The 53617-nt window shown below is 63.4% G+C and overlaps 5 protein-coding genes across 6 annotated transcripts; 1 reads left to right on the top strand and 4 right to left on the bottom strand.

The window, feature by feature from the left end:
* Window positions 1-1297: 1297 nt before the first annotated feature.
* TRAF2 (TNF receptor associated factor 2) lies at window positions 1298-14071 on the bottom strand (the record flags this gene model as incomplete). Of its 2 annotated transcripts, none has more annotated exons than XM_079706518.1 (10): window positions 1298-2633; window positions 3286-3434; window positions 3981-4158; window positions 4589-4915; window positions 6370-6444; window positions 7993-8067; window positions 8786-8947; window positions 13047-13145; window positions 13310-13388; window positions 13884-14071. In XM_079706518.1, the coding sequence occupies 10 exons, from the start codon at window positions 14069-14071 to the stop codon at window positions 2415-2417; spliced, it is 1551 nt and encodes a 516-aa protein (XP_079562644.1). In that variant the 3' UTR covers window positions 1298-2414. The 2 variants fall into 2 exon arrangements, with proteins under 2 accessions (XP_079562644.1, XP_079562643.1); XM_079706517.1 differs by having other exon boundaries at window positions 13851-14071.
* A 16489-nt stretch (window positions 14072-30560) lies between these two features.
* On the top strand, window positions 30561-34242 carry EDF1 (endothelial differentiation related factor 1; the record flags this gene model as incomplete). The annotated part of the gene is given in 7 exon segments (XM_079705849.1): window positions 30561-30611; window positions 30613-30660; window positions 30662-30766; window positions 32285-32336; window positions 32690-32850; window positions 33138-33231; window positions 33791-34242. Coding segments are annotated over 7 exon segments (573 nt in total). The 3' UTR covers window positions 33853-34242.
* Window positions 34243-35358: 1116 nt separating this feature from the next.
* MAMDC4 (MAM domain containing 4) lies at window positions 35359-43383 on the bottom strand (the record flags this gene model as incomplete). The annotated part of the gene is made up of 27 exons (XM_079705866.1): window positions 35359-35400; window positions 35529-35707; window positions 36234-36342; window positions 36448-36575; window positions 36677-36811; window positions 36990-37136; window positions 37290-37380; window positions 37466-37584; window positions 37693-37830; window positions 37933-38152; window positions 38223-38359; window positions 38497-38631; window positions 38798-38914; window positions 39475-39606; window positions 39766-39891; window positions 39994-40173; window positions 40251-40335; window positions 40595-40768; window positions 40854-40942; window positions 41033-41170; window positions 41343-41468; window positions 41619-41703; window positions 41788-41918; window positions 42110-42235; window positions 42315-42488; window positions 42562-42669; window positions 43338-43383. The coding sequence occupies 27 exons, from the start codon at window positions 43381-43383 to the stop codon at window positions 35359-35361; spliced, it is 3417 nt and encodes a 1138-aa protein (XP_079561992.1).
* Window positions 43384-44981: 1598 nt separating this feature from the next.
* Window positions 44982-46489, bottom strand: PHPT1 (phosphohistidine phosphatase 1). The gene is made up of 3 exons (XM_079706250.1): window positions 46280-46489; window positions 45784-45908; window positions 44982-45243 (listed from the first exon to the last, which is right to left on the bottom strand). The coding sequence occupies exons 1-3, from the start codon at window positions 46437-46439 to the stop codon at window positions 45151-45153; spliced, it is 378 nt and encodes a 125-aa protein (XP_079562376.1). The 5' UTR covers window positions 46440-46489; the 3' UTR covers window positions 44982-45150.
* A 2282-nt stretch (window positions 46490-48771) lies between these two features.
* On the bottom strand, window positions 48772-51699 carry AJM1 (apical junction component 1 homolog; the record flags this gene model as incomplete). The annotated part of the gene is made up of 1 exon (XM_079705852.1): window positions 48772-51699. One exon carries the CDS (start codon window positions 51697-51699, stop codon window positions 48772-48774), a length of 2928 nt encoding a protein of 975 aa, XP_079561978.1.
* Between the last annotated feature and the right edge of the window lie 1918 nt (window positions 51700-53617).

A 53617-nucleotide genomic window follows, 5' to 3' on the forward strand; every position in this document is an offset into this window, starting at 1 on the left:
GCGCTGCCTTCTCCGGACCCTGGGCACCTTGGGGCAGCCACTCCCGTGCCCACGTCCCACCTCCCAACGAACGGGCTCAAGTCTTCCTTCTGCTGTCACCTTCTTCCCGCTCTTTGTCCTTGTGGGTGGAGAGTACCTTTCTATGCCTCTCATTTTACTGTTCTGTTTCATTTTAAGGGTAAGGAAACAAACTCACTAATCTACTTGGCTTAACCTGAACTGACCTGATGGAAACACATACACAAACACCATATATAAACAAACTTCAAATGTAAAAACCCAGTATGTTGTTAAAAACAAAACTTTAAAACTATCAGAAGAGGACTTCCCTGTTGGCGCAGTGGTTAAGAACCCGCCTGCCAATGCAGGGGACACGGGTTCAAGCCCTGGTCCGGGAAGATCCCATGTGCCGCTGAGCAACTAAGCCTGTGCACCGTAACTACTGAGCCTGCGCTCTAGAGCCTGCAAGCCACAACTACTGAGCCCGTGTGCCACAGCTACTAAAGCCCAGGCGCCTAGAGCCCGTGCTCTGCAACAAGAGAAGCCACCACAATGAGAAACCCACGCACTGCAACGAAGAGTAGCCCCCGCTCGCCACAACTAGGGAAAGCTGGCGTGCAGCAATGAAGACCCAACACAGCCATAAATAAATAAATAAATAAATAAATAAATTTTATTTGTTAAAAAAAAAAACCATCAGAAGAAAACAGTATTTGTCAGGCCGGTGGGGGCGGGGGGCTGGGACTTCTTGACTAAGTGGCCAGCGGCACTGTCCATGACCCGCGTGTGTCCAAGCGCTCCATTTCTGTACACACTTGCACACACAGCCCGCACGTGCTCCAGGGCCAGTTCCCGGGAATATTGGGAGCTCCCTCCGACCAGGAGGAAAACAGGACCAACACCCCAGTAGGCAGGCGGGCGGCAGGCAGGGACCCTGGAGGAGCAACAAGCCTGCGCGCACAAGCAGCAAGGGCTGGGCGGGATGGGACGGGCAGCAGCGGGGATGCTCTGTCCAGGTTAGAAGGGCAGAGCGGGGAGGCACGTGCCCGTGGGAATGTGGAGGAGGGATACCGTCTGCGTCTGGCCCACCGTGCGGTGCTCAGCACGCCAGGCGTTCCCCTGGGGGAGGGGAAGAGGGGTCTGCAGAGGACTCGGTACATGAGGCGTACTTGTGGGTGACCACACACAGAGACAAGAATGAAAACAGAAAAGGATCCAAATCCACGAGGGCGGTGCCTTGGCCAGTGACGGAGGTGGTGAGAGGGAAAGGAAGCAGGACTTCAACTTTTCTGCAATGTTTCTTTTTAATTAAAATACATAATTCAAAACGTGTACATCTGTTAATTTTGGACACACGGAGCTTATTATTCTCTGTGCCTTTCAATTCTTTAACTTCTCAAAATAGAGAAGTGACAATGTTGTCACAGGTCCTCTGTAAGGACTCCAGCTCTTGAGCACCCAGTCCTGGTCACTAGTGCACCTGGGTGTGGCCAGCTCCCGGCCAGGACGCCGTGCCCATCCTGCAGCCCCGGGCTGAGGCCCTGACCAGGTCCAGCCGAGGTGCAAGCCTGTGCTCAGGCTGCCCGGGCTCTGCCGCTGTCGAAGGAACACCTGGAGGCCGGGCAAGTCCTGGTCCTGGGGAGACGCCACCTGTCAGGTCCCAAACGCAGACGAAGCCGTCGGCCACTCTTCCAGGCCCGGGGGCCCTGCACGGAGGGGCGGGGCAGGCCCAGAATCGGGGGCACGCACGTGGCCCTGCTCTCCAGGGCGGCCCCTGGGGAGGCCTGAGGGACGAGGAGCTGCCCAGCTAGTAACATCCCAGAAGAGAGAACGGCTGGCTTCACTGAGGCCCGCACGAGCCAGCCTGCAGTGTCAGGGAGCCCACGGAACCGCTCAAGGAGCTGGCGACACACAGGGCATGGAGGCCAGCAGGCCAGGAGGCCCCGGCCAGAGTCACTGATGGCCAGGACGAGAGCCAGATGGACACCACTCACCTAAGGGATTTAGAGGTTTAACAGCAACTCCTCCACACCCAACAGGGAAGCCAACGTGTCTTGCGGGGCCTGGGCAGGGGGGCGCTGGACGTGCGCCCTGCACGCGCCACGGGGCAGGGGACACGGGATGCCCTCCCCGCCTGCCGGCCTGGTCAGAATGGCCCAGCAGGGCTCTCCCTGGAGCAGCAGCCGGGCCCGAGACCGTCCCTCCTCTCCAGCAGCTCCTCACTGTGGCCCCGGCCGCCCCGCTGCAGGCTGAGGGCTCCACACCTGCACGGCCCACCCGCTGGGGACACGCGGGCCTACAGCCCACCCCGATGGCCTTGGGCTGAACCCCTTCCCGGGAGGCAGCCCCTGCCTGTGGGACGTGAGCTCGCAGGTGCCCGCCCAGCGCGGTGGCCCCGCTCCCGTGGGCAGCAGCTAGAGCCCTGTCAGGTCCACTATGGCCTTGATGAAGATGGCGTCGTCACGCACGTAGGAATTCTTGGCCTCCATCTTGGAGACGGGGCAGAAAAGCGGGCAGCCGCTCGCGACGTTCATGTCGCTGACCGGCCTCTGGAAAGAGGACGAGGTCACGTCGGGCCTGAAGGCGTCAATCACGTGCTCCCGGTTGTTCTGGTCCAGCAACATCAGGGTCACCTGGGAGGAGAGCGCCCAGGGGACAGCACGTGAGTCACAGCCTGCCCAGCCGCCAGGAGCCCGGTCTGCAGTCGAGTGCCGGGAGCACGGCCGCCACGGGTTGGCCCGGTCTGTCCATCTGTGCCCATCCTGGCGTTTTCTGTCCACTGACACGAGGATCCGAGGCTGAAGCCCAGCACCCCACGCCACGTCCATTTGTGCTTTTTTCTGACAACACTTGTCTAAGGGACGTTTTCTCACCAAAGAGCTCACGCGGCTGTCCCCACCCCCAGGAACAGCACCCCTCAGGGAGAAGCACGAGTTGGCCCCGCGCTCAAGTGACGCCACCTCCTCCACGAGGGCCACAGGGCTGCCCAGCGTCGTCATGGCGTCTGTCCTGACTAGCGCCCGGGTCTCCAATTCCTCCCCCGCGTGGGCTCTGGCTTCCCAAGGGTTGGGCCATGCCCTCAGATCAAGGCCCCCTGGCGGCCCCCCTTCCTTGGGACAAACTCTCTGAGGCAGCACCACCACTAAGTGCTGGTCCCGAGTGGCTGACCGGCGGCATGGCCCAGGAGACAACGGACACTGCCCGAGCACTGAGGTGTGGTGACGCCGACACCTGTCACCCAGGGGCTCCCGCGTGCCCGCACAGCCGGGGCAGGGCCTCGCGCACCTTCTGGTTGAAGGGCCAGCGCAGGAGGGCGTCGTGGGGGCCCTTCATCAGAACGAAGAAGAGGGACAGGTGCGTCCCGCGCCCGGTGCCATCTCCGTTCAGGTAGGCGCGCAGACACATCTTGTAGCCGTACCTGCTGGTGTAGAAGGCTGTGGGGAGGTGCTGGTGAGCACCCAGGGCTCAGCCCATGCGGCCACCTCCCCAGGAAACACACACACGCCACTCAGGGTGGAGGGCACAAGGAGCGAACGTTCTCCTCCAGGCACGCAGTCAGCTGCTCGTGCAGACAGACTTCTCTTAAAAGTGGAAGTAGTAATCAGACACGGCACTTTTAGGAAACCCTAAATGCGACCCCGCACTGGCCCTGCTACCAACCGGGAAGGAACCTCAGGGGCTGGACTGAGACTCGAGCACCAGGCAGGGGCTCTGGGCAGAGCGGCTGCGGTTGGACTGAGCCCGACCTGGACGAGCCTCATGTCCAACGGGGAGCAGCGGGGTGACCACGGACGTGGTGGGCCTGCCGTTTAAGGAACGAGACGTGACCCTGACGTGAGGCTGGTGACTGTGGGCTGAGGAGCTGGCTCTGCCGGGGCACCCTGCTGCTCCCGGCCGCAGCAGGGGGCAGACCCCAGCCCGGGCATGCGGGGGCCCAGGGTGGCAGCAGCTCAGGGGGAGGGCAAGTTCCGGAAGAACACCTGGGGAGAAGATGGCGGGCGTGCGGCCAGCCACGGCTTCCTGGCGCTTCCTGGCGAAGTCCGGGATCTTCCAGATGAACACCCCGTCGAAGGTGGACGCCTCCATCTCGTGGACCTTCTGCTCCAGGTCGGCCATGGCAAGGTCCTTCAGGCCGATGCTCCTCTCCAGCTGCTGCACCTGGGGGCACGGGGCCTGTCAGGATGCGCCCCTGGGGCGCCGGGCCAGAGGGGCCTGGGGCTCACCCGCCTCCACAGAGACCAGCTGCCCTCTGGCAGGAACGCGCTATGAAGCGAACCCCGTGCCCAGCGCCTCAGCCTTTTGCTGGGTCAGCTGCTCTCGGATGGGCTCCAAGCCCACGAGACCCCCGACCCCAGGAGGAAACGCGCTCGTGGGACCCGCATGAAGCGCCAGGCACGGTCCCCACGGCCACCTCTGCCCCCCAGTCGGAGAAGAGGCTCCACCCTCGGCCTCCGTTCAGGCCCAGCACGGAGAGCCGAGTGCCCGCTGGAAATGCAGGCGCTGCCCTCAAACTCCTGGCTCTGCAGCCCCCTGAGCCCCTGGCACCCGCCCAACGAGGCCTGGGCACTGCGGGCGAGCGAGCACAAACCTTATTACTCAGGGCTTCGATCCTGTCTTGGTCCAGCCGGTGCTGCCGGCCGCAGGCCTCGGCAGTCACAGCCACCCGCTCCACCTCCCGGTTCAGCACGCAGACGATGTTCTCGAAGGTGGCTGTCTTCCGCTCCAGGGCCTCGCACCTCTGCAGCAGCTCCACCGCCTGGGAGGGCGCTGCCCCCGGGCCCGGCGTGCTGGCCCCCCAGCCCTGCTCGCCCTGGCCGAGGAGCGGGGGCCCAGCCTGCAGCAGGGCGCCCAGAAGCAGGGCCAGGTGCTCCCGGAGCCGCTGTGCCTCGTGCTCCTGCTGCCTCTCGCCCTCCACCTGCCGAGGCATGACACCCGCACTCAGCCCTGGGGGCCTGCGGCCTTACACCTCGACAGAGCACCGGTGCCCGGCGCGCGGCGGCGACACGAGGGTGACCTGCCCTCTCGCTCACCTGCCAGCGCCGCGTCTGTCACTGTCTGAACTCAACCACATCTGCGAAACACAGACCTCCCTACGTGACTCACTCGTGTTTCAGGTGATGGGAGAGACACCGCGAAAGAAGTGGCCGCGGCCGGGCGGCGGGGAGGGGAATAGAACTCATCTTAAATAGTCCCTACAGATCTGGCTTTGCAGCCACATCCCGTCCAAAGCTCCACGAGTTTGGAGGGTCAGACAGCCTCAAAAAGCCGAAAGTGGATAGAAAGGGACGAACCTCCACGTGAGGCCCAGCGCCCGGGAGCGCCCTGGGATGGCCGGGGACCTGAGGCTTCCGGAAGCTGGGCCAAGGCCGGCTGGATCCACAGGGTCAATAGGACACTCGTCCTCAGTGGGACGTGAAGAGGCCGTGGCAGCGTGTGCCCTAGGCCCCTCCTCTGGCCTCTAACGGCCCCCACGCCAGGGATCCCCAGGCCTGAGCGGGAAACGACCAGCACCGCGTTGCCCAGAAGCAGGACGTCAGACACAAACCAAGGGGACGGAAGGGGCGTTGCCCTTGTTCGCTCTCGTTAGAAAAAACAAAGCCGGACACCGGGACCAAGTGTCGTGAAGTCACCAAGTGACAACACCGCCAGGACTGCTGCCACCGGAAATGCTGCTGGGGTGTCGCTGAGAGCAGAGGGCTGGTGTGCCCCTATCTGAGGAGGCAGCCTCCGCTCGCGGGGCCTGCGCACGCCCAGCCCTCGGGGGCACAGAACAGGTAGGAAAGGAGGGCGGGGGCCACGTGAGCAGGGAGCTGCCCGGGCCCGAGGGAGCCGCACGGAAGCTGGCAGGTGGGGCGGGCAGAGAGGAGGTGGGTCAGGACCCGGGGAACGTCAGCGTGCTGGGGGAAAGCCAAGCCAGTGACCGGGGTGCGATCAAGCAGGAGGGCCACACAGGCCACAGAGGGGAGGCGGGGAGGCAGAGAGGCTCCAGGACCCGTCTGCAGGCAGAATGGAGGCTTTCTGGGAGACTGGATGTGATGGGAGAGACAGGAGGCGGGTCCAGAACGACCACTGGGCTTTTGGCCAGAAGAGCCGGGTGGAGCAAGGTGTGCTTTCTGGGGGAGGTGAGAGGACGGGCAGAGGGGGCATCGCTAGACCTCAGGGGGCTGCGACACGCTGGGGGTTCCCAGCAGCTGGGCGGTCAAGGCTGGGCACCAGGGATCACCTGGAGGACGAGCGGACAGAGCCGGGACACCTGAGGGCCGGATTGGAGGTGGAGTGGAGGCCGTGTCCGCAGGGCGCGGTCACGTCCGCCGGCCTCTGCTTGGGAACCAGGAGCTCCCGGCGGTCCCGCCGCAGACCTGGACTCACCATCTCGGGGCAGCCGACAGCGTGGAACCTGCAGGGGACTCGGCATCTGCCACATGTCCTGACGTGGTCCTGAAACTGACGGGCCTGACATCAGACCCCGGTCCTCCTCCGCTCCAGCCGCTCCTGTACCAACTGGGTCAGCGTCCCGTCAAAGGACCCTTGCACCCGCCCCAATGGCCTCTGCACGCTCGGGCCGGACGAAACCCGACAACCTGCTCCCAAAGCTGCAGTGTACACTCGAGCACACACGCAAACGCGTGCACGTGTGTGTTTGAGGCGCGTGGGCCGTCTGGGATCACCCGCAGAGCCCGTCCCGTGCGTGGGCCGCTGCGTCCCAGAGAGCAGCCCTGCCCACCTCCTCCCTCACAGGCCGGTCTGAGGCCCTGGGGCCTGGGGGCCGACAGCCTGGCTTCCAAACGGAGCCAGGAGTGAGGAGAAGCAGCCTGACCGGGGATCAGACCCCCACGCTGACCCGGCGGGGCGCTGGCCCATGGCCACACTCAGAGCAGAGCAGAACCCAAGACCCAGAGGGTGGCCAGCTGACCCGGGCAGTGCCTGGGCCGAGGGAGACACAGCCAGACCGACATTGCCCGAAGTGGGGGGAGGGGAAGGGGCAGCCACTGGCCTCCACCTGCCAGGGACCCAAAATGTGAGGAATCAGACTTACACCTGCAGGAGACAGAGAATTTCCTCTGTACCTGGGAGCGGAAAACAATCCCAACTCTGGATCAAAATCCAGAAACAATGAGAAAAACTTTGAAAAGTGCCCCCCAAAACAAAAACAAACCAAAAATACCATTAACTAAAAGGACAAATAACTGCAACTTACAGCCCTGATTTACAAAGAGCTCCAAAAACAGAAAAAAGAGGACAAATGCCCGTCAAGAAATGCGCAGGAGTCACAAATGCTCCCCAGGAAGAGAAACGCAGGTGAAATTCAGGCAGAAAGCTCTGGGTCACGCTCACAACTTGAGAAATGCCACCTAAGCTAGCCTGGATGCTGTCTTCACCCATCATGTGGGAGAGGCGTGCACGACTGAGGACAGCTTGGGAGGGATCCGAGCCCCACCAGCTTCCGGAATCACCCTCTTCCCAGCTCTTGCCCTGGAGCACTATAACCACTGGACAAATACACGAGAGAGCAACCTCAGAAGTTCAGAAGAAAGGAGACGAAGGGCCCTCATCGAACAAACTGCAGCTGCCTCCCCGGGGTCAGGCGTGGGCTTCCCACAGGCATGTGAGCATACGCCCTCCCTCCCAGAGCATGGAGGCCGCCTGGCCGCCACCGACTCAGCTCCCAGCACAGCCAGGGTGGGCCTGAGGGCCTGCCTGTGGAACCATCGCCACAGCAGGAGCACAGACAAGCCACCGCCCCGTCCTCAGGGACAGAGACCTCCCGCAGCAAGAAGAGCCAGGTAAACAGTCCACCTGCCCAGATCCCCGCTCCCTGGGGCCAAGTGGCTCAGATGCAAGGCTGCGCAGCGGGAGGGGGGTGGGAGGGGGTGGCGGGAAGAGGAGGAGCCTGCGACACCCCACCCCCCCGGAAGCCCGCCCCCAGAGTCGAGGCGTGGCCTGTCCTCTGAACACCCAGTGGGTCGGCGCGGGGCCCCAGGGGAGCTTTACCTTCTCGCGTGCGATCTTCTTCTTGCCGCAGCCCTCGCAGGTCAAGGGGAACTTGGGGCAGACCTGGTGGTGCGCCTGGAAGAGACGTGGCAGCCGTCAGGGCTGGGGCCGGGCCAGCAACGCTCCTGAGCCCCGAGGCTGAGACGGCGGGCGACACGGGGGTCTGCAGATTCAGGACCTGCCCTCGACCGGCAGCCGCTGGGGCAACACCAGGAGGAGGAGCGCCCCAGCGCCCCGAGAGTACTGCCACCGGGTGCCAGGCTGGCGGACTTCCTGCTGGCGGGGGACTCCAGCGGCCAGAGCACCTCCGAGACCCCTGACCCCTGGGCTGCCTCTAGAGCTGAGCTTGCCGGGCGTGAAAAAACACCTCAGGGACCCGACCAGCCAAATGCAGACTAACAGCGGCTTCTTCAACAAACGGCAGAGAGAAAAAGACGCCCACAGGGAAAGGCTGCAGGTGAAGAGACCTGCAGACCCAGCAGGGGGGCGTCTGGGTCCTGACCCAGCAGATCCACGTGACCCACGCGGACAGACCCCGGACACGTGGGCACCGAGCTCGCTCGTGACCTCAGGAACCCCGTGAAGCTCCAGACGTGATGTAACCCACGGGAAGGTGGCCCGCCCTTCACAAACAGGCGACAACTTTCAGATAAAGCCACACGGCATTCGGGGCGAACCCAGGGAGGCTGCTGGCCGAGCGAGGGTGGCGTGGCCGCACGCTGCCGTCCCCCCGTGTGAGCTCACCCCCGACCCGGGGCTGCCAGGAGTCTTCGACCCGCCGGCATGCGCTCACCTTCATGTCGGCCGGGCAGCAGGGTGCCCTGCAGTGCCGGCAGCTGAGGCTTCGCTCCGGGCACTCGTGTTCCAGGTGGTGCTCCTTCTCGCCCAGGCGCACCAGGCCTTTACATGCCGGGCACTCGGTCAGCACGAACGGGCAGCGTCCTTCGTGGCAGCTCTGGCAATGAAGGGAGCGAGGCATCGGCGGAGCGCCCGTGGGGTTCTGGGCTACTGCCCCGCCGGCCGCGGCCCGGTCCGGGTCCGTTCTCGGCGCTGGGCCACGGGGGCCGCTGCATTCACTCCTCTAACCCTGCTCCAGCGCAGAGATCAGGACCCAGATCCAGCCGGCGGCGCCCCACCCTCGGGACACAGAGGGGACAGTGAGAGGGGCTGCGGGAACAGGTTCTAAGTGGACGGAGGGCAGAGAAGTGACGCCGTGGGGACCAGAGCAAGAAGCGGGCGGAAACGCAGGTGCCCACTCGTCCCGACGCCCAGGCTGAGAGCCCCCGTCCCCGCCCTCCTGGAGCTGAGGACGTGCAGGGTGACGTGGCCAGGGAGGCGCAGGGGCCCAGCCTGGGCTTCCGAAGGGTCAGGTGGGGCCCAGGTGGGGCCCAGCAAAGCCAGCAGCGCGGGAAGGGCCCGACCCGGACAGGTGTGGCCCTGAGCAGCGCAGCACTGGGGGGGGCTGCGGCAGCGGCTGAAGAGGTGAGAAAGGGTGGGACCTGGAAACGGGGCGGCGAGCCTAGGGGACAGACAGAAGCTGTGCGCAGCTCTCAGGAAACGCCGGCCGGGAAGGGGCACAGAGGGCGGGCCAGTAAGCAGAGAACGGGAGATGACGGTTTGTTTGCTGCTGTTTTTTAAAAACTGTGGTCAAATACGCATCACACAAAATCGACCCCTGGTAAGTACGCAGCCTGGGCACCGAGCACATCCACGCCGTGGGGTCAGCACCTCCACCAAGATTCAGGCTGGGCGCCTGACAAGCTGGGGTAGCTCAGGGCCCCCGCAGAGCTCGCAGAGCTCCGCCGCAGTGACCCTGAGGAAGGAGCCTCACGCAGGCTCTGTCTCCACGTGGCCCACAGTCCGAGGCTGAGCGAACAGGCCAGCCAAGTCTCCACCCCATGCAGCAGGCTCGGCTGCCAGGGCCAAAGCTCACCATTCGGGGAGTGAGAAGTGGTGCCAGGTGTACCCCAGAGATACGGCACGTGTGGCGCTCTCCCAGCAGCCGGGGTGCGGAGACTTCAGATGTGGTGCCCGTGGCACTCCCGCCTCCTCACAGGACCCCGGGCTCCACGTCTCCCGCAGGGACACACGTCAGATGGAACTTGGCCTTCTCAGCAAGCCTCCCCGGTAACCCCACTCAACCCGACAGGGCTCCGTGGACGCTGCGGCAGAGGCCCGGCCCCAGGACACAGACCGGCCGTGCGGGTGGGCAGGACGCCACGCGGTACCGGGGGCAGAGCAGAGGCGACACCTTCCCTGAGGGCTCCTGCTCCGGCGACAGCTCCTCAAAGGCTCCACGGCGGCCAGGCCCGGGAGGAGCTTCCCTCGACCGCCAGGGCACCCCCAGCTTCCCCAGGCAGGGCCCTGGTCTGGCCACACTGAGCACAGCCCAAACCAGCACACCGAGCCACAGGGGAGCCTCGGAAACAACCACGCTCGTGAAACAAAAATGACAGCACCCAGAGGGCACTTGGATCTGATCAAAGCAAAAGAAAATGCTCAAGGGTGAGCCCTGGGGCCACTGGACAACTGGAGAGGGACGCCCGTGGCCAGCGCTGACCACCCGGCCCCACACAGCTCGCCACTCAGCAGGTGCCCCTGGGATTCAGCGCCCCCGAAGCCCGTTCCTGGTGCAGGAACACCAGCACCCTCACAGGCTGGCACGGGCTCCGTGGGCTCCCACTCCCACCAGGTCGCTCAGGGAAATCAATATGCATTCAACCAGAACTCAAGCTAAATGTTTAGGCATTTCAACTTTGGATTCCCTGACACGTGAGCACATCCAACTCTGCTCACCTTTCAGCTGCAAAATGTCCCCATAACGTGGTCCTCCCGCAGGTCCGCCCGGACCCCTCCTCTGAAGCCCGAGGCCCCTTCTCCCTGCTGTTCCTTCCACGCAGCACCTGCTTCTCGCTTCCAGAAGAGCAGTCCCCAGGGCTGCTCTGTGTACTTGGCAGCCACTCCTGACACCTTCTAACTGAATTGGAGTCTTAATTCACTGAGTTTTTAGAAAATACTAGACATCGTTGCAAAGGAAAAACTCATTCAAAGGCTGACCAGGATTTGCCCCATCTCTCCACACTCTCAGGAGCTCAGCCGCAGCCTCAGCATTTCCCAGCACCACCCCAATTTTGAGCAACCCAAAGGGCAAACATGTTGGCTCCAGGCTGGAAGCGGGGCCACCGCTGCAGCAAGGTGGCTGCCCCGCGCCCTGAGGTGGGGTCTCACCCCAGCTAAAGATAGGTTTACCCTACGTCAAAGGCTGCGCTGAGAGACCCAGAGCAGTGCCCGTCTCCCACGTGACCAACCCCCAGGGACTTTCCTGAGTTCCCCGGGTGCAGCCAGGGACTTTCCAGCCCGCATGCCTGCAGGGCCGGCGCAGGGCCCACGGGCTGGCTGCGGTCCCAGGCCCTTGGCCAGGGGCCTGCAAAGCCGCCACCCGTACCAGTGGCCTGGAGGCGGCAGAAACCCCAGGGGACTCGGGAGCTGGGGTTATTCCGCCTGTCCCCAGGGGTCTTTGGTCCCCTCAAAAGGCGACACGGAGTACCCACTGCACTCCCTGATGGGGCTCCCCACCCCCCCAGGAGAGACCCTGCCCCGAGGCCAGCTCTCTGGACAGTGCTGGGCAACAACAGCTCAGGCCCGTCTGCTGAGCAGGGCCTCGGTGGCAGCACCCCCTGCCTGCACCCCTGCCCCACAGTGGCCCCTGGGCGTCGGAGGCCTCTGTCCACAGACTGCAGTCCTGCTCCCCGGAAGGGCACAGAGAGGCCTCCGCTTCCAGGCCCAGGCGCCCGTCAGAGGATAGCCCAGCTTCTGTCCATCCGACCACCGGCTCCAGCCCCAGACACGGCCAAGCTGTTCCTCTGGCAAAATGCAACCGAGAGCCTGAAGCCCACGAAGTCGAGTTGGTCAAGAGGACCAGAGGATGTCGCTGCGCAGCGCTCGGGACGGGAGCAGGAGGGAGGAGCCCCAGGAACTCAGGACCCCAGTTTCAGAGCCGACGGGCTCTCCCCTGTGTCGTGACTCAGTCGCAGCCCGGCGCCCACCCCATGGAAGGGAGGCTGCTCTGTGGCCTGGGCAGCCATGCGTGTAGGCAAGCCGGGTCCCCTGCAAACAGCCCCTCCAGCCTCGTCAGCCTCGGCCGCATTGGACAGCACCAAGGCCTCCCCACCTTGAGGACCCAGCCCATTACTCTGCACCACTGCACACGACCTCCCGGCCCGGGCAGCCTCCACTCCACCTCCTGTCTCACAGGGCTGGTTCCCGCAGGTTCTGTCCTTCTCTGCTGGGCTCATCTCACTGAGACCCCAAAGCTGATTGAGAGTGGCCTCAGCGTGATGTCCCCAAGGTCCGTCCCCACTGTAGCCTGGGGTGGGGTTCCCTTCCTCTCATGACTGGACACTATTCCACGGCACGACCAGCCCACATCTCGTGTGTCCCGCCCTCTGCCAGGGACACTTGGCTGCCGGGAACACTCGTGCGCAGGTACCTTGGAGACGTAAGTTTTTAAGAGCGTTTGATCACCAGGAAGAGCGTCCAGCTGGGCTCACAGCCACAGGTTCAGCTGCCGGAGGCCCAGCACACAGGGACCCCGACATGCCAGCCTCGCACGGCAGAGACAGGCCTGCAAGATATACACCCGGCCACTGCCCTTGTCACTGGCCAGATGCCTTCCTGTGACCCCAGAATGGACGTGCAGGCTACTCCTGCATCTTCCAGTGTCAGCACTATCCAAGTGAGGAAAGACAACAAAGTCCCGTCGGCGAGAAAGCTAATTTCCTGCCTGCGCGGCACTCTCAGGGCCGGACCAGGGTCCCCGCACACACCACTGCTCCCCGCCACCGCACTGCGGCCGGAGGATTGCGTCCACGGACACACCAGCAAACAGCCCACACAGGGTGAGCACCCCACCCCCGGCCACACGCCCGGCTCCCCCGGCTCGAGAGTCTAGGTGGGCACGTCCGGAGCAGCAGCTGCAACCCCTTCCGCGGGAGTCAGGCGGGCTTGAAGCTGCTCTGCGGGAGGGGCTTCAGCCAGCGCAGGGCAGCCCCTACCTCGTACTCCTTCAGGGTCCCCTTCCAGGTGCAGCCCTCACTGGGACAGACGGCCGGCAGGCTCTCTACCTCCCTGCGGGCAGCATTGTCCGGGAAAGCCTGGGGAGAGAGCGCCCCTCGGGTAAGCCCCCTCCCAGCCGCCCACCCGCCTGGCGCCCCACACCACGAGCCTTCGGGGGAGGCTCGGGACCGGGGCGCCTCTCCCGCGGCCGTTCCCAGGCTCCCTCTCCCCTCGACACCGTCAGCGTGGACGGCTCACTCACCGAGCTGCTCTCCAGGATGGAGACGCCTTCCTCGTAAATGCCCTCGTTCACGCAGGCGGCACAGTTCTGGGGCCCGGAGCTGGTGGGGAGAGGGGGAGCCCGCGCTGTGAAACCCGCCGTGGAGGGTGGGAGGCCCGCAGCCTCGCCAACACAGGCCCACGCCACGGCTCGGGCTCTGGAGCTTCTGTCGGCCGCCGGGGCGCCCGGCGGACACGACGCACCGTGCGAGACACTCGGGGCCCAGCCCCAAACCCCGGCGGCTCGTCTGAACGCGACCCGCGCAGACGGATGCCAGGACCAGGGGCTGCTGTCCTCCTGCTGACGGGCCGGAGGCCCCACCTCCCGACCCCGCAGGGACTCGGGCGCCCAGTGCGTAGGGAGCGGGAGCCTCCAGGCAATTTTAAACTGTCCGGTTCCCACCAGAGACAAGGAGAAGCAGGAAAACAGACCCTATGGAGATGCTTGACTTCACCCCACACCAAAGCAGCCCTGGGCCACGCGGGTATCAGCATCCGCTCCTGGCTGCTCCCAGCGCCCCTACCTCAGGATGCTGCTCAGGCAGAAGGAACAGTACCTCAGGATGCTGCTCAGGCAGAAGGAACAGTAGCGGTGGCCACACTGAGCCTGGAAGGGCCTGCGCAGGACGTTCCTGCAGGCCGAGCACAGGTACTTGTCCTCTAGCTTGGTCCCCAGGAGGGTCTTGGAGAAGCCAGGCTGCAGCAGGTCCAGGGAGCCGGGAGGGGTCGCGCTGGCCGCAGCCATGAGCACCGCAGCCCCACCAAGGCCAAGCCCTAAGGGAGAGCACAGCGTGTCACGGCGGGTCCGGGGACGTGCAAGGCCTGGGCCATTGGGCCTCTGAGAGGCAGGACGTCGGCGCTCCGGGGAGCGCCGCGCAGGCCAGGCTAAGGCTGAGACGGCGGGCACCCGCATGCCCGCTGCAGCCCTGGGCCCAGCGGGCTTGTCCTTGTGGCCACCCGGCCCGGGCCTCGGCTCCCGGGCCAGCTGGCCGGGCTCGCGTGTGACCGTGATCGCGGACCCCAAGCCTTGCTCCTTGCCGTCTCCCCAAGGCTCCAGGTGTGAATGTGTCCTTAGAACATTGGACAGCTTGGCAGGCGACGTCCCCGGGCAGGCCCAGGAGACGGCCACACCAACCCTCAGCCCCAAGACAGGGGTGTGGCCTGCGTGCAGCTGCTGCTCTGCTTCCGCCCCCACGGCCAGGGTCCCTCTCACTTCAGAGCTGCTCAGCGTCCACCACCCGGGCAGGCCACCCCAGCCCTCTGTGCAAATCCCCGAAGAGCCCTCCCTGCCCCCGCACGCCCCCAGCACGCACACCCACGTCTGCCCTGGGGCCTGGGCACGGTCAAGTCAGGATGCTGTGAAACTCTGCCCCTTTCCGGGGCGGCGGGGGGGGTCTGCTTGGGCAGCGACTGTGCACAGGAGGCCACGTGCACTGTCCTAAGCTGGCCTGACACCGAGGGTACAGCACAGACGGCGTCGTCCCCTAGCTGCTGGGCAAAGCCACTCTCGACCAGCCATGGGGTCTGTAACGCAGGCGGCCTTACTCGGGGGCCCCCGCAGCCCCCAGGACGTTTCCCAACCCACATTCTTGCCTCCAGCCACCGACAGAAGGGACGCTGTGCCCGGGCACCTCGGGAGGGCACCTCTGCCTCTCTCGTGCTCTCCTCACACTGGCAGGCCTGGCCCCTGGAGGGTCCATCTGTCCGTTTGACAGCTGGGGGATCTCATTCCTTCAAGCCCTCACAACACAGATGTGCAAGCATGAGAGGTGCCTTTATTAGTAAAACCTTTTGGTGGACGATGTGAACAAAAAGTCCCAAGAGCTCAAGGACGCGCCCCCAGTGTGGTCCAGGGCAGCTCAAGGTCAGGCTGTGGTGGCCACACGCGTGTGTGCGTCTGGAACACAGGCCCGTGAAGGTGCACTCCCTCCCGCGTGAGAAGCATCACGTTCCTAGCTTCCCTCTTTTTCTGGTCATGCTACTAAACTGATTTCGTAACCTTGATGGTTTAAAACATCACGGCTCCAGACTACATGAGAAAGAGGAGTTTTTATTTTTGAATATAACTAGAAAAAAAAAAGCCACCTTCTTTAGGTCGAAACTCTGTATTCGTTATAAGGTGTTAAATCAACGAAATGTGGGAATTCCCTGGCGGTCCAGTCGTTAGGGCGCCACACCTTCACTGCCGAGGGCGCGGGTTCAATCCCTGGTTGGGAAAACTAAGATCCCACGAGCCGCGGCGCGGCCATAAATAAATAAATAGACAAACAAAATAAACAAGATGAAACGCAAAGGCCTCTGTGACTGCAGCCATGTTTTACACAGGCAGGGCCAGAAAGCAAAATAAAAAATGAAGCTCGTGCAAGGCGCGAGGATGAGGGTGACGCTTTTTTCGTTGCCCACCTCAAACACAGTCTCCAGGGGACCTGTCAGGAGAGACCTTCTTCTTTTGCGATGACTTTCCGCCCGAATGTGGCCGGCCTGGGGGAAACACTTTTTGGCCGACTGACCACACCTTCTGTGGCAGATCGAGCCCATTTTACTAATCCATGGACCTTTACTCCTGTTGGACATAAAAGAACCACAAACGGTCTCTTTTTTGAGCAATAAAGAAGGAAAAGGCCCCAACACACAGTGGGCCTCGCCTTCCCCACTCGGTGGTCACGGCTACTTGGCGCGGCAGGAGGGTGGGCGGCCACGTGGTCAGAGGGCACCCCCGCCACGCCCTAGGAGGTCTCAGTGCTTAAGGCCTTAAATGTCTTATTCAAGTCACAGTTATACACTTGAACCCTCAAGAACTGTAATGGAAAACATCACACAGACTCTAAAGCGCCGTGCCCAAACTCAGCGCTGAAAGCCACCCGCTGCTGCTGTGCCACCCGCCCAAGCATGAGAAGAAAACCCCGAGTTTCGGGCCCTTTCGGACCCTCCTGGCGCGCACACGCCACCCACCTGCAGTCACACAGGGCTGGGGGCTGGGCGACTGGCAGCCTTTGTACTCAGGGGTCAGATGTTACAAGCCTCCACTATGGAACCAAAACCCCCTACTGGTCCTTCCAAGCTTCCAGTTTATTTTCCAAATCCTGACTCTCAGGCAAGGTGGTAAAAAACAAGAACTACGTCCATTCACACGACTCGCCTGGGACTGTGAACGAGTATTCCCACACGGCCCGGCCCTGGTCTCACACTTAATTCACTCCCAAAATATGCTCCAGACGTGAATGCACTAACTTTATACGACAAACTTGCATTTTGTTGAAACGGCATTTCTACTACATACACAACGTCATTTACAGGATAATTCCAGTTACATGAAGCTCGAGGATAGGCGAAACTAACCTATGACGATAGAAGTTAGAGCAGCAGTTACCCTTGGGGTTGGGAACTGCGATACAACAGACGTTGGGTCTTCGTCCCGGTTCTTGGCACAAAGCACCCAGAACCCCTGGGGCTTCCTGAGCCATGGGGACAGAGGGGCACCTCTGTTTATTCAGAAGCCCCTTCACCACCACTCCCACCTCCACGGCGGCGGTGACACTGGCCATTGACTGAATCACCAGTGATTCAATCAATCCTGCCTTCAGAAGGGAGCCCCGGTGAAAACCCTAAACGACCGGGTTTGGAGAGCTTCTGGGTTGAACATGTGGAGGTGCTGGGAAGGGGGGGCTGGAGAGGGCGTGGAGGCTCCGCGTCCCTCCCTGTTCCTGGCCCTGTGTGTCTCTCCCAGCGGGCTGTTACGCACGTTTCTCTGAGCCCTTCTAGCAAATTACTGACCCCAAGGAGGGGGTCATGGGGACCCTCAATTTACAGCCGGTCAGTCAGAAGTATGGGAGGCCCTGCCTCCCCACTGGCATCTGAAGTGGGGTGGGGGCAGCCTTGTGTGACCAAACTCTTAACACAAGGGGTCTGTGCTAACTCCAGGCGGCCAGTGTCAGAACTGAATTAAACTGCAGGATGCCCGGTCGGCATCTATCAAGGAAGGCAGAACTGCTTGGTGTGGGGAAACCCACGCATTTGGAGTCAGAAATCCTGTGAGAAGCGAAACAGAGAAGCTTTCCATGCAGGAGGGTCAGTGTTGCCTGAGGGACGCGAGGGCTTCTGGAAGGCGAGGAGTGACTGTATATGTGGACACAGGTCCATCTGGCTGTACATTTAGGATTTGTGCTTTTTGCTGTATGTATACCTCATTTTAAAAAGAAAGAGATGGAGTTTCTATTCCCGGAGAGTCGAAAAAAAGATGGTGAGATCCCTAGTCACGGTACACCACGCACATTTATCCAGAGTAACCCTGCTTCATACTATTAACAATGGCAGAATAACCTCAAAAACCGGTTTTAACACAAAAGAAGCCCCCCCAGGTGGGGCTGCATCTCCCTCCTGCCTCCCCACCCCCAGGAGAGTGGGGGGCATCTGGCACCCCACCGCTGTTCTGCCATTTCCTGTGATGCAGGCCCCCTTCCCAGGCCCAGGTCCCACCTGGGTACACAGCAGGAGGACCCAGGGAAAGAGCCGTCCCTGTGAGAAATCACCGAGACCCCGACTGAGCCGGAGGCAGCTGGGCTCCACCGTCCTCAGCCCGGTGTGTGGGGGTCAGGGACTAATTCTAAGAAGGGTACGTTGCTGCCCAAACCAACATCACATCAGGTGTCGGAGCACTTGGCTGCCGGGAGCCACCTGTTGCCAGCTGACACACGGGTTCAACCCAGGAGCTTCCCTCTGGGATGCCCCAACGCAAGGACCAAACTCCCCCAAATCCACGCTCCACTGACAGCTGCCCCTGCTGCGTGCCACGCTGGGCCCCCAGGTGCAAGACTCCTGAAGCAACTCTCAGGGACCTGTGACCGCACACAGCGTGCGAGCGCGGAGGGCCCCCAGGGCCTCAGATCCACGCGAACGTCATCGCTGGCACTACTTTCATCTTCGTTCAAGCTCAACGTGATGCCAAGTGGTCTGGTACCAACTTAACGCCCAGCAACCGTTTACACTAAAGCACACAGCAAACGCCGCGCCGTCCCTTCCCGCCCGCGCCCACTCGCAGCTACTCGTGCCATCAACACACCCAGATTCTTATGAAAAACTGGGGCCATCAACAGGGAGACGCTGATCAATGACGACGCAGCGATTCTGCCCCGTTGAGGCCCCAGCCCCGCCTCACGCCCACCTCAAACGGGCCAGGAAATCCACTGGCTCTACCCGCTACAAACATCCAGGACCTGACCACACTGCTACCACTGGGCCCGGCCACCATCTACTGTGACCTGACTCACTGCAGGAGCCTCCCGAGGCCCTTAAATACGAGCTGGGGATTTGGGCTCCTCCCTCAGACCCCCAGGCTTCCAGGGCCTCTGCTGCTCGGCTTCCTGAACAACCATCGCCTCCCCGCACTGTTCCTAGGCCCGGGCAGCATCGCGGGCCTGGACGCAGGGAGGAGGGACCCGGGCCCATGGGAGGTGCGGGGGTGCCCTCCGTGCTCCCAAGGCTCCCGCCGGTCACTGGCTCCTATACCCGTGTCTGACCCTTCCTCCGTGCTGCACCACTGGCCCAGCCGGGCGCCACCCCGCCACAGAGCAGGGCACCCCAATCCTGGAGCCCGCACTGTAGTCACCTCCACTACTCACCTCCTACCCCCACCGCTGCTGTGTACTCGCCTCCCTAAATCACAGCCAGTCCCCAAGAACACCTGCCCCAAACGCCATCCCCACCGCCTGCTGGCCCTGCAGGGAACACGGTGGCCACTCTGTTCCTGCTCAGAGCCGGGGACAGCTTCCGTGGAGCCTGCCTCCCTCACCCACCGAGGGTCAGCCGCACTGTGGAACAAGGACATGGCCTCCCTCTGATCACACAGCCCAGGCCTTTGGGGGGCGGTCCTCACCCATCTCCGTGGAGGAGCAGGCCCAGGACACAGGGGGGACAGGGCAACAGGCCCAGGCGTGGACTCGGGAACAGACGGAAGGGGTGCACCCCATTCTTGGCATCATCTGTGGAACCTGTGGGTCATTTTTTCTGGGTTTTCTTCTCTGGACTTTCCTCCCCTGACCCATGTGTGCGCTGCCCTGCGGTGGAAACCCGCCTGCTGGACCGTGCCCAGTCCGCACTGGTGTGCTGACCGGGCGGGCGGGCAGGCAGGCTGGCATCTCTCACTGCCAGAGGGGGGCCCACACCTGGCTCAGAACTAAGTCAGAAGGCCTTTTCTTCCCGGAGAAAACATTTTCTCCAGCACCAAGTGATGGCTGTAAATTCTGTGCTCTAGTCCGCAGTTTATGACCACTGCTGAAACAACCCATTTCTTCAGGTCCCCAGAGGAAGGACATGCGTGTTTGTCTCCCCATGAGCGAGCCAGTGATGTAATACGTGACCATCACTCTGTCTGTCGCTCCGCATGGATGTTTCCAGGCTCCCGCTGTGCATCACGCGTGGAGCTGGGGAGACTGGGCAGCACCACTACCGATGCAGTCAACAGGCGAGGGCCACAGGGCACAATGCAACCTCAGGTGGCAGAGGTCTGGGACGCAGGGGGGACCCCGGAAGGGCCCATGGCACGGCCTGGGTGTGTCCGGAGGCGCGCTCAGGGCTGTCCCAGGCCAAAGGACCAGAGAGCACAGAGGCCCAAATCACAGCTCCGGCCTTTGGGAGCTGCAGCCTCAGGGGGGCTGGGCTGTGTCCCCAGGCGTGGGGCTGAGGTGGGGGACCGGCCAGGCTGGGGCCTGGAATCAGAGAGAGCGGCTGCTCGAATGTGTGAAGATGCTACTGCTGAAAGCACTAAAAGAAAAGGCTTTCAGAAAAGCACTGCTTAGGATTTTGTTTGAAATTCAAGCAACGGTGAGTTTTGCGGTATGTAAATTACACTGCAATAAAGCTGTTAAAAAAAACTCAAACAACAATTCTGGGCTGCTTGGGACCTCCACCTAAAGCCAGTAACTGAGTTGCTAAACGCTGCCGGGGACATGTGGTCCCTGAGTCACGCAGGGCCCGGCGTCAGGCCTGGCACGCCCCCTGCTCTGCTAGATTCAAGGCCAGGCGGAGCGGCTGCTGTCACAGGCGCAGCTGTCCCCAGCTCTCCCCCGTCCCCACCGTCCGGTCCACGAGGAGCCCGCTCTGCCTCCAGGGAGCGTCTGGCCCCGCACACACAGCAGTTTTCTGAGTCCCCACGCCAGGCTCCGTCCGCCCCGGCAGCTCCCTAGACCCCTGCATCCTCCCCATCCACCTCGGGGCTCGGTGTCACCGTCGGATAAGGCCCAAGCTCAGGGGGGTCGGAGGCACGGGGAGAGGGCCCAGGGCAGCAAGCGACAAGCGGCGACCCCCGAGGTCCAGGCCGCCCGCGGAGCCCGTCCGGACCCCGAGCGGGGCAGGAAGCCCCTCGGGGGCAAGAAGGGGTGGGGCGCCGCGGGCCGCAGCCGAGGCTCGGGGGCGGCCCGGGGGGCGTGGACCCCGCGCGGACCCGGGCCGGCCGCCGTGGACGCCCCGCCGTTCGCGAACTTTCCTGTGAGGGGCCCGCTCCGACTTTCAGTTTCCGGCTCCGAGAAATCCCCTCAGGCCCGCGCGCGGCGGCGGCCGTGCCTCCCGCCGGGCCTCCGGGCACCGCGTGCCCCCCCGCCCCCGCCCCTCGACCTCGACCCCGACCCCCGACCCCCGACCCCAACCCCCGCAGCGCGACTCACCAACCGCCGCCGCGCGCCCGGAATTGCCTGCCCGCCTGCCCCTGCCGCCGCCGCCGCCGCCGCCGCCGCCGCCGCCGCCGCCGCCGCCCCGCCCACGAGCCCGCCTGATGGATTGATGTGGGGACCTACCAGGAGCGCGCAGGAAGCCACACAGGGCACCGATTGACCAGCTTTCTCCCCCGCCCCCTGCTTCGGGCCCTCCCTCCTGACGGACTGACACAAAAGCCTACCAAGCTCCCGCAGAGAGCCACAGCGGGTGCCGATTGGCCAGCTTTCTCCCCCGCCCCTCCCGCCTCGGGCCCTCACTACTAACTGACTGACACAACAGCCTACCAGAAGCGCGCAGGGAGCCGCAGCGGGCGCCGATTGGGCGGAGCTGACGCGGCTAGGGTACTTAAGTCGCCCGCGGACTCTTTCTAGGCAGAGTCCGCCTGCGCGGGCTCGGCTCTCTGTCCGGAGGGCGTGGTCCGCGCTTCCCGCAGAGGGTTAGCTCCAGGCGCAGGGCTGGGCCCCAGTGTGGGTTACATTTAGACGCCGCTCACCTAAAGGGTAGGAAGGCTTGCGAAGTCTCCTTTCGGAGTAGTGAAATGTTCTAGATCTAGGTAGTGGCGACGGTTGCCCGACATTACAAAGTACAATTACACTGAATTGTAAGGTTTAAACGGTGAATTTTATCTTATGTGAATTTCACCACCAAACAAAACAATATGCACAGCCTATGGCACATGGACACACACGAGTGGAAATATTTAGAAAGGAAGCGGTGGTCTTCACCAGAAAAAAGGGGCAGCACACTGCCGCTAAGTGTGTGACCTGAGGACAAGCCGTTTCTCATCTGCTAAAGGAGAGTGGGGACAATTTGGATTCTCTCCTGTGGAATACAGCTTTCTAAATACCTGAGAACAGCGTCTCATCTGATACCAGCACCCGGAAATGGGGACGGCTCTCCCCATTTTGCAGAAAAGGAAAGATTACGAGAGGCAAGATTCCTTACCCAGGTCACACAGCACACTGGGCACCCCAGCTCCAGGGGGAGCATCTGAAGCCACGCAGACTGTTCAAGGACAGAGTAAACGACACAGGCAGGCTGTGAAGCCACATGATGTAAACGGTCCACTTCTGTGTCCAGAAGTACTCGCATCACACTGCATATTCATTACTTGGTTTGGAGTCGGAATTCCCGGATCCCAAACGCCACATCCCCGGGATACAGCAGCAAGGCCACTACGCCTCCATTACAAGTTCCGTGAACTTCAAGGCTGAGTTTGCCACCAGCAGCCGTGGAAACCTCCTCAGTCCCCACCTACGCGTTCCATGAGGTTTCCCTCAAGGCCCATAACTAAGCAAGCTCTCAGATGTAAGGAGGTTTCTCCTCCCAGGGTCTGGGGGGCCGAGGCCGTCCTGTGAACCCACTGGCAGCACAGAGGAAATGGCTCTTGCTGCAGAGAGGAGGTCCCCCCTCAGCAACACCCCTCTTTCTTCAGGGTAAAATGGAAGTTGTTCGCCTGCCTTCTGCAGTGACTCCCTGGGGAGGGTCAGACCTCACTCACCCTTCCAGCATCGGGGACAGCACAGAAGCGCTGGGCTCAGGGCCCCCTCAGCCCACCCTGCATCCCGAAGAGATTTCCTGGACGAAGGTCTTGTTTCCCGGGAAGGAGGCTGCCTGCAGCCCTCGGCACTGACAGGGCTGAGCCCGTCTCGAAGGACCTGGCGATGCTTCCAGCATGAAAATGATTTCATATCTCTCAGACTGCCAGTTTCAGAGATTTTCCTGAATACATTGTGTGTGTGTGTGTGTGTGTGTGTGTGTGTGTGTGTGAGAGAGAGAGAGAGAGAGAGAGAGAGAGGGAGGGAAGGAGAGGGATTCTGACAACAGGCCCCTGAGTTCAGATTGGGTAGAGGGAACCTCGGCAGGGAGGGGCTGCTGACTGAGAAGCGGCCAGCCCACCCCCGCCTGCCAGCTCAGAAGGGTGACACCTCGATCCAGGCGGGCTGGAAAAGGGATGACTCACTCTGGTCGTCTGGCAACTCAGGGGATTCCCACGCGGGTTCCTTCCTGCCAAAAAGAAAGCAAAACTCAGCCTCTGAGGCAGCCATGCGGGGAGGTGGCTGGGACAGCCCCCAGCAGACCCTAGAGGGGGCCTGTGTCGTCCACCTGCTCCCTGAGGGCTGGGGTCTAGGGCCTCTGTCCTGTGCCTCAGTGCCCCCCAGAGAGGGGCGTGGGCCTGGCTAAAGATCCGGGTCGATGCTGCGGTGGACGCTGGCTCTTCACAGCTCGCCGGCCAGGCAGGAGAGGGCCCATCAGCTGCCCACTGGGCCTGCAGACCCCGGGGGAGGGTGCTGCCGCAGCCACCCACTCTGCCCCAAGGCCCCCTCTCTCAAGCCCCTGGCGCCTGCCCCGCCCCCTTGGCTTTCCTCCCTCGGGTCCTGGTTTGCGCCTAGGACATTTCTGAATGCTGGTGGCACCTCCGCTCCCCACTGGCGTGGCCAGTCCCCTTGAACATCTCACCTCCTATCCTTTACTCACCCAGGTCTCGGGGAGACAGCACTCAGGGCCAGGAGGCAGGAAGGCCGACGTGGGCCCCCATTTAGGGCCCTGGACATGGGCTGCCCCTCCTGTGCCCGGTGCTGTCCCCAGAGCAGAGGCCGGCACTGAGCGGAGCCAGCCTCCCAGTACAGCCCACTTCCCGTCCTGAGAGCTCGGCCCCGCTTCTTTTCTCGTTTTTCAGACATTTGAAGGTCAACCGGGGGCTGCACCTTCTGAAAGGAGCTGGTTTCACTCTCACTGTGTAATCACCTGATGGACGGGTTTCCAGAAAGGCCGGCCTCCAGCTCTGCCCAGAATTCCCCTGCCCGGGAGTCAGCCACAAGGGGCTTCCCCACTCCCGCTCCTGGAAGTGCACAGCCAGCACCGTCCCTCCCCAAGAAAAGGAGAAAGACGAGGCTGGTGAGGCCCCGCAGCTGACTTCATGGCAGCAGCCAGCGCTCCGGACCAGGACCGCCCAAGCCCAGGCCCTAATGAGGTGCAGAGAGCACGGTGGTGACAGCGTGCACATAGCGCTGCGTCTTCTGTAAGCAAAGGTGGAAAAGAATGGCTTTCGCGTCTGTTTGTACTCTCTGTAGACTCGGGAAGGGGGCAGGAGAAAGCAATCAACGCGATGGGGGCCAAGGAGCGGGCTGTGGTCACTGTACACCATCCCACAGTGTTTAAACCACCTGGTGGTACCACCGATTCAAAAGCATTTGGTTTTAAGCAACAGAAGGTCATTTCGGAGGCTCTGGAAAACACAGAAAAGTACCAAGAAGAAGGCAAAGATCACCCCAAATTCCCAACCCTGCCCAGATTCCCCACTCAACACCCACCTCCCTTCAGCTGATCTCAGAAAACGGACGCCACCCCACACCCAGAACCGAAGGCCTGGGGGACAACCTCGCATGCAGAATCACAGGTGCCCGGGCTGCCCTGGCCAGCCCCGGCCTCCGATGCCAGGCCTACCTGGCCCCAGGGCCTTTACACCGGCCAGTGCCTTGCCGGGACCAGCTCCCTCCCTCCCCAGGCGAGGGGCTCAGCCTGGGCCCTCTGCAGGTCCTAGGGTCTCAGATAGAGAAGGTCTCCCTCCTGGTGGCCCTGTGTTAAGTGGGTCCCCTCCCCCACACCCCGTGGGACTAGACTCGGTTTGTGTGCCCGTGTCCTCCGCCAGCTGGGTCCCTGGAGGGGAGCGGCCTCTTCGGCCTCATTGGGGAGCGGCGGCGGGTCCGCGCGCGCCCTCTGCCGGCCGCATCCGGAACTGCCGCTCTGGCCCCTTGACTCCGGCCGGACCTCCCTCCCGGGCACCGCGCACCTGCTCCCTGTGGGGACCTTGCTCCACCGCCTCACTTCGGACCCGCAAACCGTAAGATGGCTCTGCTCACACTCGGACCCGGTAAGTAAGTGATCACCTGGCCAAGGTCCGCAGCTCTGTGTCGGAGAGGCTCGGGGTGGCCTTCAGGGGTCTCCCGGCACCCCACCGCAGCAGGCATTCCCCGCCCCACCACTGCCACCTCTTCCATGGGGCTCCCACCTGTCCAGGACCCAGCATTCTTCAGCCCAGCTGGGACCTCTGACCCTGGTTCTGCCAGCTGTCAACCGTACCTCCTTGCTTCCCCAGAGCCCAGGCCCATCCTTGGCAGCCCACACTCTCCAGCTGGCCCCCTCCCCTCCCCTGGCCATCTGTAGAGGCCCTGCACCCGGCTCAGCCTAAGTGGTCCTGCCTTCTTCAGCTGAAGGAAGTGGCCACCAGTGCTCAGGAGAAGCTGGCAGCCTCCTGCACTGCCCAGTCCAGCCACTCACCCTCCTGGACCACAGCCCGTCCTCTGCTCCCGCACACCTGGCCTTTCCAGTGCTCGCTGGGGACGCCCAGTGGATCTTTTAAGTCCCCTTCTCCATGGGGCCGAGTGTATTCGGTGACAACGACAATGGCTGAAAAGAAAAGCAATTGTGAAAATGTTTCCTTCCTGAACTTCATGTGCACAATCATGTGAATAAAAAGTAAATACATTCAATAAACAGTACAAAAAAGGGGGAAGTGATGGATCAAAGCTTTCTTTACGTTATGTATTTTCTCAAAAACAAGGGGAGGGCTTCCCTGGTGGCGCAGTGGTTGAGAGTCCGCCTGCCGATGCAGGGGACACGGGTTCGTGCCCCCATCGTCTGGGAAGATCCCACGTGCCGCGGAGCAGCTGGGCCCGTGAGCCACGGCCGCTGAGCCTGCGCGTCCGGAGCCTGTGCTCCGCAACGGGAGAGGCCACAACAGTGAGAGGCCGCAAAACAAAACAAAACAAAAAAAAAAACAAGGGGAATACTTACACCAACATATCCATTTTTTCACATTAATGAATAACATTATAGACCAGTTTCTGTTTTTGAGTCTTAATATCTGCAAATTTCACAGTGCTTGTCACAATCAGTCTTTTTGCTTCTTGTCATGTTCAATACAGTCCAGCCATATTTGTCCATCTATTTTCACTCGTAGTTGATCAAAGAATACTTTTTATTGACCTTAATAAACTTGTGGTAATTTTCTTTCACTTGAAACCACAGATGCACCAAGTTAGGAAGAACCGTATGTACGTTCTGCAAATTGTGATTCTGTCAGTATCTTTGGTCAAAGCCGATCCTGGTGCCTTTCAGACACTTCCGCAGTTGAAAAATTGTAAATTTCAATGAAAACTCTGAGTGGCTGTATAGAACGACAGGGTTGAAGTAAGTCGGGCGTAATGGCGGTGCTAGGGTCACCTGCTTTACTGTTTAAATGTAGGAGCGCAGAGTTCTGCCAGGGCTGGAAGTACACGTGACACCCAAATGTTAGGACATCCCCCCGAAACACAGGGTGTAGCTGATTTCCACATAGGATACAAAGTGTGCTGGAGTTTGCCGGTGCCAACAGCCGACAGGAGACATTTTGAGGAGGAGTATTTGTATTTTATCACTGACATTATTTAGGATTACTAAATGAACCTTTAGCTAATTGCATCATATACCATCTACCCTTTGGGTCCCAGAGTGAGGCTAGCTGCTGACTACTGGTGAAATTTTTCCCAATTTGATGAAAAACATTAATATATAGATCCAAGAAGCTCAGCAAACCCAAGCAGGATAAATATGAAGAACTGTATAATTGGGCACATAATAGGAACCCCCTCCCCGCCAAAAAAGAGAAAATCTTGAAGCAGCCAGAGAACATGTCACATTACATGCAGGGCACAATGATCAAAATAGATATGAATGACAGATGATTTATCATTGGAAACAATGGAGGTCAGAACACAATGGGACAATATTTATAAAATATATCCTTCAAAAATAAACACAGCAATTCCTCAAAAAATTAAAAATAGAGTCACCATATGATCAGCAATTCCATTTCTGGGTACATATTCAAATAACTGAAATCAGGGTCTCGAAAAGATATGTGTACATCCATGTTCACAGTAGCACTACTCACAATAGCTAAATATGGAAGCAACCTGTGCTCATCAATGGCTGAATGGATAAGCAAAATGTGGTATGTACCTGCGATGGACTACTATTCAGCCTTGAAAAGAAAGAAGTTCGGACACAGGCTACAACATGCATGAACCTTGAGGACGTTAGCTGAGTGAAATAAGCCAGTCACAGAAGGACAAATATTGTAGGATTCCATTTATACGAGGTTCCTAGAATTGTTAAAGTCAGAAAGTCCGAAAGTAGAGTGGTGGGTGCCCAGGGCTGGGGGAGAGGAGGAGTATTCCCATGAATAGTGTTTCATGGGAACAGAGTTTCAGGTTTACAAAATAAAGAGTTCTGGAGATGGATTATGGGTGATGGTTTCACAGTATCATAAATGTATTTAATGCCACTGAACTCTACACTTTAAAAATGGTTAAGATGGTAATTTTTATGTTAAGTGTATTTTATCACAATAAAAAATGTTTTTTTTTACAGAGGGGAAAGGGATTACACAAAAGCTGGGCTGCCAGGAAGTGGGATCATGGGGCCACCTCAAGGGCTGTTGGCCATGGTAATCACGAACTGCCTTTAAATGTGTGAGTAACGCCTCATTCATGAGGTGTACAGACCTTCACATTTACTAGATTTTACTGGGTAGTATTTAGTTGATAACTTTTAATGCTAATTTTCTTCAGGGAGGGACTTCCCTGGCAGTCCAGTGGTTAAGACTTCGCCTTCCAATGCAGGGGGGTGTGGGTTCAAGCCCTGCTCAGGGAGCTAAGATCCCACATGCCTCGTGTCCAAAAACCAAAACATAAAACAGAAGCAATATTGTAACAAATTCAATAAAGACTTTAAAAATGGTCCACATCAAAAAAAAATCTAATTTTCATCAGGGATACAATATTCAAGTTAATATCTTTATTTTGGAAATATAGAAATAGCCATGTTTTATCTTTGTTTTCCAGAAGGCTACAGAATTCTCTTTTCTCTTCTCCATGAATGAAGATGTGTGACACTGGTTACTTTAAAGAAGGCAGGCAGGGGATTCATTAAACAGCAGTGGTGTGGCACCTCAGGGGAGATGTGAGCTGCTCACCAGGCCTCTTGAAGCTGATTCTCCATGCCACCTGCTGCAGCTTCGCCCCCAAAGCTACTCCCCCGTTGACCCTGAGTAAATCAGGAGCACCCAGAGCCAGGAGGGGGTGAGCATGGGTGATCCGACAGGGAATGGGTCGGGGGGAGGGGCACAGACACCTGTACCACCTGTGCCCAGGTGGTAGCTCATGCCACAAGGACAGGGACTGCAGAGGTCTCTGTGGCATCAGACCTGGACTCCTGACCAAGGGCCAGATGTGATGATGGCTATCCTGACAGACCCTGCATGGACAGAAGACACCAAGGTCTAGGATGCCCCCTCTCTGGGCTGAGCCAACCAGGGCAGATGCAACAGCACGGAGCTGATGCAACTTCTCCTTTGGGGATCACAGCCCTCAAGAGGGCCTCACTCGAGGGTTCACATGGCCGGGTGTTGCTTAAGTTCCAGGAGTAGGATATCTTGACTGAAATAGGTTAAGACCACTGTCTCTTTCCAAGCAGCCTCCTCTCTCTTCACACTCTTCCTGGGCCCGCTGTAGTGACCACGGGCATTTTTGGGACCCCACTAAGAGGAGCTTGAGTTGGGATGCACTTAGTTGGTGTATATGGGATATTTTTATGCTGTTCACAGTCTTGCTGGCCTGTCCTGGGGCAGGTACATCTTCTACAGCTGCCAACTACCTACCCGTACAGCGCCTGGAACTGGAAGTATGCGGGAGCAAAGGAGAAACAAGGTTTGTCGTATGAACCAAAAGGGAGTCTGTGCAAAATTGTTAGCAGGGGACTCGGCTGTCCTGACTCCTGGATAGAATGTGTGGATTTAATTACAGAAAACTCAGCCAAAGTTGGAGTCGACTCGGGACTGGCCTGTATGGAGCGCCCTCATGCCTGCCATGCATGTCAATTACCCCAAACAGGAAGAGATCTCTGCCTACATCTTGGGCAGGAAGGTGCCTCTACTTACCGTCAGGCAGGAGGAAGGAAACTTCCCTCCACCCCCCAACACCCCAACAGCCCAGCCAATCAGAGACTGCAGCAGTCCGGCCAACAGGAAGCCTCCATTGGACCCCCAGCTCCCCAAACTCTGGTTATGACAGCCCGTCCCAACTCCCCTTCTCCCTATAAAAGCAAGTTCTTCCTGTTCTCCCGATTTGCCTATGGTCTGCCACAGTTTTAATATTCTGAACTGTAATTCCTAAATATACTTGCTTTTGCTGGTAAGGTAACTGGATATTATATTATTAAAGTGTACACATTTATCAGAATTCCTGTGTTGTGGAGCATAAACCTATAAGAATGCTACAAAGAGTGAGCACATCTTTGCGAAGCGCAAGTATTACCCAAACCAAGGTCAACGCTAACAATCAGAGACAAATTTGATCACACAGGTTAGAAAAATGTCTGAATTGTCTTCCTGCTCTTTCCATGAAACAATTCTGCAAAGTCATGATGTGGCATTCAATGAGAATACAGCCAAAAATGTAAGCAAAAGCATTAGAGATGCATTCATTAATTCATACAAACGTTATTTTTCTGAATTTTGTGATGTGTGGCATTTGTCAGTTTTTTAAAATTTATAATCTACTGACTTATTTTCTCATTATACAAGATTATCATAAAATAACTATAAAATATTACAAAGTTATTGTAAAATAACTTATTTGTTATATTATGTATACATTATATTACATACTGTAAAGTTATGTATCTATTATATTATTCAGGATATACATGTAATACAAAAACATTCTCTTTTGTAACTAATTTTGTTTTTTATAATTTTATATATTTCCTTGGAGTCCTCCCACAAAATATATTTGCTTCAGGCCCCACCTAACCTGCACCCTGGCCCCCATCATCTTTGCATCACGTGAGCAGAACTCCAGAGAAATAGAAGAACTTCCATTTGCGGGCAAGGTGACCAAAAAAGGCATGAAACAGAAACTAACCTCAGCTACAGGAAAATCGATGAGGCTACCTTTCCCTTGCATCCAGTTTGCGCGCCCACCTTGCCCGCGAGGGGCCAGGCCAGGACGGGGCTGGTCGATCCCCATCCCCAAAGGTGGGACCAGGAAGCCAGGTGTGGACCCCAGTCTCCCTCCCCCTACCTGCTCCTCCCCCGAGTCCCCTCTTCTCCTCTTCTCGCCCCGGCGCTCAGCACCAGCTGCTCGCATTTCCCCTTCCCCTCCCAGTACTGCTCTTCACGTCCTGCGCCGCCTCCCCAAGCCGGGTGCCCCTTCCTCCCACCTCCTCATCCTCTCGCCTCCCCGCCCACGGCCCCTGTACCTCTCATTGCCCCACATGCCCCTAATCACCCCCCAGCGCTCCCAAGCGCCCCTCCAGCTGCCCCTGGCCCCCCCACCCCACACACACAACGCCCCCCAGCGGCCACGCGCCCCGGTCGCGACTTCTCCCGCCCCACGTCACGCACCTCCGGCGTTTCCAGAGATGAGCCGGGCACGGATTGGCCCCGAGCCGCGGGAAGTGACCGCCCTCCCAGCCGCCGGCCAATGGGAGGAGGGGGCGGGCCCGAGGCGGGCGCCGGAAGCGGCCGAGCGACTAGGGGACGTCGCGTCGCCGGGTCTCCAGCAGCTGCCGCGGAGCCGCCGGACGGACCGCCAGCCCCGTTTGCTCCGCCATGGCTGAGAGTGACTGGGACACGGTGACGGTGCTGCGCAAAAAGGGCCCCACGGCCGCCCAGGCCAAGTCCAAGCAGGTGCGGGCGCAGCGCGGGCCTCGGGGCCCAGGAGCGGCCGGGCGGGCGGGGCGGACGCGGGGTCGGGGGCGGGGAGGACGCGGGGCTGGGGGCAGGGAGTGGGGACTGGAGCGGGGACCGGGTGGGAACGGAGCGGGGAGAAGGGGCGGCGACGGGGCGGGGGCCAGGGGCAGGAGTGGGAGACAGGGGTGGGGTGGGGGTGGAAGGGTCCGGATGGTCTTAGGGCAGTGACACAGGCCTACGGGCGAGGCGCTGGACCTCTTGGTGGGGACAGGTACATAGGGACTGGAGGGGAGCGGGGCGAGGTTAGCGGGGTGGACCTCGGGGCGGAGATGGGGGATGGAGCGCAGATAGGTGGTGGGTCCAGGAAAGGGATGGGACAGGGGCACGGTTGCCTAGCACCCCCGCCCCAGGGTCTCCTTCCCGCTTCTGCAGGCTGCCGGGTGCCTGGCCAGTCCGCTGCCGCCTGTGGAGCCCACTGAAGCACAGTGCCGGTCATAGGGGATCCCTGGCCCCAGGCTGAGGTGGTCTAGGACCCAGCGTGCAGGTGGACCCTGCGTCCCCAGCTTGCAAGGGTAGCCGGCATGCCCTGAGGGGTACTTGGGGCAGAAGGTTCCCTGGCTGGTCCATCTGGGGTTCATCTGTGAGTCGATGTGAGGGAAGAGGGGAAGGGCAGTTCAGCCCCCACCCCTGCTTGTTTCTACTCTCAGGCCTCCTTGGGCCAGCCTTAGACACGCAGTGCCAGGTCTGGGCCAGGACTAGCTTTGGCCCTGGTGACCAGCATTCATTGACCTGCCCAGGACTTCTCAGTTAGTCAAAACTAAACTCACTCTTTTTTTTTTTTTTTTTTCCCAAAGGAAACTTAATAGCCACAAGCTAGGAATCATGTGAACAGCTCTAGAAAGCATCTGTGCACGTGTCACACTGAGAAGGTCGCACAGTCATGTTTCTGAGGTGTCAGAAGCTTCAAGAAATACATTAATATTCGGTGACTGTAGATCAAGGGGTGTCGCTGTCTTTGCTGGTGTTTGGGACGGGGGCTGCAGGCTTTGTGCGACGTACTGTCTTTTATTAGGAGCCGGATTGGCTGAGGAAGGCCAGACCAGGTCCTCACTTGACGTTCTTTCCTGCTTTTGCAGGAGAGTGTAGTAGAGAGGTAAATCTATTTCAAGTGTGGGTTTCTGAAAGAAATCCATTAGCACGTTTTTTTCAGCATTAAAGATGCGAGCTCTTTCTGTTTTCCTTAGCAGGAGTTTATTGAGAGTTGCCTGGATATTTGGTTGTAGAGGGATTTGTATAACAAGCTTTGGTTTAAACCCAGCATTTGCTTGTCAGTCCTTGACAAAGCATCAGGTACTAGGCACGTAGCGCGGCGCTTAGGGGCATGAGCTTGGAGCTCACGGGCTCAAAAAGCACCAGGCGTTAGCAGTGCGCTGACTGGCTGACAGCAGCCTAAACTGGTGTTTGCCAAATACTGCAAAGCTAATTTTGACCAAAAAACACTTGCTAATTTTCTAGGCCATCTTAGCAGCTCAGAGACGAGGAGAAGATGTGGAGACTTCCAAGAAATGTAGGTACTCATGTGTCCACTCGCAAAACCAGGGGGTGCTCTTGGGGTTCGTACCTGCAGATGCGTGAGTGCCGCCCCCCGGGCTGTCAGGGTGGCTGCTGGCAGCTGAAGCCGCTGCAGAGCTGGGAGGTGTCAGGGATCTTGTCAGAGCAGCTGTGGTTGGCATAAGTCAGGAGGGACTGTTCTCCCTCCTTAGTCCCCAGATTCTGGACTTTGTCCTCTTCGTGCTCTTGTCCCCACTTTGGGTGGCCTGGCTGAGCGCGTCACCCTGGGCACAGGGCGCCTCTCGGGCCTGGGTCCCCTTTGGCCTCGTTGCAAACCCCCTCCTCTGCTCTTGCCTCGCGCCGGTCCAGGGGCCGCCGGCCAGAACAAACAGCATTCGATCACCAAGAACACAGCCAAGCTGGACCGGGAGACCGAGGAGCTGCACCACGACCGGGTGACCCTTGAGGTGGGCAAGGTGATCCAGCAGGGCCGGCAGGGCAAAGGGCTGACGCAGAAGGACCTGGCGACGGTGAGCGCGGCGGGTCCCCTCCTCCCAGGCCGTGGTCGGGCAGGCGGGAGGCGTGGGCTCCGCTCGCCTGATGACTTGAGGGCTTTGGTTCGCTCTTGCCCCGGGAACCCTGAGGCCTCTGGGGGTGCCGCACGAGTCAGCCGTAACTTCCTGAGCTCCTATCCGCTCAGGCCCTCGGCCTGCACACAGCCCCGGGGGTCGGCGCCTGAGGCGCCTCACCTGGCTGTGTTCTAGTCTCCCAGCATCTGCTTCTGGAACTGATGTGTGCAAATACACGTTCTCTTTAGAAAATCAACGAAAAGCCACAGGTCATCGCGGACTATGAGAGTGGCCGGGCCATTCCTAACAACCAGGTTCTGGGCAAGATCGAGAGAGCCATCGGTGAGTGTCCTGCCGTCCTCCAGCGGGTCTGGCTGCCGCTGCCTGACCGGGCGCAGTACGGCCGCCCCTCCTGGGTGGGGTTGGTGAGGAGGGGCGCAGGAAGGCCCCTGGGGCCCCGGAATTCTCCGGAGCCTGAAGAAAATTCCCACGCGCGAGTAGTGTCCGGGCGCCTCCCCCTCTGGCCTCTCCCCGACCCCGTGCTGTGGGCCTCGCTCTCCCTGCCCCGCCCCCAGCACTGGCGGCAGCGTGGGCCCCAGAGCGAGGGGGCCTAGTTCTGGGAAGGGGTGTCCTCTGTCCCCGCGAAGGGGGGCGGGCACGTGTTCTTCAGGGTCAGGCGTGAGAGCGAGTGGTGTGGCGGCCGTGGTGCTCGTCGGATCCCCGCCTCTGCACACGCGCCCACTGCTCCCCACCTCCAGCGCAGCCCGGGGCCCGCGCGCAAGGGTCGGTGCGGGTGCCGCTGCCCCCTCCGGGGCAGTGGGTAGGGATGCTGTGGAGCTGCCCTGTGCCTTGAAGATCCAGGGGGCGAGCTGCAGTGGTCATGGGCCGGTGGCTCTTTCAGGCCTCAAGCTCCGGGGGAAAGACATTGGGAAGCCGATCGAGAAGGGGCCGAGGGCAAAATGAACACAAAGCCTCGAAATCAGTGCGTCCCGGCTGATCTCGTCTGGCTGGTTCCCCCTGACCACCAGCACCAGCGTGGGTCCCCTCACGCGGCCGTGCGGAACACAGGGCGGTAGCCCTGCCCGGGAACCCCCCCTACCCGTACCTGCTGTCAAACTAACAAAACCTTGCAGAGTGTTTGCTTCTCCTGGTCATTTTCCTCCCTGTCCCCGTCCCTCACGTGGGGTGCAGAACGCTGCCTTCCTCTCCCCCGGGGTCTGCCCTGTCACGGCTGTGGCTCCAGGGAGCTCGGAGGGGGGACCGCCTCGCACAGGGTGGGCAGCCACCGTCTGGGAGAGGAGCTGCGTGTCCAGCCCGGCTCGTAGAGAAGCTAATAAACATTTGTCGCCCTTCCTGCTGGCGGTGAATCCTTGCTGCCCGGTCTCGCCTCTCGTGCCTGCAGCTCCCCCGCCCTCTGGCCCCCAGTGTGGCGAAGGGCTGTCTGCATGAAGCACTGTGAGGGGGGTCTGAGGGCCAGGAGGGTCGCTCTGCAGGCTGTTCCTTGTCACCTCTGCTGGGACAGTTAGTGGGTGTCCATCAGCTTCTTGGCACCAGACCCTGGCCCTCCCCTGGCACTGAGTCCCTGGTCACATCATTCCGTGCAGAGCCCAGTGGGCCGGGGTGGCAAGGTGGAGCCACCTGGGCTGGAGTCCAGGGAGCACCTGGCCATGCAGGTGTGGCCGTCACCCCCTCCCCCAGGACAGCCATGCCCGGGGGCCTTCCAGACCTGGCGGGTGGTGTCCGAATCTCCCTCGTGGAAGACTAGAGCCTGGGACTGTCCCTAGGTCAGAAAGACTCAGCTCCATTTTATTAGATGAGGGTGGCATGTGGGCGGGGACCTTGTCCATGGGAGGGTGGACACGGTGACCTTTATTTGGGACAGGGGACACATCAGGGCATTCCACCTACAAGTCCAGCTCCATGCCACCTTGGACCCAGTTAAGTGTCTGCTCCTAAGTCTGTCACCAGCACCTCTGGGGGTTTCTCTCTGTCTTAAATCAGACGCAGAATCGCGTGGTGAGGTGGGGCCCCTGATGGGCCCGGGTCGGAGTCCCACTAGGCTGGCTGGAGGCTCGCTCGGCCTGGGGCAGGGGCTTCTCAGGTCCCGCTGCGCCTCCCTCCCGGTGCCTCTAGCCCCTGGCGCCGTCTCCAGGGCCTGCCTGTTGCCGGTCTCCTGAGCCACTGAGGCACGTGGGAGGGGCCCCCAAGCACATCATCTTGGGCAGGTCGGGTTGGGTCTGGGGAGCCTGGGAGCCCCCGCTTCCTGCTGACCTCAACCTTGGCTGGCCAGCGGGTGGTCCCTTGTGGGCCGGGGCACATTGCTGGGGTATGTAGGTGCGGCCCCTGTGAGGGTGAGGGATGCAGGGACTCGACGTGTCCTGGCGGGGTGGGGAAGGTGTTGGTCCCTGGGCCCGGTTGCTGGGCAAGGCGGGGAGCTCAGATGAGGAGCCGGGGTCTTCTCTGCATCATCTACTGGTCGTTGGTGACCGATGCTGGCAGGGTGACATGGCCCTAGGAGGAAGGAGGAGCTCTGTGGCCACTGGGCGGCGGTGGCCCCGCGTGTGGGAGGGTCTTGTTCACCGTCCAGCCGAGTGCAGGGCTCAGGGGCTTCTGCCCGCCGCCCCCGCCAGGGCTCCTACCGCGTTGAAGAGAATGTTGTCAAAGCTGGGGGCCACGGCGTCCGTCTCGTGCCAGGAGGGGCAGCCCCCCTTGTTCTGCAACCAGCGCCGTCCCGCAAGTCCAAGCAGCACCAGCAGCATGAGGAGGAGGAGGGTACCGCCAACCACAGCTGGCACCGACGTGGCCACTGCTGTGTCTCCTGTGGGCGCAGGGCACGTGACCCGGGATCCGAGCCCTCCCTGTCAGCCCCACGCCCGGGCACGGCCGTCCCCACATCCCTGAGGACTTCTGGGCCCCCTGCTAAAGGAGGGGCGCCGGTCGTGCCCACACAAGGCTCCCAGCTGAGGCCGGGCCCTGGCGGGCAGGCGGCTGCTGGCTACAGAGCTGGGGGAGTCGTGGCCCCAGGCTAGGGCCCCACCCCGCCTTAGTCCCGAAGCAGCAGCAACCGCAAGTGCTCCAGCAAGAGGCTGGCTGTGGTCTCTGGCCTGACTGGAAGCGGCTGCACGGAGTGCAGAGGCCGGGGTGGGGCACCCCAGTCCCGAGGGAACAGGGACCAGGGGCGGCCCAGCCCGGGGTGGGTGGGGCACAGCGGGTGAGGGACGGGATGGTGCAGGGCCCAGCCCCGTGGCTCTCCTCGTCTCTTGGGCCAGGAGCAGGCCACTGGCAGCCACGTGGGCCGTGAACCACCGAAGCTGGTGGAGGCCCAGACCCGGGGCAGGGCTTACCCTGGCTGGGTATAGGCAGCTGGCAACGTTGCCCGGCCAGATACTCAACATCATCCAGGGCAATGGGCCCCAGGGCCGGCTGGCCGCCCAGAGTGGCTTCAAACACGATCTGACCGGGAGGGAGAAGAGGCTGGGTGGACCCGAGAAGGAGGATGGCCCTTCCTGAGCTCCTGAGCCCCCTGAGGTCTCCCGGCTCTGGGCGGCCTGGCCTCACCTGGAACTCCTCGGCGCTGGCCACTTCCACCTGGCCTTCCAGCCACTGGTGCCGCAGGCGCCCGCCCGCGCCCCACACGGCCAGCTGACCCAGGGCGCTGCTCAGGAGTACCCTCAGCTCGCCCTTGTCTGAGAGCAGGGGGCCAGGGGTGTCAGGCCCCCGACCCGGTGGGAGGCGGGGCTGCCCCCTGCCCCGTTCCCACACCACCCGTGCTGCCGGCCCGACTCACAGAAATGCTCAGGAAAGCCCATGTGGTACCAGAAGCGGAGGCAGGAGGCCTCGGTGGCGGGCAGTGGCTGGCTGCGCAGCCAGGCCGCTCGGCCCCCCAGGCCCAGCACGCCCGTTTCGAAGAGAGCAAAGTGGCCTGGCAACGAGAGGGCGCGGTGCCCCGTGGACCGTATGGAGCCGGCCCCCCCTGACCTTTGGCCTCTGACCCTGGCGGGAGCCTATCTGGGCTGGGCCGGTTGGCCTGGGCTGGGGTGAGTGAGGTGTGTGCCCGGGGATGTGTATGGCGCTGGGGTCCCTTCCCGACTCAGACCCACCTGCCTCTGTGCCCAGGGTGTGGTCCACAGGCGGCTGGGGGTAGCGGGAGGGTGTGGCTCCACTGCTCCAGTCCCAGCTGTACCCGCCCAGGCCAGGCCAGGGCAGGTGGTTCCAGCCACACAGACCAGCCTCAAAGTCACAGGAAGCTGCAAGGGACTTGGGCAATAAGCGGTGCTGCCCCCATCCCCGGGGACCACCGCTGCAGGGCGGTAGAGGTCAGGCCAGGCATCCTGGGGGAGGCCCGGAGCCGGTACCACCAGGAGTCAAGCCGGTCCCAGGGCCGGGCCACGAGCTCCCACCTGGCCGAGGGCAGGGCCCGTCCTGGAGGAGCAGGTCATCCAGCGCGACGTAGGAGTGCTCCACGCCGGCGGCCACGGCCTCAAACACCACCTGGGTGGGCACAGGGCGGGGGGGCTCGTGTCTGGTCGGCACTGGACGGCCCTTGGGGGTGAGGAAGGCCTTCCACCCCTCTCACCCGCCAGGCCTGCTCGGCCTGCACGTCCACGCTGCCCAGGCGCCAGGCAAACCCTCCACGGGCGCTGATGCTGAGCACCTGCCTCCTCTCAGCCTCCTGCACGTGGATCCTCAGGGTGCCTGCCGCCCGAGCAGCCAGCCCGGTCAGCAGCTGCGGGGCGGCTCCCAAATGGCCTCCACGCAGGGGCCTGAGGTGACCCACGGGCCCTGCTCCCGGCATCCCCTCACCTGGGTTGCGGAGGCTCAGGTGGTACCAGAAGGTCAGGCAGGCGGCCTGGGCCAGGGGCCTGTGCTCCTCTGAAATCAGGGAAGCCACGTGGCCACGGGGCAGGGCCTGCGGGCTCATGTCCACCACCATGTAGTGCCCTGGGGGGTGCCAGCGTCAGCCTGCTGGCCCCTCCTCGCCCCGCCCCTGCCCCCCAGCTCCCCACCCCCACCCCATGCCTCCGCCCCACCCCCTGCCGGCACCCTGAGCCGTCTCTGTGGTGTGGTCTGCAGGGGGGCCCCAGGCCGCCTGGCCCGTGGCGTTGGCCTGGCGTGTCCAGAGGCCCCGGCCCCCCGTGGAGAAGCCGCAGGCCGAGTCCTCGAAGGAACAGCGCTTGGGGGCCCAGCAGGGCCCAGGCCGCACAGCCACGTCGTCCAGTGCCATGGTGCCATGGTACCCGTCCCGGAGGCCCTCGAACAGCAGCTGGGGGGCAGCGGGGGGTCAGCTGGCTGGGGCCTTGCCCTGCCCACCGCTGCCGGGCACCGGGCCTCACTTGGTACTTGGCGCTGGAGTCCCGCGGGTGGTGGAGGGTGGCCCGGGCCTCATGCCAGCGGTTGCCGTGGGTGCCAGACCGTGACCACAGGTGCCTTTCTCTCTCCCCTTCTCGCCTCATCGCCAGGCGCAGAGTCCCTAGGGGGAGGCGGGGTTTGGAGGGGACAAGACCCCAACTCCTGCCTCTCACCCCCTCTAGAGCCCCGAGGGGCCAGAGACAGAACTCGGGCCCCCCGTGGGCCTCCACTGCGGCCCCGCCCCGCGTGGGGTCTCACCGGTCTGGGGCCCGTAGAGGTGGTACCAGAAGGAGAGGCACTCCTGAGCGGCCGCGGGTGTCTGGGGCCAGGTGAGCAGGTGGGCACCGGGGCCTTGGGCTGGGGGTTCCGTGGGGTCTAGGAGCATGAAGTGGCCTGCAGGCGGGCCGTGGGGCTGAGCCGCAGAGATGCCAGGCTGGGGACACTCAGCCCAGCGCTCCCCTCTGCCCCCTGGGAGTCCGGTCTGGGAGACCCCCGGGGTGGGTACGGGAGGCCGCTCCGAGTCTGAGAGCTGCCCCCAGGTCAGGGTGCCCCGCCTCACCTTGGCCCGTGGTGTGGTCGTACCCAGGGCCACGGCTGTAGACTCGGTGCCAGTGGGCATCTGTGAGGTGGCCGGTGTGCCAGCCGCAGGTGCCCCGCTCAAAGTTACAGGAGATCTCTGGGGGTGAGGCACTGGGGGGTCAGGAGCCCCCGCACCCCTCTTGAGCCCCGAGAGGGTGGGAGAAACTTGCTCCTGGACTGGGGACTCCCGGGGATCCCTCGAGGAGGCCTGGGTGGGAGGCCCCTGGGTGAGGACTGGGCCACGGTGGTCACCTTTCTCGGTGACCGCCGCGGGGCTGCAGTCCTTCAGGGTCACGCCGTCCACCGCGGCGCCCTGCTGGCCAGGGCCGTCCAGGTCCAGTAGCCCAACGAACTCCAGCTTCACGGGGGGCGTGGGGGACGGGCCCGTAAGTCAGGGCCGGCTCCGCGTGCCCCACCCCCTCCCCCCGCCCCAGGCTGCCCTCCTCACCTGGAAGGGCCGGTGGCGAGCCCCGAGAAGGATCGTGTCCACCTTCCAGCCCCCGGAGCTGCTGCCTGCGGCCTGCCACACCAGCTCACGGCTGCTGCCCTCCACCACGACCAGCTCCAGGAAGCCTGGTAAGGGGTCACTGTGGGCTGGCCCGCCCCGCCCCACCCCCGCCCCAGGGCTGGGCAGAGGGCCTGGAGGGACAGCGGTACCTTGGGGGTGACTCTGAAAATAGTAAGCCATGTGGAGTTCACAGCGGGGGCCAGAGGGGCCCAGGGTAGGTGTGAGGACGCGGGCCTGCTCTGCCAACTGCCCCCAGGCCCTCTGCACGGACAGGAAGTGCCCTGGGGAAGAACAGGCCTCTCAGAGCTGATTCCTGAGAATTGGGGACACCCCCCAATTCAGAGACCCTCCCTGGTGAACAGAGGCACAGCGGGACCCTTGTGCGGGTGCAGCTGGAAGGCGGGCTGCAGGCTGCCCTGGGCGGGGCACTCGGGCCTCACCAGCGGCCCCGCTGGCGTCCATGCCAGGGCTCCCACTGTCCTGGGCCGGGAGACGCACCCACTGCAGCCGCCCCACGCTGGCATCTTCCCAGCCCCCGGCCGAGGGGGACTCGAAGTCGGTGGTGCCTGCAATGGCAGCCGGTGTGAACGGCCCCGCCCACCACTGCGAACGGGGCGGGTCTGGGGGAAGGGACGTGGGGGCTCCCCCAGCCCAGCCCCGCCTCCTACCGCATTCCTGCTCGTCCTCGCCCCCCGGGCACTGCTGCTGGAAGTCACACAGCTGCTCCGGGGGGACACACAGGTCCCCACAAAAGAGATGTCCGGGCTCGCAGAAATTCCAGGGCTGCAGGCTGGACAGCTGGGACCGGGGACCTGGAGCCCAGAGCCCAGGAGGTGGGCCAGCCACCTCTGTGGGGGCAGAGCAGGGATCAGGCAGGCGGGCGGGGGCTGTGCTGCTCCTCACGGGGGGCGCCCAGCAGGCTCACCTGGGACTGGTTTGCAGTGGTCAGACAGGATGAGGTCATCCAGGCCCACGACGCCCCCCGGGCCTGTCTGCCCGGCCAGGAGGATCTGAGGGCGGAGGCGGCTCTGTCATCCCTGGGTCTGCTCCCTCGAGCCCTCTCCCCACGACCCACACCTCCTACTTGTCTATCGCTGGACGCCCCCTCCCATCACCACCCCAGCCCTGCAAGAGGGGCCTCGGCAGGCAGCCCCTCCTTGCCTCTGGCTTGCCTTCCTGCTGAGACAGTGGAGGGGCCCAGACTGGACTCCCTGAGGGGCCCCTGGACCTCCCCACGTCCCTGCATGATGCTGCCCTCGCCAGCCTCACCCGAAAGGGGTGCTCGCTCTGGATGTCAACACGGTCTCGGACCCAGGCGGTCCCCAGTTCCCCGTGGCGCCTGCGCAGCAGGACAGCAGCCTGGGGGGCGCCAGGGCTCCGCGTCTGCAGGAACACCTGGAGGCAGCCGGCCTCGGACCCGTGCAGGTAGTGATAGAAGGTGAGCTGGAAGGGGAGCGGGCTTGTCAGGGGAGGCTCTCCAGGGCCCAGGTGATCAGAGTGGCCACCCTGTGTCCTCCACCCGCCTCACCGAGCACTTCTGGGGGGCCGAGGCCTGGAGCTCGGGGCTGGAGAGGATGGCTGGGGCGCTGGGCTCAGCCACGGACATGAGGAAGGAGCCTGGGGAGACAGCAGGTGTGAGCCGGGGTGGCTGGGGTGCTTTGGCTGAGCGTGGCCCGGGTGGCAGCCGGGGTCCCGGGGGGGCCTCACCCTGCGCGCTGTTCCGGCTGTGGTCACGGTGCGGCCCGGCGGGGTGCTGCGGGCCGCCCACACTGTGGTTCCGGGCCCAGCCCTCTGAGTGGTTCCACAGGCCCAGGCCCCTCTCAAAATCGGTGGCCGTGTGGTGGTCTAGGGCGGGAAGCGGGGCTCCAGCTACCACGCGGGGCCTCCTCCCTGGGCCCCCCGCTTCCCCGGGCCTGCGCTGATGGCCCCAGGTCCAGGTGGACACGAGCTGCCTCACCCCCAGAAGGACCGTGCCAAGGGACAACCCCCGCCTGTGGCCCCGCCAGCCCCGGCTCACTGCAGGTGGGCGTGTCCTCATCTGAATGGTCCCCGCAGTTGTCCTCCCCGTCGCACAGCTGGTGGGGCTCCACGCAGGCCTTGTTCTGGCAATGGTGATGCCCCAGGGGGCAGTGCGCCTGCGGGGCTAGGGTGGGGGAGGGGTAACCCATCACCCCACCCCAAGGCTCCGGGGCAGGGCAGCTTGGGGAGAGGCTCAAGGCCGGAATGAGGGGACCACGGGCTCCTGCTAACCCCTCCCCAACCCAGGTGTGCGTTCACGGCCTGGGGACCTTACTGGGCAGCCCACAGCTCCAGAAGGCCACGTCATCCAAGGCCACAGCACCCCTGTGGGTGGCGTTTCGGGTGGCAGAGAAGGTCACCTGAAGAGAGCGAGGTCCCTGGGATCTCAGGCAGAGCTCAGACCCTCCTCGCTGCCCCCACCATCAGGACTGTCCCCGTCTCACCCTGAAGTCACCCTGGATGCGGCCGGTGGACACCACCAGCTCCTGCCAGCCTGGGACCCAGGGCCCCGAGCTCCGCCACAGGGTCAGTGTCTCCACACGGTGGGTCAGCTCCAGCCGCAGCTCAGCCACACCTGCAGTGGGGCGTCCCAGGCATCTCAGGCCCCGGGACCCCCCCCCCAGCCTGGTGGCTGCTGCACCCTGCCCCAGGACCCCTGCCCATCCTGTCCTGGGGGTACCCTCCCGTCTCTGCGGCAGCTCTCCTTCCTTTCCCAGTCCCTCCCCTCGGGACCCGCACGCAGGGCGCACGGTCCTGGGCCCGCACCTGCAAAGGCCACGTGGTACCAGAGGCTCAGCTCGCAGGAGGGGGCTGCCTCACGCAGGGTTGGGGAGCGCAGGGCTGCGGTGGCCGCCTCTCTCCCACGGTGTGTGCCAGCAGCCGCATACCAGCCTGGCCGGGTCAAGAGGTCAGGAGACCGGGCGGGAAGCACAGAGGGGAGGGTTGGTGTGGAGACCCGCCCAGGCCTCACCGAGGTCAGTGCCCAGAGTGTGGTCCGAGTGCGGCCCTGGACCCTCCGGCGCGGCCCCTGCCCGGTCTCGGAGCCAGCTGTAGCCCGAGGTGCTGATGTCCCGCCAGCCACAGGAGTCCTGCTCGAAGTCGCAGGCGAAGGGGGCACCCAGGGTGGGTGAGGCCCCGTGGTAACCTGGAGGGCAGGTGGTCAGGTGGGGTGCCTGCAAGCGCCGGCCCTGCCCGCTCCCTGCCCGGCTCCGGCTCACCGCACTGGGCCTCGTCAGGGCAGCCCCTGCAGTCACACACGAAGTTGCACACGGCCTCGCGGGGGGGTCTGCAGCGGCTGGGGACCCGGGCCCAGCCTGGGGACCTTACTGCCAGCAGAGAGACAGCCAGGTGGCCTGGGATAGGGAGACCCCACATCCCAGTTTGCCTGGGACTGTTCCACGGCCCAGAAACTGCTCAGACTCGGGCATCCCAGGACATAGGTCACCCTGCTTTGGGGTCCAGGCCAGGAAGTCATGCAGGGAGGGGGCTGGGTCTGTGTCTGGGGGCCTGGAACCCAGAGAACTGCCACCTGGGGGGGTCCCTGTCAGGACCAAACAGAGAAGGACTGAACCTGGAGACGCTGGCTGCGTGTCAGGATGGGGGGGTGCGTGGGCGAGCGAGGGACCAAGGACCCCTGATGTGGGACACTCCCTGGGGAAGAGAACAGGAGCCCAGCAAGAAACCGGAGGGGCTGCCAGCAGGGAGCCCCCTCAAGGGGATGCATCAATGGGTGGCCCAGGCCCCCCAAAGCTCTGTCCAGGTCAAGAGTGGCTGACTACAATCTGCTCTCAGGGCCCTCTCACCTTGGAGCCCAGGTGGAGATAGAGGCCAGGGAGAGTAGCAGCCTTCCCCAGCGGGGCCGTCCCCAGGAGCCCAAGGGCTCGCCTGCGTCCCCCACTGCAGGCCATCCAGGGCCTGCACCCCTCCTTCTCTGTAGGCCCAGCACCCGAGCCCCCAGACATTCCTGCTTCGGGAGCCAGGCCCGATGACTCACCCAGGAGCAGGACCAAGGCGGGCAGGAGGTGGCCGGGCAGAGACATGGTCAGGCCAGAGGGAGGGAGACCAAGGGGCAGTGTGTACACTGGCCAGCCTGGTGGGGACTTTGCCTGGTTATCAGCCCGAGGCCCCACAGGCTGACTCTGCTCTAATTGGAGAGCGGGGCTCAGCCCCATCTGTACCTGCGGCCCCTCGCCTGGCCCCGCCCTGTGCTGACAAGGACGGGCACCCGGCTGTAAAAGCATCCAGGAGAGGGGCCCCTGGCCTAGGTGGGCTCCCACCTGCCTGGCTCCTTCAGGCCAAAGGTCAGGCTCCGACCATCATGCCCACTGCTGCCCAGCCCTGCCGGGTGGAGGCCCCACTGGAGACAGCACCGAGTGACACCGGCCTCGGCCGCTTCTCCTGGGGTCTTTGTTCCCACACCTGTTGGGAATTCAACTCAGCCTGGACCAGGTTGCCAGTAGGAAACCAGCTTGTGCAAACCCCACACCCAGCCCCTGAGTTCCCTGCATGGGGAGGGGGCAGCCCTAGCAACCCGGGATGTTGGCCGCCTCCATAACTCAGCCTGCGGGTTCCTCTTGGCTTGCTCACTTACAAACCAGGACCAGACTATTCGTCAACAAGTGTCCTGAACAGTGTGGGCTGGACGCTGCCAGGCACAGGGTCCAGAGGAGCCTAGAGACGCTGGGGCTTGTGGCACCGACCCCCGTAGAGGGTTTGGAGCCAGGCTCCACCCACAGTCTACTACCGTGCGGCCTGGGGAGCTTGTCTCACCTGAGCCTGTTTCCTCATCTTTATTTTAAAATTTATTTATTGGCAGCGTCAGGTCTTAGTTGCGGCACGTGGTATCTTTTGTTGTGGTGCGCGGGCTCAGTAGTTGCGGTGCGTGGGCTTAGCTGCCCTGCGGCACGTGGGATCTTAGTTCCCCGACCAGGGGTCGAACCCGCCTTCCCTGCATTGCAAGACGGTTTCTTAACCACTGGACCACCAGGGAAGTCTTTCCTTGTTTTCAAACGCGGTCACAATGGCGCCTGCCTGGAGAGGCTCCCGTGAGGGCCCAGGAGGCTCACAGGAGGCTGGCACGGCAGGATCACAGCCTCAGCAAGGGGCACCTCCGCTCCCCACAGCCCTGCGCCAAGAGAAGGGTCTTGGGAGAGCGGCTCCCAGCTCCAAGTCTGAAGCCCTGCCTGTTTACTTGCAGCAGAGCCTGTGGCTGCGGCGCAGGGCCATGGGACCTGACCTTGGAGTCGAGGGGTCGTAGACTGCCTGACTCGGTGACCTCAGTTGGCGGCCGGCCAGGAGGGTGGTTGCTGGCGCCTGCCCTCGCTGCACACTGGGATGGGTCCCCGCCTTGGCAGGCCCGAGGGACTCAGCCCTAGCTCCTTGCGTAAGGGCTCGTCAGGCCTCCTCCCAGATGTCCTTGGGGATAGCAGGTGCGTGGAGAAGCAATCAGGCCATAAACGGGGGCAGCAGCCCAGGGGCCCCCTTATCAGGCCCCAAAGGGCTGAGTGTGCACTGCCACTCCCTGGGCCCCCAGGGGTGGAGTGGGGTGAGGGGCAGCCAGGAGTGACCCACTGCCCCCACTCTAGTCCGGGGTACAGAGAGGTGACCTAGGAACAGAGAAGCCAAGACAGCATTCAGGGACCAGCGGAGGTGACGATGCTTTTAATTCTCCCCAGAGAGGTAACCCTGGGCACCGAGGCCTGGCCAGGGTGGCAAAGCACCAGGGGGTGCAGCCCAGACTCTTGGGAGGTGGCCTTGAGAGCAGAGTTCCGAGTGGGCTGCTGGAGGTGGCTGGCCTCTGGTGGGCCTCAGTAGCCGTCGTCGGCCCAGGTGACCTCGTAGTCAGGGTACCTGGCTTTGATCTTCTCAGTGGAGACGGAGTGCTGGGCGCGACCGTAACCCTGAAGGGAGAAGGCAGTTCTCACTGCCAGGTCCTGGCTCTGGGCGCCCGGTGAGCAGGGACACCAGGGGCCAGCTCGGGTGGGGGCTGTCATCCCCTCCGACCACCCCAGGACGCTCTCCTATGGAAGCGTGGCCACCAGGGTGAGCAGATCTTGAGGGAGGCTCCTTGAGCTGGAGGCCCAGACCCCTCTAGGTGCCCCCGTGTATCTCCTGGTAGCTTGGTGAAGGGAGGGACAGGGGCCTCTTAGTTTCACCCCAGCTCAAAGCACTAAAGGATGACAGCCAGTCAGGCCTTTTGGACCAGGAACAGCACGCAGCCCGCCAAAGCAGAGGGGCAGGGGGTGGCTCCCTCCCACCCTGTGTGTTTCCTGTGTCGTGCCACGTGAGAAATGGGGAGCCTACAGGCCCTGGATGGAGGGTTCTGCCGCTGAGATGGGCCGGAAAACTGAGCACCCCAGGTCAGGCAGCTTGGAGGGCCAGGTCTCCCCAAGCCAGGACTGGGGCCCTCGGCCCACCCAGGCCCGAGGCTGTGGGCTCACCATGGAGTAGCCGTACACGTGGATCTTCTTGTCCTGGCTCTGATGGGAGATGCGCCCGCCCCCCAGGCACTCGCAGTCATAGCCTTTCTTCTGCATCTCGCCTGATACCTTGTCGTAGATGTCCGCTGGGATAGGAAGGGGGGTTCAGCACGAGCCCTGGCTGCCTTTGGAGGCTGAAGGGGTCTGAAGCCCCGCTCTGAGCAGCTCCCTCCCCAAGAGAGGAGACCCTCTGGGACGGGATGAAAGGGAGGAGGGGGTGCACCCGGGCAGGGGCGCTGGGACTAGGAGGGAGGAGTCGGGCCATGGCAGCCCCTTGTCTCCAGGACCATCTGGGTACTTCAGACTCTGGGTACTCCACGCTCCTCTGGGCCAGCCGGGGATGAAACCTGGTACAGGATCACCTCCCACTACGCCCCTCGGCTCCGCCCACAGCCGTGGCTAGTCCCGCCCACAGACGCCGGAGACCCCGCCCCCTGGCCCTCCGCCCCGCCCTCACCGTGGTACTCGGCCCACTTGTAGCCGCGCACGATCTCTTTGCTCTCCCCGGCCGGGGCCCCGGAGGGCGGCACCGCGCGGACTCGAATCAGCACATACTTGAAGACGCCGTCGGAGTCGATGTCCACGTCGGGGATCTGGGGGAGGTCCGCCGCCGTCATGTTCCCGGAGCGCGCTCACCCCCTGCGGCCCGCGGCCCTTCCCCCACGCGACCCGGGGCTGCGCAGACAGTGCGGGAGGCGGGGCCTGGGAGCCAATGACCAATCCCGCGGGGTCATGCTGCCCGAGCCCAGTGCCTCAGCCAACCACGCGGCCAACCCGCGGCACAGACTGGCCAATCGCGATCCAGCTCCTTGCAGCCCGGACACCACGCCGGCTCCACTTAAAGAGGAACTTGGAATCGGGAGTAGGTGGTGATTCAGTCCAGCCCACGGAAAAGTTGCTTTCCAGAGAGCTTGGGGGGAGGGGGGATGACAGGCCCCTTTGGTGGGGGTTAGGAGGCCCACGAGGCCCAAGGGACACGCGCCGGCCCTGACCCCCTCCCCCACGTGACCGAAGGCCTCCTTCCCCCACACCGCTCCCGCTGTCCGCTCCCGCTGTCCCTTGGCTTCCCTCCGGGTTCCCCCCACCCCGTGCCCGAGGGCCTCCCTCCCCCGTCCCCCACCGAGTCCGAGGGCCTCTCTCTCCTGCTTCCCACTCCGCGTTGCTCCATGGTGTCCCTCTCCGGTTTCCGAAGGCCCTCCCCGCCACGCCTTCGAAAGTCTCCGTCCCGCGTGCCACCCACTCCCCCGCACAAAGAATGAGGCAGCAATGGCTACATTCGAGTTTTATTTTCCTTGGTTCGAAAGCGCTCGCCCTCTGGAAATAATCCCGGTCCAGGGTCCTTCCTGGAGGGCCGGCCCTCAGGCGTGGGGCAGAAGGCGGAGGCACCCAGGCGGGGGGCGCGGCGGCCAGTTTGGGAGGCTGCGAAGGCGGGTGGGGCAAGCGGGGCGCGTGGCCGGTGCAAATGCGCGGAGCCGAGGCAGGCGCACAGGCATTTAGGGGAGGGAGGAATGAGGGGAGATGGGCGCGGGTGCACGGTCAGGGGCGAGGGCTGGGAACAGAGGCGGGGGTTGGGGGGGAGGTCCACAATTTAACTCAATCGATGCCCCACCTAGCACCAATGGGGGACTGGGGGCTACAGGAGGGCCCTCCCGGGCTCCCGGTCTCGCCCCCTCTCCAGGTCACTCGCCATCCTTGGAGCCCGGGCCAGGACCAGCGGGCACCCCGGGGGAGGGCGGGGAACGACGGGCACTCGAGCGTGCGCTCCCGAGGGCCGGAGCCGGGCCCCCTGGCCGCACCACAGGGCACGGCTAGAGCGAGCGCTCGGGGGCGTTTGTTTAATCGCGCCCCCACCCCTCGGTGGACCACCGCCCCGGCGAACCTGCTCCCATCCACGCTTTCCACGCCCTGCTCCAAACTGGGAACGCTCCTCTTCTTTGGTCCTCCCTGCGCCAAGGGATAGGGTCCCTGCTGGACGGCCTCCTCGGCCCCTCCCTGAAATCCATCCTGTGCACCTGCTTCCTGCCTCCCTGTGTGGTTAGGGCCTGCGCTGCCGTTTGCACCCCGGGTCTGCCCTGGCACACGCCTAGGGCCATCCTGTCGGGTGACGGCAGGCAGCCCGACTCACGCCCAGCCAGGTCTCAGGTCTGGCCAGCGCCCCTACCCATAGTCCCCTCTGCTTCCCCCGCCCAGGACTCCCTTCCCTGTGGCTGGGTGTCTTGCACCTTGGCTGAGAACCCCCGAGTACCCCTTCACTGCTGCTTGCCCAACCCCTGCAGCAGGGCGGGCAGCGCCGCCAGTTTGCCATGGTCTGGCACAACAGGGGTGGGGGTCAGCGGAGCCGCCACGCGCAGGTCCCCGCTGGCCCTGCCCATGAGGCCAGGACGTGCTTGGGATGCGGAGACACCGAGGCCAATCAGGGTGTCCTCTAGAGGGGAAAGGCGTCTGAGCAGGACGCATCCCAGACCACAGAAGGCGGGTGGGGAGTGTGTTTAAAGGGACGGGACTAGGCTTTGGTCGACTCGGGCTCCTGGACGAGGGCGAGCCGGGGTTGGAGAGGTTCCAGGGAGGCCCCGCAGACGGACAGGGGTCGGACGAACCGGATATGCGCGGTGGGATCTGCAGCAGTGACCCCTCCGCGTAAAGGCAGGGCGGGCTTGTCCTCAGACCCACCCCGCCTCCCAGCGGGGAGCACCAAGCGGCCGAGGACCGGCCCCTGGGGAGGCCCGAGGGCGAGCTGGGGGAGGAGAGGGAGCCGGGCGGGACCGGTCTGGGGGTGGAGGGAAGGCGGAGCCTGTGGAGAACGCAATGGGGCGGGGCTTTTGGCGAGCTGGGCGGGGACTGGTGAACTCGGGGCGGGGCCTGAGTGGACTGGGCAGGGCTCGGGTAGACTGGATGGGGTTCAGGGTGGGCCCTGGTGGACTGGGCGGGCCCCGGGCGCGCCCCCGCGGCTCACATAATGTCATCCAACAGGTTGGCACTGGCCACCCAGTCTAGCGCGCGTGGCTCGGAGGCGGCCATGATCATGCACATGAAGGGGCGGCCTGTGCGCCGGTCCGTGGGGTAGATGGTGGTGGGTGTGAAGCGTCGGTTGGCTTCGACGAACTCGCAGAGCTGCTCGTAGACGCGCGGGAACTCGTGGCGTAGGAAGACGCCGCGGAGCCGCAGCTCTCGCTGGATGTGGATGAAGGCCACCTCGCGTGCTCGCCGGCCCGCCTCGCCGTCCTGGTCCAGGCCCGCAGTGCCGGGCGGCGGCGTCAGGATCAAGGTCTCCATGTCGGGTTCGCGGCCCCGCGCCGGGGTCGGCCGTGCTGGGCTGCCGGCCGCCAGCGCCACTTTGGCGAACTTGCGCACCGTGGGTCCGGCGCTGCGCGGCGCGGGAGCTGGCCGGGCAGGGGCGCCAGGTGGCGCAGCGCCGGGGCCCACGGCCACGGACACGCTGAGCAGGAAGCACTCCGCCGGCTCGTAGAGGCGCCCGGCGGCTGCCAGCTCCCGAGCATAGCTGCCCAGTGGCGCCGCGTGCGTGGCCAGCTCGCGCAGCGACAGGTAGGTGGGCGACAGCAGCAGCCCCTCGAGGCCGAAGCGCAGGAAGTTGTCTGCGGAGCCGGGACTCGGGAAGCCCAGGAAGAGCACGCCGCGGCCGCGCGACAAGAAGCCGACACGCGCGATGCGCGAAAAGGCGCGGTGCACTGGGCCGCTGTCGCGGCAGAATTGCAACACGTGGCGGCACACGCTGCCCACGCGGCCGTACACGCAGCGCGCCTTGTGCGCGTCCCAGTCCTCGCGGCGGCAGAGGCGCGAGCAGTAGTAGGTGTAGCAGCTGTGGCAGGACTTGAAGTAGAGGCAGGCGTTGAACATGGTCTCGGTGCGCCCGCAGCGCGCGTTGGAGCACGTCATCAGGTCGTCCTCGTCGGCGCTGGGCTCCGGGGACGCGTCGGCCGCCTGCCCCGGGCCCGCGGGCTCCTCAGCGCTGCCGGCAGACAAGGGTGGCGAGCGTGGCGCCCGCGTCGGGACCCTGGCGCCCGAGGGCCGCGAGTCTAGCAGGCGCCGCAGCTGGCGGCCCAGGCCGTCGGACGCGGGCTCGGGCGCTTGGCCGGCTGGAGGCCGCGAGTCGATGACCAGGTCAGTGATGAGCTCGTCCAGCTGTTCGAGGCTGCGCTGGCGGCCAGAGGCGGGGCCATCGGGGGCGGCGGGCGGAGGCGGCCGCGGGCGGCTCCGCAGCAGCTCCCAGCTCCTGGCGCTCGGGCGCTCAGCCGCGCGCAGGTCGTTGTCGGTGATGGTGATCTCCGGCGTGACGTACCAGTTTCGGGCCAGGCCTTCGCCCATACGGCCCTTCTCCGACAGCGACGTCTCGGACAGCGACAGCGCCGCGTAGCGTCTGGGCGAGGTGGACAGGTTCACGATGACGGGCAGGCGCCGGCCTTCGGGGGATGTGCCCCGCGGCTCCTGTGCCTCGCGCCCCAGCAGGTTCTCGTAGCTACGGCCGCGGCCCAGTGGGTCTTCGCGGCGCGGCGCGGGCGCCAGGATGTTGTCCCAGGAGCGCGAGTAGTGGCGGCTGTCGGTCGCTAGCCGGGGTGGGCTGGTGCCGGTGCCGCCGTGCCACGAGGCGAGCAGCGGGCCGGGGTCCGGGGGAGGCGCCACCTGCAGGGTGCGGTAAGGCCTCGGGCCCCAGTCGCCCCATGCCGGGCTGCCGCGCGGGTGTGGGTAAGTCCGCGTCAGGGCGTCTCGATTGCGGTACCGCCCGAAATCCTCAGTGTAAAAGGGGCGGGCGGCGGGGTGAGCCCGGGGCTCCTCGGGGGCGTAGCGGGGGCCGCAGGGCGGGCCGTAGGCTCGGGGGGCCTCCCCGTAGTAGGAACGGGAGGGTGGTTCTTGGACGGGGAAGGTGCGAACTTCCCCCGCATAGTAGACGCCCCCGCGTCTTGGACTGGGCCCGGGTGGCTCTTCGGACAGAAAGGGCCTGGGGTAGTAGCTGTCGAAGGGCGGTCCAGGGCTGGCCATGAAGCCACCGGGGTGGCCCTCGGGTTCCTCGGTGTAGAAGAATTGGGTGGGGCCCGGCGGGGTGGTGAAGGGCAGACTGCGGCGCTCCGCGTAGTCCCGGGACCCGGGAAGGGGCCCATCGCAGTATAGAGCCCGGGGGTCGGCGCAGTATGAGTCACTAGGGGTGGGGGTGAGCGAAAGCCCCACGTGACGAGGTCCGGGCACCGTGAGGCCGTGGAGCTGCGGGGTGGCGCGGGGCCAGGGCGCGGTCTCGGTGGACCCGCAGGGCCTCGAGCTCCGGGCGGCATGCTGCAGCACCGCGTCGTCGGGCTTGACGTCCAGGCGGCAGCGGACGTGGGGGGCCGGCCCCGCGGGTGGCTCGACCGGCGCACAGCGGTTGGCGGCGGCGCACAGGGGCGCCATGCGGCCCGGACCGCCCCGCTGAGGCTGCAGCTTGATGGGGTGCAGCTCGTTGGCGAGCGCGCGCAGCGCGGGGTACGCGGGCTCCCGGCGGGGCGATGCGTCGGCCGGCGCCGCCCGCTGGGCCTCCCGGCCTCGGCGCGGCGGCACAGGCGGCGAGACGGGTGCGGGGGCCAGGCCCGGGGCCGCACGGGGTGCGCTCTTGGAGCGGGCGCGGCGCCGGGTCTCGCCGTCGCGGGATCGGGCGCGCGGCGCGGCGGGCTCCGGAGGCGGCGGCTCCGGACGAGCCTCCATGGCCTCCCGGTCCAGTGCCTCCAGGAAATCGAAACTGCGGCAGTGACGCTTGTTGAAAGGCGTGGGCGCAGCAGGCCGGGCCATTGGGCGCTCACATGGCGGGGGCCTCGACACGGGCCCCGGGGCCGCCACCTTGATGTCCTGGTACACGGTCGACACCAGCAGGTCCGGCGGGTCCGTGCGGGTCATCTTAAAAGAGGTCTCCAGGCTGCAGCTCACTCGGCCTTTCGGGGCTTTCGCCCTGAGGGGAGACGCGGGTCAGGGCAGCCCCTCTGTAGCCCAGGCCCCGCTAACCCCCAGCGCTGGCCCGGCTTACCTGGGGCACAGTGGGCGGGGCGGCCCTGGCCGCGGGCCTTGGCCGAGGCCGCAGGCACTCGCTCCATGCTGGCGTCAGAAGCACCTGCAGGAGGACCCCGGCTGTCCAGCCGCTCAGGTCCTGCCCCCTCAGCCACACCATCCTTTCTGGGCCACTTTCTGTTGGGATGAGGCGGGTCAGCCAGAACAGGCTGTGGTTCCCGAACTTCTGCGCCCACTAGTGACCACTGGGCAGGCTTGGGTAGACCCCCTTTCCTGGGACAGGCCAGCAGCGGGGTAGGAAGAGTGGGGGTGTGATCCCAGGACCACCACCGTGGTGCCCACTGCTGGAGCAACTGTGTACTCCTTTGGGGCCTTCACAGACTTCTTTATAGACGTTGGCTCCACAGAGCAGGTGGCTGAAGCGCCCTCCTTAAGACCCAGTGCAGAGCGAGCCCTCCACTGCTGCAGTGTGAGGTCCCGGCCCCGGCCTTCAGCAGCTCCACTCTCAGTCACCTGAGCCTCCCGCCCCACCTGCTGGCTAGGCTGGACACGCGGTCCTCCCCCAGCGCTGTGTCAGGCCCCAGGTCCTGAAGTGGCCCCATCGGGTCCAGGCATGGCGTCTTGGCTCGTGGACTTGCCGGCCCCACCCTCAACTCTCCGTGTGGCCCAGGCCAGAGTAATGCTTCTAAAGATCATAGTGGACCCTAAAGCTCCCTTTCCTTTGCAGAAACATCCTCTGACTCGCCCTCATCTTGGGGTGGCGAAACCCACTAAGATCTCTGGGGCTGTCGTGAAAAGCCCGGCAGAGCGACCTCCCATCTTTGCAGTGAGTGCACTGCAGCCGGAAACCGGGCCCTGGTTGCAGGACCACGTGGGGGCTTGTGAGCCAGGAGCTCAAGGCTGCCCCTGGGTCCCTGAGCAAAGCACCAGGCCAGGAGGCCGCCAGCCGGGGAAGCAGGGCAGTGGGTGGGTAAAGCCCCCGCCGCCCCCGATTCTCAGGCAGGCCCTCCCCACAGCAGTTCGGGAAGGCTCCATGGAAACCTGAGGTTCCGTGCCCCCGCATGCAGGCTGAGCTGGGGTCCAGCCCTCTGTACCAGGCTCACGTTCAGACCTGAGCCACCGGCTTCACTGGGTACCCAGAGCCTGGACAGGCTGGGAGGAGCTCAGACAGTGGTACAGGTCCCCACTTCCTCACACAGTCTGGGGGAGCGTGCTCCAGGGTGAGCTGGGTCCTCACCTGGTAGGACCTCTGGTCTGGTTGACCCTCTGTGTCACGGGTGTGCCAGGGGCTTCCTGCCAGCAGGGCTGCCCTCCTGGGTCAAGGCCACCCAGGCCTGCCCCCATCTCAGCCTCAGGCGCACCCCAACTGCCCCTGGTTTGCAGGACCACCCCCTCCCACTCCCTTCCATCTTAAAGCTAGGCCGGAATTGGGGGCTGGATGACGGGGTGTGAGGCTCCGCCCCAGGGAGGTGACAGCCCGGCCCTGTGATGAGGAGCTAGACTGGGCGACACCCCTGCCAGTGGGGATGGGACAGTCCACCCACGCCGGGGTCCTAGGCCTAATGAGCCCGGCGGGTGGCCTCCCCGCCAAGCAGCCCGGCCCCTGCCCCGAGCGCCCGGGTGGGGACCGGCGTCCTCCAGGGGCGGCACCCCCACCCTTGCAGGTGCCGCACCTGCGAAAGACCCGCGGGGCAGCGACCTTGACCCCTTACCTGGGCGGTGCTCCCCCACCTCGCCCGGTGGGCTGCGCAGGCCCGGCGAGCTCTGCCGTCCCCCGCGCTGCCGCCGCGTCCCCGGCACCAGCAGAAGC

Source organism: Hyperoodon ampullatus (assembly GCF_949752795.1).
Source record: "Hyperoodon ampullatus genome assembly, chromosome: 6".
Classification (NCBI taxonomy): domain Eukaryota; kingdom Metazoa; phylum Chordata; class Mammalia; order Artiodactyla; family Ziphiidae; genus Hyperoodon; species Hyperoodon ampullatus.

What these genes read in the sequence shown, in the direction of transcription:
- PHPT1 (XM_079706250.1), bottom strand. Translation starts at nt 46,439, where the DNA reads ATGACGGCGGCGGACCTCCCCCAGATCCCCGACGTGGACATCGACTCC. An exon ending in CAAGTGGGCCGAGTACCACG is followed by an intron (nt 45,909 to 46,279) that starts GTGAGGGCGGGG and finishes TTCCTATCCCAG; the next exon opens with CGGACATCTACGACAAGGTA. An exon ending in ACGTGTACGGCTACTCCATG is followed by an intron (nt 45,244 to 45,783) that starts GTGAGCCCACAG and finishes TTCTCCCTTCAG; the next exon opens with GGTTACGGTCGCGCCCAGCA.